The sequence below is a fragment of the Benincasa hispida genome, chromosome 9, assembly GCF_009727055.1.
Source record: "Benincasa hispida cultivar B227 chromosome 9, ASM972705v1, whole genome shotgun sequence".
Classification (NCBI taxonomy): Eukaryota; Viridiplantae; Streptophyta; class Magnoliopsida; order Cucurbitales; family Cucurbitaceae; genus Benincasa; species Benincasa hispida.
This window is the reverse complement of record NC_052357.1, coordinates 22,799,376-22,871,464: the sequence shown is the minus strand read 5'-3', so window position 1 is coordinate 22,871,464 and position 72,089 is coordinate 22,799,376. Positions and strand designations below refer to the sequence as shown.

At 35.8% G+C, this 72,089-nt stretch overlaps 3 protein-coding genes and 1 non-coding gene across 5 annotated transcripts; 3 read left to right on the top strand and 1 right to left on the bottom strand.

Annotated features, from left to right (window-relative positions):
* Nucleotides 1–850: 850 nt before the first annotated feature.
* LOC120084622 lies at nt 851–1,552 on the top strand. The gene has a single exon (XM_039040431.1). It carries the CDS (start codon nt 851–853, stop codon nt 1,550–1,552), a length of 702 nt encoding a protein of 233 aa, XP_038896359.1.
* A 20,546-nt stretch (nt 1,553–22,098) lies between these two features.
* On the top strand, nt 22,099–59,400 carry LOC120086459 (piezo-type mechanosensitive ion channel homolog). 2 transcript variants are annotated; one of them, XM_039043132.1, is made up of 21 exons: nt 22,099–22,472; nt 30,411–30,491; nt 31,759–31,918; nt 32,010–32,167; nt 32,809–32,965; nt 33,043–33,229; nt 33,668–33,783; nt 34,011–34,095; nt 38,332–38,547; nt 38,628–38,805; nt 40,556–40,684; nt 40,817–40,990; nt 41,178–41,411; nt 42,241–43,788; nt 44,442–46,915; nt 53,112–53,507; nt 54,206–54,364; nt 55,033–55,542; nt 56,333–56,477; nt 56,563–56,707; nt 57,781–58,186. In XM_039043132.1, the coding sequence occupies exons 1-21, from the start codon at nt 22,424–22,426 to the stop codon at nt 57,821–57,823; spliced, it is 7,344 nt and encodes a 2,447-aa protein (XP_038899060.1). In that variant the 5' UTR covers nt 22,099–22,423; the 3' UTR covers nt 57,824–58,186. The 2 variants fall into 2 exon arrangements, with proteins under 2 accessions (XP_038899060.1, XP_038899059.1); XM_039043131.1 differs by lacking the exon at nt 57,781–58,186 and adding an exon at nt 58,872–59,400 and having other exon boundaries at nt 22,100–22,472.
* A 1,015-nt stretch (nt 59,401–60,415) lies between these two features.
* On the bottom strand, nt 60,416–62,627 carry LOC120085180 (methyl-CpG-binding domain-containing protein 4-like). Its single transcript, XM_039041069.1, has 2 exons — nt 62,472–62,627; nt 60,416–61,291 (listed from the first exon to the last, which is right to left on the bottom strand). The coding sequence occupies exons 1-2, from the start codon at nt 62,592–62,594 to the stop codon at nt 60,788–60,790; spliced, it is 627 nt and encodes a 208-aa protein (XP_038896997.1). The 5' UTR covers nt 62,595–62,627; the 3' UTR covers nt 60,416–60,787.
* Nucleotides 62,628–67,248: 4,621 nt separating this feature from the next.
* Nucleotides 67,249–67,331, top strand: TRNAS-UGA. Its single transcript has one exon. It is a non-coding gene; the product is annotated as a tRNA-Ser (tRNA).
* The last annotated feature ends 4,758 nt before the right edge of the window (nt 67,332–72,089 follow it).

Genomic DNA, 72,089 nt, shown 5'->3' with positions numbered 1-72,089 from the left:
AAGTATGTCATGAAACCCTCTTATTAGTTTATGAGCATACTTAATTTATAGCCAAAAGTAATGAATTAGAATGCTTATTGATCCTTGTTGCTTCCGCTGCATGCTGGTATACTCCAACATCGATCAACCCATTTCAACCAGTCAGAACTTGGGGGATGACCGAAGTGAAGCTTGGTTTGGTCACAACAGTGAACCTAGATGTACTTCACAGTTCGATGCTGAACATGGATATGGACAATCTTCAGGACCACAAACTTCTCCAACACCTTATATCCATGTTCCAACCCCACCTGCTCCCGTCCTACCAATTGTGATGCCTTCGATTCAAATGCAATCTACCATTCCAATCCAACCATTTGTAGATATACCCAGACCATTAGAGCGCCCATCGTATGACGACCTCATCATAATACCTCATGACTGTCTGCATGACGAGGATATAAAGGTCGATCAAATTTTCTTTTCGAAATATGATTTCCCAGTTAAATTATTGATTGCAATAAGAAAGAACTTTGACTACAGTGTAAAAAAGTCAACAAAGAGCTTGCTAACTTTCCGGTGTTCGGTGGAGGAGTGCAAGTGGAGGTTCCATGCAGAAAAAAATGAAAGAAATTGATTCCTTCAAATCGACGAAATATCCAAGCGAACATACATATTCTCTTGAAATGAGAATGGGTAATCACCGACAAGCAAAAAGTTGGGTTATTAGACACTTAATCAAGTCTAAATACGAACAAGTTAGTCGAACATACTGCCTGAAGGATATAATTGAGGATGTCTGACGAGATTATGGAGTGAACATAAGTTACGGGCGAGCTTATCGTGCTAGAGAGTACAGATTAGTGTTCGCATGAGGGTCGCTGAAGGATCATATGCTATTGTTAGGGCATATGGCGAGGCACTTAAGCTTGCAAATCCAGGTACGATATTTGAGGTTGAAGTGGAGGACAGACAATACTTTAAGTACATCTTCATGGCACTTGGTCAATGTATCAGGGGTTTTTTGAACTACATCTACCCAGTAATCGTTGTTGATGGGACCCATTTGTATGAGAAATACAAAGATACGTTGTTAATAGCAACGTGTATCGATGGCAATAACAACATATATCCTATCGCCTTCAGTACTGTAGATGGTGACAACGATACATCATGGACTTGGTTCATGATTCATTTGAAGGATTCAATGGGAGACATTCCAAATTTAGTGATTATATCAGATTGTCATATCTCAATTGCAAAAGTTGTTACATGTATGTTCCTTGATGCATTTCATGCTTTATGTATGTACCATGTTCGAAACAATTTGGTTGACAAATTCAAGAATAAAGACATAATCTCATACTTCTACCTAGCAATGAAAGTTTATAGAATGTCTGAGTTTCAGATGTATTGGGCTAAGCTCCATCAATATACTGATGTGACGACCTATCTTGAGGAGGTTGGATTACAAAGGTGGGCAAGGGTTTATCAAGTTCATTACAGGTATGATAAGATGACGAAAAATATAGTAGAATGCCTCAATGAAGTGTTGAAAGTGAAGGAACTCTAATTACAAAGAACCTATGAGCGGAAGCGGTTTGTCCAAACTCCATTGTGAAAGAACACATATATTTACAATCATATAGAACAGATTATGCATTAAAAACTAAATTACAGCATGTTTTGAATTAAATACAAAGGATGAGACACTTTACCTTTGAAGAACCTTTCTTCAAGTGTATCCCTCGATCGTTCACCAATGCGTCAAACAGCACGAATGCAATGAGCAAGACAATCTCCCTCGAACGGCAACGAGTAGACCCTTGATCCTTGAAAAATCGAACATAACCACTAGATTACCTTGGTATTCTCGGTGTGAGAATCTAGGAGTGGTGGGCTCTGGCTTATTTTTGTTTGAGGGAAGGTTTAGAGTGGAGGAGACGATCGAGTAAACGAACGAACTATCATGTAGAAGATGAANGGCTTATTTTTGTTTGAGGGAAGGTTTAGAGTGGAGGAGACGATCGAGTAAACGAACGAACTATCATGTAGAAGATGAAGTCTATCGCATAGACTAAATACTCGATCGTTTAATCTCTCAAGCTATCGTCTAGTAAACTCGACGCTATTGTGTAGTCACTCAATGGTTAATAATCTGAGACAATTTTCATGTAATAATTAAAAACCAATTTTCATCTTTATTCCACTTTGCCATAAAATCGTATAACTACCCACTAAGGGTGGTTTTTGAGAAAAATGCATTTAATTATCAAATAATTAATAAATATAAATAAATATGATAACTAACTTATCATATTATATTTATAACCTATAGTTTTAATATTGCATCATATACAATATATAAACTATAGTTCTTTTTCTATTTTATGGCATTTAATATAAATCATATTTATATTAAATTTAATAACTATGAATCTTATTCATAGAAAATATATTTGAATCATATTCAAATATTAGTTCCTCCAATCAAATAATAATGTATCAAATACATTATATCAGTTATATCATATATAATTGAATTAATTTAATATTGTTGGGGTTTGTGCCCTAAAGTCTCGTGTCCTATAGTTTATAAACACATTTTGTATGAACGCTTGTGATATATAATATATGATATTTACTTTACTTCTTGACTTTGCACATTTAGATGTTTTATTTGCTTTACCACAAACCAATAAACTTAAAATTCCTGGTTGTCTTTATGTAACTTAAGCATGTATGTGGTGACATACAAGTGGATCATATCTTAAGTGACAACCAAAATGGTCTGTAGTATGTGGATATAAGAGGGAAACCTTATCCTAACTATCGCTTACCTTTTACTAAACGATCGTTTAGCGCCCGAGTTTTTCTAAACAATCATTTAGACGATCGCTTAGCTTTTCCTACACGATCGTATAGATGATCGCTTATCTTTTCCTACACGATCGTATATTTCACCTAAACGATCAAGCATTTTGTCTATACAATAGATGAGTCTTTCTTCCACTTGCTTGATCGTTGTATACAATCTCCCTTCCTCTTCCCCTCTACCAAATCCGAACAAAGCCCACCCTTTGGATTCTCACTCTGAGAATACTGAGAGCTCTAAGTAGTGGTGTCGTCCCCATTTCCTTCTGTTCGTGTGGAGACTGTTCGAAGTAGACGATTGGGAGTTACTGAACGATAGCTTGTCATTCCAGTGAAAGTGAGATTTGCTGTGAAGAAAAAGTCTTCAACTGGTATGATCTCCAACTGGTATGATCTCTCAGTCTCTTATTTATTGATTCTCTAAGTATGCCAATAATTTAGCGTTGTGAATGCATATTTGTATGTTTGAATGTACATGTAGAAATTCTATAATAATGGATTGGAAAGATCCGCTTCCGCTCATAGGTACTCTTGAATAAGAGTTCCTTCAATTGGTTTCAGAGCCAGGTTTCTGATATTCCAATTCAATGCTGCAAAAGAATTGCATTTACATTCTCGGTTGGTGCAGCATGTCTACTCTTTGTTTTAATTGTTAAATCATTTGTGGATGTGTGGATTAATGGAGTTTTCTGGGATGTAACTTCGGTTTGATAAATTCTTCAGTTAATTGTAAAGGCCCCTGCATTTTTTGGGCACAATTAATTGCTATTGAGTCTGTAATTTTAAAGTTAGTTTGAGTCTTGAGTCGTTTGTGAAGAAGTTTAGAGCAAGGGTTGCTGTTCTTCAAGGAAGAAGACGATCAAGCGTTGGTCGTGTTGTGTAGACGATGAGGTAGATGATTGCTGAGTATCGGATGCTCGATTGTCGTTTAACGCGTGCGCGCACTAGACAATCGTATAGCTCAGCAAGCCTCATCACTTAGTTACTTACTATACTATCACGGAGTAAATGCGTGGTAAATCGTTTCCCTTTCGCGTGTTAAGCGATCGTCTAGACGATCAGGCTTTGCCGCCTCATTGTCTTCTATGCGATCATTTAGCTTTCGCGCTATCATCTAGTGTGCACTACACGATCATTTACCTAGAGGTGTTTACTAAACGATAGAGCTTCACCCAGCGATTCAAGACCCGGTTCGCTTGTGAACCAGTTTGCTAGGTGGAATAATGTAATAGATAGAATTTTCATTCCGGTTTTGTGTTGGTTTATCCCAGTCCATTAATCCATAGTTTTATACATGCGATGTATATTTTTTTATGTCATATGGTATGCACATATAGATAAATCCCACATTAGGCTATGCACTGGTCATGCATCTTCTCTTTATTATAAGTGTTATGATGATTTAGAGAAGCATAATTTAAATTATGTTAGTGCATGTATATGCATCATAGAATATAAGAGTTATATTTATGTATGCATTATTTATTAAGCGTTATATTTATAAGCGTTATAAATACCTCGTTATGTGGCATGTATGTCTTAGTTGTTTCTTTTATAAAGGTTATAAAATGAAATTAGAGCTAAGGCGAGTTCTATCTAGGCTGGGATATTTAAGATAACGGCAACGGAACACCCTACCTAGGAACCTACCTGGAAAGGTGAATTAGATAGTTTTGATGCATGCATACAAGTTAAGGTCAATCCATTGAAAAGTTTAATGTGACTACTTGAACTTTTTTTATTTCAAAGACAAAATTTTTTTTTTAGCAGACTTAATAAATGACTTAGATTATAATCAGTAGCCAGATTGTCTAAGTTAATAAACCTCTAGGTAGAACATTCACTCGAAAGTACATGGGGCATATGATGCTTTATTTAAACCTTTCGTGTTTCTCCCTTATTGTCCACACTATGAGATCTATCCTTGGCCTCGTGACACCCTGAGAATGTCCCCCTAAGGGATGGTGTTTAAGTAGGTCAATATCAAGGTGGATAGAGAGAATGTTCATAGTAAGTGGGAGCGGGAAATGCGACAGCATATCCCACGGTCTCTCTCGTTGGATTAAATAAAGTTTCTGCGCATCGCCTCGAGGCACCCTGGGAGTGTCCCCCTATAAGATGGTTGTTTTGTGCGTTTCTTTATTTGATCTCCTGTAAGAGGATAAGGTTACTTAGTCTCTTGTTCTAATCTGATTTTTCCCTACGGTAAGCGCATTAGGGTGGGACTCTGGAGCTGAAAACGAGGGGTTACACTTACGCAGAATTGTTAATGGTTAACAGCTCTAGATCAAACAAATGGTGGCTATTAGGTTCATTTCCAAGAGTTAGTTCTGCCTAATGGTTGAGAATGTCTCATCCCAATGAAGGGACATCTGATCACCCCACCGGTGACGTTTGTCTTCCCTTGCTGGGGCATCATTACAAAATAGAAATCTTATCACTTAAGGTACTTGGAAACTATTTTGCTAAAACTAATTGGTTAAAAATTTGGTTTTGCAAAGTCTTATAAAAGTTTTTCATTTTTCAGCAGCAGTTTTAAATGGCTACAGCCACTATCAGTTTACTTAGTGCAAAAAAATTGAATGGCCAAAACTATTCGAGTTGGAAACATATGCTCACAACGATACTCATCATTGAGGATCTGAAGTTTGTCCTTATGGAGAACTGTCCTCTTATTCCACCTTAGGATGCTACTTGAAATATTCGGGCAGCATAGAGCGTTGGACACGGGCAAACGAGAAGGCCTGAGCCTATATCTTAGCTAGTCTTAGTGATGTGTTAGCCAAAAACCATTAGCCCATGGTCTCAGCACGTGAGATCATGGAGGCCTTGTAGGGAATGTTTGGACAGTCGTATGGATAGCTTAAGCACAAGGCTTTAAAACACATCTTCAGCTCTAAAATGGGGGGAAGCACCTCTCTTCGTGAACACGTGCTGAATATGATGATCCACTTTAACGTGGTGGAGATGAATAGGTCTAAAATCGACGAGGGCAGTCAGGTTGGCATTATCATGCATTCATTACTAGAAAGCTTCTTCCACTTTGTTAGCAATACAATTCTTAACAAAGTGGACTATACCTTTACTACTCTCCTCAACGAGTTGCAGACTTACCAATCCTGGCTGAAAAGTAAGGAGAAAAAAGGAGGTGAGGCAAATGTTGTCTCGTCTTCTAAAAAGTTCCATCAAGGTTCGACCTCAGGAACGAAGTCTACACCTTCAACTTCTAACTCTGAAAAGGGGAAGAAGAAGAAGGGTGGTAAAGGGAAAGGGAAAGCGCCTGCTAACCCGCCACCTGTCGCCCATAAGAAGCGTCCACCACCGGTTGAAAAAGGAAAATATTTTTACAGCATCTAGGACGGACACTAGAAGAGGAATTGTCCTTGCTATCTGAAGGAAAGGAAGGCAGCCAAGGCTAAGGCCAAGGTAGACAAAGGTAAATGTGATTTACTTGTGTTAGAAACTTGTTTAGTGGAGAATGATGATTCTGCCTAGATAATTGATTCGGGCACCACTAATCATATTTGTTCTTCTTTTTAGGGGATTAGATCCTGGCAACAGTTAGAGGCTGGTGAGATGATGTTGCGAGTAGGCACCAGACACGTCATCTCAGTTGTGGCAGTGAGAGGCGTCTAATTAACTTTACATAATAGGTTTCTTATATTAAAAGATGTTTTTGTAGTTCCTGAACTAAAAAGGAACCTTATTTCTGTAAAGTGTCTGTTACAATGCAATTACACTCTTTCTTTTAAATTGAATAAAGTGTTTATTCATAAGGTTGGTATTGAAATTTGTATAGCTAAACTAGAAAATAAGGTTGGTGTATGTGCTAAGACCGTTAGCCTTAAGTTCCCTCCATAACATAGAGATGTTTAAATCTGTCATAACTCAATCTAAACGCCAACGAGTTTCTCCAAAATAAAATGCCCAACTTTAGTACCTTCGATTAGGGCACATCAATCTCAATAGGATTGAGAGATTGGTGAAGAATGACCTTCTAAGCGAGTTGAAAGAAAATTCTTTACCAGTGTGCGAATCTTGCCTTAAGGGTAAGATGACTAAAAGACCTTTTACTGGAAAAGGTTATTGAGCCAAAGAGCCTCTAAAATTAGTACATTCTAACCTTTACGGTCCTATGAATGTGCGAGCTCGAGGAGGCTATGAGTACTTTATCAGTTTTACTGATGATTACTCTAGATATGGGTATATTTATTTGATGCAACGAAAGTCTGAATCTTTTGAAAAGTTCAAAGTATTTAAGGCTAAAGTTGAGAATGCTTTGGATAGACGGATTAAAACACTTCGATCAGATCGAGGTGGAGAGTTTTTGGATTCTGAGTTCCAGGACTATTTATTAAAACATGGAATCATTTCTCAACTCTCAACACCGGGTACACCTCAACAGAATGGTGTAGCGGAAAGGAGAAACAGAACCTTGTTGAACATGGTTCGTTCAATGATGAGTTACGCTTCCTTACCAGACTCGTTTTGAGGTTTCGCATGGACACTGTGGTATATATACTCAACCATGTTCCTTCTAAGAGTGTTGCGAGAACACCTCTAGAATTGTGGAACGGAAGTAAAGCTAGTTTACGTCACTTTCGCATATGAGGTTGCCCAGCACATGTGCTTGAGGCAAATCCCAAGAAGTTGGAATCATGGTTGAGGTTGTGCCTCTTTGTAGGCTATCCCAAAGGTACACGAGAGGGTTACTTTTATGATCTATTCGAAAATAGGGTGTTTGTTTCCTCGAACGCTACTTTCCTGGAGGAGAATCATATCAGGGAGCACAGTCCACGTAGTAAAGTCGTGTTACGTGAGCTTTCCAACGAAACTACTGAAACTTCAACAAGAGTTGTTAAAGGACTTGCTTCATCAACCAGAGTTGTTGATGATAGTTCATCTGGTAGATCGTTCCACCTCAAGAGTTGAGGGAACCTTGACGTAGTGGGAGGGTTACAAACCCACCTAATCACTATCTGGGTTTCACAAAAATCCTAGGTATGATGGCAAATGGTGACGTCGAGGATCCGTTATCTTATAAAAAGGCAATGAAGGATGTTGACCGAGATGAATGGATCAAATCCATGAATCTCGAGATGGAGTCGATGTACTTCAACTCAGTATGGGATCTTGTAGATCAGCATGATGGGGTGAGACTTATAGGTTGTAAACGGATCTACGAGCGTAAACGAGGTGCTGATGGGAAGGTGCAAACCTTCAAGGCTTGACTTATGGCAAAGAGTTATACCCAAGTGAAGGGAGTCGACTATGAGGAGACTTTCTCACCTGTTGCCATGTTAAAGTCGATCCGCATCCTCTTGTGTATTGTCGCTTATTATAACTATGAGATCTGGCAAATGGACATCAAGATGGCTTTTCTGAATGGCAATCTTAAGAAGACTATTTACATGGTGCAACCTGAACGATTCATTGCCTAAGGTCAAGAGTAAAAAGTTTGCAAATTGAATCGGTCCATTTATGGGCTAAAACAGGTGTCTTGATCTTGGAATATTCGGTTGATACTGCGATCAAATTGTATGGCTTTGACCAAAACGTTGATGAATCTTGTGTCTACAAGAAGATCGTCAACAGTTCAGTAGCTTTCTTAGTGTTATATGTAGACGATTACTACTCATTGGGAATGATATAGGTCTACTGACTGCAGTTAAGAACTGGCTAGCGACCCAATTCCAAATGAAAGATTTGGGAGAGGCTCAGTTTGTTCTGGGTATATAGATCTTTCGGGATCGTAAGAAAAAAGTACTGGCGCTGTCTCAAGCATCATTTATTGACAAGATCTTGCTCAAGTACTCGATGCAGGACTCCAAAAGAGGCCTACTACCAGTCAGGTATGGAGTCACTTTGTCTAAGGACATGTGTCCTAAGATGCCATAAGAGGCTGAGGAGATGAGACAAGTCTCATATGCATCTACCGTTGGCAGTTTGATGTATGTGATGCTCTGCACTAGGCCAGACATCTGCTATGCTATAGGAATAGTCAGTAGGTATCAGTCTAACCCAGGCAAGGGTCACTGGACCGCAGTTAAGAACATTCTCAAGTATCTTCGGAGAACAAGGGACTACAAGCTCGTGTATAGGTCTAGGGATTTGATCCTTACTTGATACAAAAATTCTGACTTTTAGATTGATAAGGACTCTCCTCTATTCCCGATATAGCTATAGCACGGTGGAGTCGGCTCCGGCTAATGGAGGGCGAGATCACATTCACTTGCTTGCCGCCCGGCTCCATAGTAACAAAGTGGAAAGTAGGCCCGCCCCCATAACCACACGGGAGGGTAATAGATCGATCTTTCATGCTAGTTCTTGCTCCAGCATGAAAGTTCCATTTCAGGGAAGGACGACGTACCATGATACTTTCGTTTTGTCGAGCCCAGCTTTGGTCTCTGGTTTGATGGGTCTACTATCTTTTCTAGTTTACTGCATCCGTAACGATTTCACTCGTTCGAGTTAATAGTTAATCAAGAGCAACCACCCCCCTATGTGCTGATCGCTAGCGCTTCTTTTAAGAACGTTTAAAAAAAAGTTAATCTGAAAGTGACGCCGCTAAGGCTACTGGATCTTATGGAGCTTGGTCATGCACGACATGGTCAAGTCTGATCATAGAAAAGATTCTCTTCAAGCGAACCAGCCTACCGCTCCGGGCCGGGTCGATGAGTGGAAGTCATAAAAAAGAGATCTTTCTCTTCGTACCTCAGATCAAGAGGAAGGGTATTAAGTTGGCCTATATATAAATATATATTATATTATAAAAAGTTCGGGCCCCCAGTCGTCGCAGAAGTCCCTCACTCGGGTATCAGAACGAGAAAGGATTATACGGTGCATTGAAAGATCCAACAGTCAAAATTTTTTCCTTGTGCGGTATCAGTAGCTTTGTAAGAAGCCAGAGCTCTCTCTGGCACTGATGGAGGAGCTTTAGTGTGGTGGAGCATTAAGCAAAAATGCATCGTCGACTCCACGATGAAGGTCGAGTACGTAGCAACTTGTGAAGCAGCTAAGAAGGCCGTCTAGCTCAGGAAGTTTTGACGGAGCTGGAAATTATTCCAGATATTCTAAGCCCATCACTCTTTATTGTGACAATAGTGGTGTTGTGGCGAACTCCAAGAGCCTCGGAGTCATAGGCGTGATAAACACATAGAGCGGAAGTATCATTAGATCTGCGAGATAGTGCACTCAAGGAGACGTGATTGTCACGAAGATCGCCACAGAGAAAACTGTTGCTGATCCGTTTATGAAGGCTTTCATGGCTACAGTGTTTGAGGGTTACCTTCAGGGTCCGCCCGGTGGCTGGACTAGGGTAAGTGGGAGATTTTATTGTATTGGGTTTTTATGTCCTAGTTTATTGTTTTGTACTTGTTTTTTGTACACCCCATTTCGCTTTAGGACAAGTTGGAGATTTTTGGGGTTTGTGCCCTAAAGTCCCGTGTCCTGTAGTTTGTAAACACATTTTGTATGAACGTTTGTGATGTATAATATATGATATTTGCTTCACTTTTTGACTTTGCACATTTAGATGTTTTATTTGCTTTACCACAAACAATTAAACTTAAAATCTCTGGTTGTCTTTATGTAACTTAAACATGTATGTGGTGAAATACAAGTGGATCATGTCTTAAGTGACAACCAAAATGGTCTGTAGTATATGGATATAGGAGGGAAACCTTATCCTGGTAATGCTACAGACGCGGTCCTGTTTATGGAATAGTTACAAGTGTTGTGACTTGTCACAGATGGTCTGATCCTGATCATTCGTGTAGGAGACATGCGAGCGGGGGCGTCCTATACAAAGAGTTTGTATAATACTTGACCACGAAGTGTGGACGTCTCGTCATATAACTCCGTTCATGACAGAGACTTCACTTCACTTGGATGAACATAGGTAACATGACCTCAATCCTTAGTGAGTTGAGAACTCTTGCCATTGAGAGCGGTCCTTTGATTTTCATAGTTCAAGTGGCCAGAGCGCCAACTCAAACCTACCACTTTGGGGATTCGTCTTATTTGGGAGCTGGGAACTCACATTCACAAGATGAAGTTCACTCATTCTCCAAAGCAGGGGTAAGTAGATAGATTGCTCCCTTAAGGGCTAATCTCGAGGCTTGAACAATGTGACACCACACATCTTCTCATGGTCCGAGAGGTGTTCACACATAGTAGGACTATGTTGTATTGTTCATTAGAGGGATCAGTGGTATTTAAGGAATAAGATGTAACTATAGGGGCAAAACAGTAAATTGGCCCAGGTGTACTTACAAGCATTTATGAAGGGTCATCGTACTGATGATTGGTTATATCCAATGGACATAGAAATATATCTATGGTAAGAAAAGTTCAGCTGTCAGTCTTTAATGGAATGCCTGGCAGTTAACGAATGGTGGATATTGTGGCTAAAGAGTTCAGTCAGTTATTCACGTACTGTTGGAGCTTCGAGCCATAGGTTCATAAGGTCCCCTTAGTAGCTTGGATAAAAGTTGAGAATCAGTTTTTGGGTTAGTTTGAAATATTCAAATTGACAAGAGGGAGTTCGATTATATATGATATAATTGAACTAGGTAATTATATATAATATAATTAGTTTTATGTATGAGATACATTAATTTGGAGGAAATTGGATATAAACATGATTTATATCTAGTGGAGGAAAAATACTATGGTTAATATATGATATTAAGCCATAGGTTATGAATATAATGAGATTATATTTATTATTTATTAATTGGACATTCATGGGATATTTGGTCAGCGTCTCTTTTGTTTTCATAACGGATGAGTAAGATGAAGAATTGTTTTGAGACATTTAAATAGCTCACGGTGTGTTAAGCATTGTATACGTGACATAGTGTTAAAGTGTGTCATCGCTTAGTAAAATCAGAGTCTATACGATAGTGCTAAATGATTGCTTAACTATACGATAGGCAAAATGACTGTTTTAACGCTTACACCTGCGTGCGCTATTTACTAAACGATCGCTTACCTTTTACTAAACGATTGTTTAGAGCCCGAGTTTTTTTAAATGATTGTTTAGACGATCGCTTAGCTTTTTCTACACGATCGTATAGACGATCGCTACATGATCATATATTTCACTTAAACAATCAAGCATTTTGTGTATACAATAGACGAGCCTTTCTCTCACTTGCTTGATCGTTGTATATGATCTCCCTTCCTCCTCCCCTCTACCAAATCCGAACAAAGCCTACCCTTTAGATTCTCACTCTGAGAATACTGAGGGCTCTGAGTGGTGGTGTCGTCCCCATTTCCTTCTGTTCGTGTGGAGACTGTTTGAAGTAGATGATTGGGATTTGCTGAACAATAGCTTTCCATTCCAGTGAAAGCGAGATCAAGCATTTTGTCTATACAATAGACGAGCCTTTCTCCCATTTGTTTGATCGTTGTATACGATCTTCCTTCCTCCTCCCCTCTACCAAATTCGAACAAAGCCCACCCTTTGGATTCTCACTCCGAGAATACTGAGGGCTCTGAATGGTGGTGTCATCTCCATTTTCTTATGTTTGTGTGGAGACTGTTCGAAGTAGACGATTGGGAGTTGCTGAATGATAGTTGTCGTTCTAGTGAAAGCGAGATTTGTTGTGAAGAAAGAGCCTTCAATTGGTATGATCTCTCGGTCTCTTATTTATTGGTTCTCTAAACATGCCAATAATTTAGCGTTGTGAATGCATATCTATATGTTTGAATGTATATGTGGAAATTCTATCACAATGAATTGAAAAGATCCGCTTCCGCTCATAGGTACTCTTGAATAAGAGTTCCTTCAAATATATCATATATAATCAAACTCCCTCTTATTAATTTGAGTATTTCAAATTAACCCAAAAACTAATTCTCAACTTGAATCCCTTGAGCTACCAAGGGGACCTTATGGACCTGTAGCTTGAAGCTCCAACAGAACGTGAATAACTGACTAAACTTTTTAATCACATTATCCACCATCCGTTAACTGTCGGGCACTCCACTAAAGACCGACAGCTGCACTCTTTGCACTACAAATATATTTTTGTGTCCATTTGATATAACCAACCAACAGTACGATGACCCTTCACAAATCGCTCGTAAGTACAGTTGGACCAAATTACCATTTTGCCCCTATAATTACATCTAACTCCTTAAGTACCACTGACCCCTCTAATAAACAATAGATCATAGTCCCACTGTGACTAAACCCCTCTCGAGCCAAGAGAGTGTGTGGTGCCACATTGTTCAAGACTTGGAATTAGCCCTTAAAGGAGCAATTTATCTACTTACCCCTGCTTCGGGGAAGGAGTGAATTCTATCTTGTGTAGCTGAGTTCCCAGCTCCCCAATCAGATGAATCCCCAAAATGGTAGGCTTGTTGAGTCGGCGATCTGGCCACTCTCACCCATGCAAATCAAATGACCGCTCATAACTCACTCAAGATTAAAACCATGTTACCTATGGTCATCCTAGTGAAATGAAACTCTCAATTATGAACAAATTTATATAACGAGACTAAACATTTTGTGGTTCAGTCTTATACAAACTCCTTTGCATAGAATATCCCCGCTCACATGTCTAATACATGAATGATTAGGATCATATCATTTATAGCACTTTACAACATTTGTAACACTTACAAAGTGGGCCACACTCGTAGTGTCACTAGGATAAGGTATCCCTCCTTATTCATATACTACAGACCATTTAGGTTATCACTTAAAACACGATCCACTTGTATGTCTCCACATACATGTTTAAGTTACAATGATAACCATGGATCTTAGTTTATTGGTTTGTGGTTAATGCAACTAAAATATCAAATATTTCATAGACTGAAGTGAATAAAATATCATATATTATAAATCACAAATGTTTGTTCATACAAGTGTTTACAAACTACAAGACCCTACAAGATTTAGGGCATCAACCCCAACAGAAAGATGCAAGAGAACTACCAATCACGAAGCTATTAGAGCATATTCGCGATTGGCTACAAGGTTGGTTCTATATCCGACATACACATGCAATGACATGCACAAACCTTGCAACTAATTATGCAATGAGTATTCTGAAGGAATCGGAATTGATGTCTAGAACATATTGTGTTTTCTCGGTGGATATGCATATAATTAATGTGGACGATGGATATTTGGATGGGTTGGTTGATCTTCGTTCACAGACATGTACTTGTATGGAGTTTAATTGCATCGAGATCCTGTGTTCCCATGCAATATATGTAGCGGCCCTGAAAAACATTAATGTTCAAACATTATGTGCAAAATGGTTTACAGTTGATTGTATGCTTTTTGCTTATGCTGAACCAATCTTCCCAGTTGAATATAGACAAGAATAGAGTAAAAGACCATATTTTGAAGATTTTGAATCAATTTTACCACCGCGTATGGTAGCAAATGTAGGTCGACGTTAGGACATATTCTATTGGAATGGAGCCATGACAAATACATAGGTGTACACGTTGTGGTCAGAGAGGACATAACAAGAAAACGTGCAGACAAACATTGATAATACATAGCACTGGCCCATCTAGACTGAATGATATGTAATTATGTGGCATCGTTTAGATAGTATTAAATGACCGTTTAGATTTTTATTAAACGATCATTTACATTTTCTATACGATCGTTTAGATTTTTTAAATGATCACCTAAGTATGCGCGATCACTTAGTTAAACGATCATTAATTTGTTTAGATAGTATTAAACGATTGTTTAGATTTTTATTAAACAATCATTTACATTTTCTATACAATCTTGTACATTTTCTATACATATTCTTAAACAATCTTGTACATATTCTCAAATGATAGTATAGTCAAACATTAATTCTATTACCATAAAAATTTATTTGCCCACAACTGGACAACATACTATTTCCTATACAATTCCATATTAGTTTGTGTTAAGTCAACCCTATTAGCACCGGTTACACAGTATTCTACAAATTTAGCACAAAAAATGCCACAGTCAAGAGACTTCCTCTCTTGGAGGGTCATTTTCGATCTCTTCACTTCCCATTGCCCATACTTAAACATCTCATGTTGTTTGTCAAATTCGACAGAAATCAACATTGAAGGTATTGCTCTGGCCACGAGCTTGAGGTGACCATCAAGTATGTTGCCACCAATGTAATTTGGCATGGAGTCAAATACAAAGCTTGTGCACCTCTCTAAATCGATGGCCAACATAAGCCAGTGTTGTTTGATGTTTATTGGCCTAAATACGAAGTCAACATCCGTTCACGTTGGCTTGTATTTTTCATACTGTCCAAGCACGTAGTCAATAAAGAAGTGAGAGTCCGCCCAAAACCTCAGGTGTGCTTCATGATCCAACCAACCTACCACTTTGTCACCCTCCATTTCAATACCTCCTGACTGGATCTTAGAAGTAATATCCTCTGGCTCCATCAAAGTATCTTGGGACATGCAAGATGTAAATACATGGTTGAGTGAAGAGTAGTTTCAATAAACATGTGAAGTTTCCATACCGTGAAGCTCGAGTCAATCACCGTGAATCGACACGTGCACAAGTCAGGTTTTGAATGCAACTTCTGATGCACGTGCATCAAAAGAAGATCCATAGTCTGGTCCAACAAAGAAAAATATGAGTTGTCTGTGTGATGGCTTAAGAAACTTCTGAACGATCGATCTTGATTAATGAATAAACAGAAATACTCACGTCTCCAAGCAACCATGTGTTCTGCTCAAGCGCTTTGAAGAAATCCTTGGTCCTGAAGATATATATGACCGTCCGCTCCTCATTTTTGGTTTTAGGATGGCTTTTCCATCTTTTGTATGCATTCCACAAAACATCTAGGGCTTGGAAGCAGAGATCATAGGAACTAACAGTCTTTATGGGGAAGTCAGATACAGGGACCAAGGGGTTGGGATTGATTGGGGCTGAGAAGATTAAGGCTGAGAAGATTGTGGCTGAGAATCTCCCTTTTTGCCCCTTTTCACCAACTTAGATGTAAACTTGGCTGGTTTTTTTCCTTTTCCGGTGCTTTTGATCATTTTTTCCTATATTTAAATTAAAAATTAATGACAGTACAATATTAAGAATACTGATTTATGCGATAGTCGTACCTCGACTTCACTAGCATCCTTCTGAGTTGACGTCCCCACAACCTTGGCTGAATCTGCAATGAAATGGCCCCTAAGATTGAATGCTTAAATGGGGACTTCACTGATCATCCCAACTGGCTGTTCATTGACATGTTCTTCTGCATTGGTCTGAGGGGGATCATCTACATTGTGGGTTTCTTGGTGGGTACGAAGGGGATCTTTTGCATCAGTTTGAGGGGGATCATCATTATTACGAGGTCCCTCATTATTGTCACCATCACCATTATTATCATCACGAGGTCCTTCATTATTATTACTATCCTTAGCAAATCAAACGAACTATTCTATCAAGAGAGGTAATCAATCGTTTAAGAATATGTAAACGATCGTTTAGAAAATCTAAATGATCGTCTTAAAAATCTAAATGATCGTCTAGAAAATCTAAATGATCGTCTAGAAAATCTAAACGATCGTTTAAGACTATTTAATTTATCGTCTAGAAATGCATACCTCATTCAGATGTGGACCATCGTCTTCATTTTGTTCAATTTTTGGCCCATCAAATGATGTTGGATAATAAATGTATCTACCATCTGACGGCCCATGGTAGTCATGTTCGCCAAATCTTTACGAACTTCTTTAATTTCCTCCCTAAGAATCTTGTATGATTTGGAATGACAATACCTTGAGGACATCTGTTGCCTATGTGGTTCCGACTCTATTGGGTTAGCCCGAACCGGCATATGTGGTTTTGGATCTATACCTTGCACATTTTCAGAGCTTTCTACATGGGGTTCATGTTCTTCATGCCCCCCAAAGGACTCGTGAGTATCAATTGAGTGTTCAACCCCTTCAATACTTCTTGCTCCAACAACAGAAACCACATAAAGTCCTTCCAGTTGGTCCTCCTTGTGCCTTACAATGTTTATACGTAAATAAATGAGTAAGTCAGAATGCATGAAACTATAAACAAATGAGAAAGTCAGAATTGATCGGTTACTTACTTTTTTTGGGTGGAAAACTTTATTGCTCAATGATTTATAAGATGAAGCACGAGAACAAGTCCATCTAAGAATTCTAGGAATTTCATCCTTGCTGACTTTGGTGGCTATGAACTTACTTGATGTGGATAAAATCTTATAAGCCCAAACCTACGATATAAAAACTTTGTTACACGTACATAATAAACAGGTTCAATATATATTAAAGTAAATCAGAAACAAAAGTACATACTTGGAAAGCAAGTACGAATCCCTTATACAGTAATATGAGGCATGGTAATCAATCACCTTTTGCTTTATTTGAATCATATGCCTCCTTCTTCCTGTACATGATAGTCTTCATGCTATTCAATGTACGTCGATAAAAGAGAGAAGACTATTCATAATGTACAAAGACGTTGTGGTCATTTTTCAATAAAAAAATATATTCACATCAAACTGGGTTTTTTTGTCTTTCCCAATCATCACCGTTTCAATAAACAATGTCAATACAACTTTTCACTGCTTGTTTCTCTTTCTACTGTTTCCTTGGTCGGCCACAACCCAGTTATCAAGTTAAAATCCTCTTGGGAGAATGTTACCTTCTTCCTTATAATGTTGAATGATATAACGTCTAGGTTCGCATCTACTACCTCCCTTAACAGAAAGTGGTGCAAAAGTTATCCATTAAAAACAATATCTATATCCAACAGTGGACTAAAGGTCATTTTCCTACACAGTCTCATATGTTCTTCTATCAACTTATTCTTAATCATAGAGGCAATTTTGTGGACTTGGCAAGCGACTGTAGCAAGGAAATATTTCTCAGCAGGGACGACCATCTTAAAAATCTGACAATCGTGTACATTACAAGAATTAGTAAACAATCGCCATCTTACCAATCTGACAATTGTGTACATTACAAATAAATCTATACGATCGTCTAGAAAATCTAAACGATTGCATAATGAAAACTAACCAATCGCATAACAGATATCTAACTGATCGTTTAACAGTTAGCTAAACGATTGCATAAAAGATATCTAAATGATTGCACGATATAAACCTAAATGATCACACAATAAATATCTAAACGATCGTGTAACAGTTAGCTAAACAATCACACGGTATAAACCCTAAATATCTAAATGATCGCACGTAACAGTTAGTTAAATGATCACACAATAAATATCTAAACGCTCGCTTAGTATTCTCTATCCGGTCGCTTAGTATTCTTTCAATGATCGATTACAAATGAATATGTGATATAAAAGATAGTCAAACCTCGAATATCAACATGCATTCTTCAAGGAGAAGAGCCTCATATCTTTCAGATCACGACGACGGTGGCAATGAAGTTCGAAGAGAAACCTACGAAGAGTTCTCGGCTGAAGTTTGGAGAGAAAACATGAGCAAATTTGAGAGAAAATTCTTCAAAGATAAATGCTTTGAGAAGGAAATGAAAGAAATGAAGTGAAGGGACCTATCATTGTAAAGTATTCATAGAGGCATGCAAATAGTCTGAAGGATTTATAAAACTGGGGGTAATTTTGGAATTTTGCATGGGCAAAAGATCAGTGGTAGAAAAGTTTTTAGGAAAAGGTCATTGGTAGAAAATTTTTTGGTTTTTGGGTCATTTTGTAAGATGTCCCCCCCAAGAGCTTGGTATGATAGGCTTAACAACTTTTTACTTGAGAATGACTTTAAAATGGGAAAAATTAATACTACTCTCTTTATGAAGGTTAAGGATAATGATATGCTTATAGTGCAAATATATGTTGATGGTATTATATTTTGTTCTACTAATCTATCTTTGTGTGAAGAATTTTCTAAGTGTATGTATAGTCAATCAGCGTGGCGATAGGCTTCGCTTCTACGACTACCTCCCCAGCCGTTGCAAATGATGGGAGAACTTAGTTACTTCCTCATACTCCAAATTAAACAACTCAAGGATGATATCTTAATAAGTCATGAAGAATACACAAGTGATTTTCTCAAGAGATTCAAATTCAATGAAGGTAAAATTGTAAAAACTCTTATGAGCATTACCACTAAGCTTGACAAAGATGAAAAAGGTAAATGTGTGGATATAAAGACTTATCGAGGTATGATCAAATCTTTACTTTATTTGACCGCTAATAGACCTGATATCATGTTTAGTGTATGTCTATATGCTAGATTTCAATCTTGTCCTAAGGAATCACATTTGTATACCGTTAAAAGAATATTTAAATATTTGCTTGGAACTATTAATGTAGGCTTGTGGTATCCTAGAAATGTTGAATTTAATTTGGTTGGATATTCCGATGCAAATTTTGCCGAGTTTACTTGATCGTAAGAGTACTAGTGGGACTTGCCAATTTCTTGGTTGTTCCTTAGTATATTGGTATAGTCAAAAGCAAAATTCGGTTGCTTTATCCATTACCAAAGCAGAATATATTACGGTTGCTAGTTGTTGTGCACAAATTCTTTGGATGAATAAACTCTTTGTGATTTTAGATTAAAGTTTGATAGCATGCCCATATTTTGTAATAATACTAGTGCTATTAATTTGACTAAGAATCCTATCCATCATTCTAGGACTAAGCATATTGATATTAGACATCATTTTATTAGAGAGCATGTGCAAAATGGTAATATTACTCTTGAATTTTTAAACTCTAATAATCAATTAGCGGATATTTTTACCAAACCTTTGAATGAAGAATGTTTTTGCAAAAATAGGCTTGAGCTTAGTATTATTCGTTGTGATGCATCTTGATTTCCTATCTTACTTGATATTATTATATAATGCATGTAGATGGGGGAGAATTTGGAAACTTTGTATGTGTCATGGTTTTAGGGGGAGCGCTTATATGTTTATTGTTCCTTTTATTATTCCAGAGGAGAAAAATTATAAGAAAAAATGTGTGATAATTGTTTCTATTGCATGTATTATTTAGGGAGGAATTAGTGGAAGAAGTAAATTCTTTTGAATGAATTTTAACCATGATCTTTTTAGTGATATGTATACTTGATATTGAAATTACTTGTTAATCATATGTCTTGCTGTCGTTATGTGCATTTTAAGTATTTTTCTTCTATAGTTTGTCATCATAAAAAAATGGGAGATGGTTGGTTCTTTGGTCTTTAATTAATTAATATTTTGATGATAACAAACCTGATTTTGTTTACTAATAATTTTATTATTTTGAATAGTTCATATCATAGAGCTCGGAACAACGATTCTGATGCATCTTGAATCATCTAAATCGAAGTTCAGATGAAAAAAGATATAGCAAAAAGAAGCGAAATGAGAAAAATACTCGAGACGGTGATGTAGCGAATTAATCATCAAATTCGACCAATTAGAGAGTGCTACTTGGAACTATAGGATGAGTGACACATGTGACTAAAAATTGAAATTGGTGGATTTTAGCTTTTATATAGAGAGAAGAGCATTAAACGAAATTGATGTTGTAAAAAAAATGATTTTGTTAAATAACAAAAAAAAAAAAGGAAAATGATTTTTTTTAAGAAAAGAATTTAATATTATTTCATATTTGTGTCTAACGGTTAGTTTTTTATAAATGGTGGGCTCTTGTTTTCTGTTGGGTTTTAAAAGATATATATATTATATTATATTTTGTTTGTGTCTAATGGTAGTTGAGTTTAAATCTCCACCATTCAATTTAACTTTTTGAACAATCAAATGACTCAAATTAAAATCTACTTTTTATCCTACTTCCCTCTCTTTTTATACTTCATCTTCTTCATAATTATTTCAACTTTTCATATTTTACAATTCTCAACTTAGCAAGAAAGCCATCGTTGTTACTCTCTTCAAGCTTCCAATTTTTATTTTTTTCATTTTATTCTTGAGAAAAATTTATGTTGTATTGTGAGGATTAAAGTATGTGAACTTAAATTTGTACACCCACTATTTTTAGAGAGTTTTATTGTGTGATTTAAAGCTTAAAAAAAATATTATAACGGTTGGATCCTAACCCGTGGATAGCATCAGGGTTGCTCTTGAACCCGTAAAATGAGCAAGGTAGCGGTTTGACTCTCATCCGTAGAAAGAGTCAAATAAGATTTTTTAATTGAAGTCCCAAGAGGCGCTTGAAAAAGTGGATGTAGGTCGTGTTTGACCGAACTACTATAAAAATCATGGTGGCCTCTTCTCTAACTATTTTCTATTTTTTTTCTACTTAATTTTAATTGCTTGCTCTTGTTGGTTGGTATTGATTAAATATATTGTCACATACTTTTTTTATAGTATTGTTATTTAATATCAATTAGGGTGTTGTTAATTTAATTTTAAAAAATTATTTAATTAGATCAAATTGAGCCTACTTTAAGAAAAAGTTCAATTAAACCCTATCCACCCCTCTCTAGGATTGACAACATTATTCAATATAGTTTATAGACAAATTTGATCCCTAATTAATTTATCAATTTATTTTATTTTTAGTACAATAGTGGTAAATAGATTCAAAATACATATTTCTTGATTGTTAACCCACTTAATACTAGTTAAACTATGTTGAGGGCAATTTATCAAAATTTATATGTGTAAGAAATATTGTTATTGTAAAGGATAAAAGCTAAATTATTGTTTATTAAAGACTCGAGATTAAGGCCATGTTTACCAAACGATAATGAAAATTGGTGTACTTGTAATAGAATTCTATTGATAGATGAATCGTAATGAGATTGACTGCAAACATAATTTGATTGCTTTTAAATGCGTTTACCTAGAATTATAAATTTGTCACATTTTACCGTTACTGTTATTGCTTGAACCTAACGATAACGGTAAAGGTAACAATAAAGATGACAAATTCATAATTTTCATATTGTTACAATAGTAATATCTATACAATAATGATAACGGTAACGTAGTGGATCCTACGTAATTCTCAAAATCAGATTGAGCAACTTTTATTCTTCAATCATATTACAATATTTGATTATAGATTTCATGGTTGAACCCATTTTATTATAATTATAAAATATAGTAAATAACAAAATGAGACTCATTTTTAAATTAGGATTGATGAATAAGGTTACCCCTACGGCCTAAATTGTTACCATTTTGATCTATAAATTAAAGTGGAAAGACGACTTTTTTAGAAGTACCAGAGTGTTTTTAAACCTTTATTATTTGGGCTTTGGCCTAAATATAGCTCCCGCAGATCATCTTTCAGTTACCCATTTATCTAATACATTTTCCGGAGCTTCGATGCTAAAGCCCGGTTGATGCTATTGGCTTGCAAGATTATATAACTACACTGTTCCACCGTCGATTTTGGAGGCCCCCCAATTAATCAAATTTCGATTTCTTCTGTTGCAAGCCGTAATCAGCTCACATTTTGACTTTCTGAATTGCAGAGAGCTTATTTAAAAATATTTATACATATCTAGCGCTTCCTGGAAATGGGTTTTCACGATTTTGATTTAAATCGAAAACCCATTGCCGGAGCAGTGCTATTGATGGAATCGAAGTGATCGCTCTCTGCAATTCGTCTCTGATGGGGAGTTTTCTTGGCGGGCTTTTGTTGCCGCTGCTGCTTCTAACTGGTGAGAGTTGGTCTGTTTTCATGTTGTAACTTGTTGTGAGTTTCTTTTCTTATGAGATATTTGCACCATTTGCTTCAAAAATTGGTTGAAGGCTTGCTGGTTTAATATTTCGATTGAAGGAGCTAATGTTATTGTGATTATTTGTTGCCGAGTATGTGGTAGTTTGTACTTTTTACTCAGTTTGATCTCTGTCGGGACATTTTATAGGATCTAAACCGATATACTGGTAAATCAACGTGTGTGCTGTAACTTGTAAATGCTTGGGATGTTGGGAGATAACTGTCTTCAAAACCTGCAATGTCTCTTATTCCTCATTAGTTTTGATTTTCACTGGTTGGATTTTGTACAAATTTCCAAGTCCTGTTAAAAGCATTGATATAGATAAATTTAACACAACTGATCAGCTTTTAAGCTTCCGGGTTGAGTGGTGATTTAATGAATGGCTTGACATGTTTGGGGATACGGTGAAAGCTGGAGGTTGAAAATTTAATAAGGCTAAACTCTTGTTTTGTCTCCACGAGCACGAGCGGGCAGCCTTTGGTGGGTTAAGCGAACTTGTGCTAAGAGTGGTTTTGTTCTTGAGACCTTGGCTGTAAAAAGGAAAAAAGAAAGATAACTATGTCTGGCATTCCGGATTGGACAATCCACTTCTGATCAAAGGGGACATTTGATCCAAGTTTGGCTGTTGATATTTGATATTTCTAACTTCATGAACAACCCAATAATTTATATGAAAATTGTAATTGCTTAAATGTCCGAGGTTTCTTAGCTTTATTTGCTGCGAAGTGCAATCTCATACACCCTCAACTTTATCACCGGAACTTATCGAAGGATATCTCGAAAGAGCTCCCACTTTTTGCAGAGTTTATTCAATGTGTGGTGGGGGAGGGGAGGGATACTTATTTATGGGAGGATCATTGGGTGGGCGAAAGGCCTCTTTGTGCCTTATTTCCTAGACTTTACCATTTATCGGTTCTTAAAAACCATGTTGTTGCTGACTTTCTTGTGTGGTATGGGAATTCGTGTTCCTTCTCTTTTGGGTTTTGTCGTAACCTATTCGAGAGGATTGCGAGGGATGTTGCTTCTCTTCTTTCTTTGTTTGAGAATCACTCTTTTAGGCATGAGAGAAGGTGTGAGGGTTTTAAGACCCTATCCTTTGGAGGAATTCTCGTGTAAGTCCTTTTTTCATAATCTTGTGGACCATTCTCCCTTAGGTGTCTCAGTCTTTCGCTCATTTGGAGGATTAAGGGCCATAGGAAAGTGAGGTTCTTTACTTTGCAAGTGTTACATGGTCGTGTGAATACGATGGATCGTCTCTCCAGGAAGCTCTCCTCGCTTGTCAGGCTGTTCTATTGCATTCTTTGTCGAAAAGCGAGGGAAGATCTGGATCATATTCTTTGTCATTGTGAGTTTACTAGCTTTGTTTGGGAGTGTTCTTTTCAAGAGTTTGGCTTTTCAATTGCTCGTTAGAGGGGAGTTTGTTACTATGATCGAGGAGTTCCTCCATAATCCGCCTTTGGGGGAGAAGAATCGCTTTTTGTGGGTTATGGGGTGCGCGCGATTGGGTGGATGTTGTGGGGGGAGTGTAATAGTAGGACTTCCCCGGGGGGTGGTTTGGTGGGGAAGGTTGGATAAAGACCCGAGTGAGTTGGTCTTTGGTTCGTTTTCACATTTCTTTATGGGCTTTGGTTTTGAAGACCTTTTGTAATTATCCTATAGGTTTCATTTTGCAAAGTTGGACTCCTTTCTTGCAGGGGGTTTCTTTTGTGGGCAGAGTGTTTTTTTTGTCCTTGTATTCTTTCATTTTTTCTCAATGAAAGCTGTTCTTGTCAGAAAAAAAAAAGATATTTTGTCGATACTTTCATCGGACTACCCTCTTTTGGAGACTGATCGTTAAGTTTTTATAAGAATCCATGGTTATCTTGAAAATAGCCATCCCTACATTAACCTAGTTGGCCTTTGCTTGATTTGAAGCTGGTTTTTTAAGTTCAATTTGAACAAAAAACGATGTAGGAATCTGGACATCAACAGAACTATATGTATGCTACCATCCTGACTTTGTTACCTTTTAGTTGACCCTTGTCATAAGTCATCTTGCTTTGACATTGTGTTTCTTTTGTCTTAGGTTGTGCATTCTTTTGCTTTATTTAGAATTTTTGAATTTGGCTTGAAGTGGCCAGGTCTCTTTTGCAGTTCCGCCGTTAGTATTATACTTTTTTTTTTTTTTTTTTTAATAAGGAAACAATCACTTCATTAAAATAATGAAATGAGACAAAAGCTCAAAGTACAATGTAGAAACAAAGAGCAATAAAACCTAGGGATCAGCAGGTACACCTGGACATCTCAACTAGGTTGGCGCCCCCTTAGCACCCTCATCATTTTCGACTACAACAAATGTATCTTGTAGACTAGTACAAAACATACATCAGCAGACCACAAGAACAAATACAACTAAAGTTCCACAATCAACCAAACAAAACCCCACATGATCCTTCACCGTCAGACCTACACAAGACCACACACAACAGCCAAACAAAGGACTACAGAATAATCTAATAATTTTCTAAAAAGCTGGAAATATGATTGCCTGCCAATTTAAGCTTAAATCTTGTATTGAAAGCTCTGCTAAATAATTGGAAAGTGTGCACCAAGATGAGGCATTGAGCTGGATAATCTCAAAACGATCCATCTAAGTAGTCCGCTTATCATGGAAGACTCTGATTCCTTTGGAACCAAATTTCTACCAACAACGCTTTCACTGCATTATTCCACAGCAGTTTAGCACTCTTCTTTAGGGAAGGATCCATAAAAATCTGCAAAACATTAGTGCGAAAGACATTTCCAAAGACCCAATTTAAATTGAAAATTTGGAGCAGCTGCAACCAACAATTTTTTGCATAACTACAATCGAAAAACAAATGCTGAAGCTCCTTTGAATCAACCATACAAAGTGGGCAAATTTGCGGAGATAGGCATTGGGAAGGTAGCTTTTTTTGCATAACTGAGGAGCAATTCAAAGCCCTAAATAGCATAATCCAAACTGTGATGATAACTCGGCGAGGGCTTTTGGTTTTCCAAAGAGCTTTCTCCAAATGTTTGTTCAACGGGGATGCAAGTGTCAAGTGTTTAACAAGGGGGTTTACTGAAAAAACTCCATTGTCTTCAATAGACCAAAGCCTCCTATCTGGACCATTCAACAATCTCTTTTCTATACAAGGCCAAGAAGACTAAAAATTAGCTATCTCCTCCTCCTTCAAATGCCTAGTATGATACGTTTTCAAACCCTATATATGTGGACAAACTTTGTATCATAAAACCAAGTTCATCTGGGAGAAGGGGTTAGATATACCCTAATTCTAACTAACAATGAACTTCAAAAAGCTTCCCAGTTAACGACAAGAATTCCAAAGACTAGAAACTACAAAATAGTTAGCACATAAAAACTCTCTGAAGTCTACTTTGGATCTCTTTGGCATCAATGGATTAGAGGGTGCATCTCTAGTGCCAACTATTCCATCACTATTAATGGCCGTCCTTGTGGGAAAATCATTCTAGCTCGTGGTATTAGACAAGGAGACCCTCTCTCTCTCCTTTTCTCTTCACTTTGGTTGCGAACTGTCTGAGTCGTCTTATGCACCATAGCTCTTTCAGGGGTCTTATTGCTACTTACCCCATTGATATATCATCCCTTTGAACCATCGTCAATTTGCTGATGATACTCTACTTTTCTTCACTGCAGATCACTCTCCTTTACAGAATCTCTTTGACCTTGTTCATATTTATGAAAGGGCTTCTGGTTTAAAAGTTAATTTTTCTAAAAGTGAGTTGCTTGGCATTAATATTGATGATGTTGGATTAGAGTGGATGCTGACCACCTTTGGTTGTAGGAAGGGATGTTGGCTGTCTACTTATTTGGGTCTACCTCTAGGAGGGAATCCAAAGTCTTTGACTTTTTGGCAACCTGTTGTTGAGAGATATAAGCACAAACTCCATAATTGGAAGTATGCCTTTATTTCTAAGGGTGGAAGGCACATGCTTATACAGGCTACTTTGTCTAGCTTGCCTACTTATTACTTATCTTTGTTTTGTGCTCCTAGTTCTATCATTGCTACTTTAGATAAGCTGGTATGGGATTTCTTTTGGGAAGGTTCTCGTGGTGATGGTGGGTGCATAATATGAATTGGGAGACTACTCAACGTCCTAAGTTGATGGATGTGTTGAGATTGGCAACTTTCATAATCATAATTCAGCTCTCTTAGCTAAGTGGGTTTGACGTTTTCTTTTTTTAGATATAAGAAACATTTCATTGATGAATGAAATAGGGGCATGACCCTAAATAACAGTGTGTCATTACATCAGAGAGTGCCAATTATAGACTAAAAATGATAAACTAAAGTGGGTAAACGGTGCTTATTTTTACACCAGGAAAAAGCCAAAGATAAAATAGAGTCCATGAAACGATGGAAGGTAGAAGTCCCATGAAAAAGATGTCTACTCCGCTCGCCCCATAAACTCCAAAAGAAAGCACGCAAGAGAGCCAACCAAATCAACTTATTTGAACCACCAAAGGGATGACCCATCAATAAGGAAGCCAAAGCGTCAGAGATGGAATGAGGGCATATAGACCAACCAAAAACAGGAAAAGCCGTGGTCCAGAAGTGAGTAGCAAAAGAACAGTGAAAAAACAGATGGGTTAGAGATTCAGCCTGGTGACAACACATATAACACTAGGAGGGAGAAAGAGCCACGACAGGTAAAGGGGGTGGAAGCCTAAGAAGCCCTTGGATTAGTATTTCTAAATCTTGGCTGAAAGTTGAATCGTTGGTCACTCTTAAGCTTGGAAATGGTAGAAGAATTGCTTTTTGGCTGGACCCTTGGGTGGGAGCGACTCCTTTCTGGTCCTTATTCCCAAATCTCTTCCGAATATCTTTGTTACCAAACGGTTCGGTTGCTGACCATTGGGACACCAATTTGGCAGCTTGGTCAATCACCTTCCGCCAATTGCTTAAAGATGATGAAATCACCTTCTTTCTAGATTTGCTTGGGGTCATTACAACAAGGAAAGTTTCAGAATTTGTTGATAGCAAGGTATGGTCTATCTCAGCCTCGGGTCTCTTTACGGTCAACTCACTCAGAACATACCTCTCCCACTCCTCCCCAATGGATAAATCTCTATTCTCGGTCTTATGGAAGACTTGCAGCCCAAGAAGAATTAATTTTCTTGTCTGGATAATGCTTAGTGGGCAGTTGAACGTAGCCCCGGTGTTGCAAAGTAAGATGGCAGCCAACAATATCTCTCCTTCAATTTGCCCTTTGTGTCTAAATTGGTCAGAAGACTCCCTCCACCTTTTCTTTCATTGTTCCTATTCAGCTTGGTGTTGGAATAAGTTGCTGTCCTTCTTCAACATTTCATGGGTTATGTGTAATGATTTTAAGGGAAACTTGCAGCAGCTGTTAGTTGGTATAAACCTTCACAAACCCAACAATCTTCTATGGTTGAATGCAGTAAAGGCACTGCTGGCTGACCTTTGGTTTGAAAGAAATCAGAGGGTGTTCCATGATAAGGTGCTTGAATGTCAAGATCGGTTCGAATCAGCCCGTCAGCTAGCTTCTTCTTGGTGTATCCTCTCCATGCACTTCAATGTCTACAGTTTATCAGAGTTTAATCTTAATTGGAGGGTGTTTGCCTCCCTCCCAAGCGACGGGATTTAGTCTCTTCAGCATCCAGTGGTTTTCTTAGCTTTTTCATTGTTTTTTCAGAATGTTTATTTAATTATTAACCCCGTTGTTTGTCCTTTTGGAAATGTAAAGAAGCTATGCTTCTGCTTTAAGCTAGTCTTAGATAATTATTGGATATGATGAGGGCGCTAAGGGGGTGTCAACCTAGTTGAGATGTCCGGGTGCGCTAGCTGATCCGTTTTGGCTTTCAGTTGTTATTTAGCTCATTGTATAATCCTCTTGTACTTTGGGCTTTTGCTCGATATTCTCTTAATTAATGAATTGTTTCCATTTCAAAAAAAAGGTATGCGGCGTTGTAATCGGTCAGTAGTATTAATGGCTCCCCAACTAAGCTCCCAAAGGAAAATTTTAATTCTTTTTGGATATCTTTCCAAATGACCGTATAAAGATCAAATAGAGTTGAATCCACGGAACCGAGCACATCAACCATAAGAGATTTAACAGTAAAAGTCAAAGAGGAATCAAGAGGCCAAATCCAAATATCCAGGGAAACACAAATATTGACGCCTTGATACCGAAGAAGATGGATTCTAAATCCTTTTGAATTATATCGAAGAAGGTGGATTTTTAATCCTTTCGAAGAGGCACAATCTTGTAGGCACAAGGGTTTGGTGTTTTTTTAATGAACATGATGCATTATGGCTTTAGCTTATTGTTGCTAAACATCGTTTGTCTGGTAGAGTTTGGCCAATTACTCAGCATTTTGGTTCTCATCTTTCTCCCCGGCGTTTTATTTGTCAGAGCATTGGGTTGATTGCAGATTGTGCTCAAAGGCGTATTTGTGATGGCTTTTCCACTCGTTTTTGGACTGATTATTGGCTTAGCTATGGCATTATCTCTACAACTTTCTCGTGTTCGTCTTGCACTTCATCCTGTTGATATACTAGTTGCTATATGATATGGTTCAGCTGCCTGGGATTTACGCCTTAGTCGTAACCTTAATGATTTGGAAATTGCTGAATGGGCCTCTTTATCTTGCAATCAATCTCTTGTTAGATTGCGGGCCACCGCTGATGCTTGGATTTGGCCACTAGATTCATTCTTATGTTTCACTGTAAAATCCCTTATGGTTGATTTAATCGGCTCTTTCAATCCCCTGCGAACCTTTACTCTGGTATTTGGAAGGGTTTTTACCCAAAGAAGTTAAAGATTTTCCTATCAGAACCCAGTCTTAAATGCTATTAATACAGCTGATTGGTTGCAACGACGTACGCCTTATATGTTTTTTTCTCCTTCTTGGTGTATCTTATGTTGCTGCAACTTTGAATCTTCCATTCATCTGTTTGCTCATTGCTCTTTCGCGAGCCACTTTTGGCATATTGTTTTGGAGGCTTTTGGGTGGTCCTTTCCTTTCCCAAGTTCCATCTTCGATCTTTTGGCTACTCTGTTTATTGGTTATCCTTTTGGTGGTTCCAAGCAGATTATTTGGTTGACTTTGATGCGTGCTTATCTTTGGGCTCTCTGGGGTGAACACAATGGTCGTCTTTTTAGGGACTCTGCCTCTACATTTGAGAGATTTCTTGAGACGATTTTTACTTATGTTTATAATTGGTGTAAATTTGAGCCACCTTTTACTTCTTATACTTTATCTTTTTTCCTTTCCAATTGGAAAGATTTCTGGTAATCACCTTTAGGTGTGGGGTGTTTCCTATTTCATTTATTCAATGAAATATTTCTTTTTCCAGGGAAAAAAAAAAAAAAAAGAAGTCTACTGCACATCTTGGACGAACCTACCACTTATTCCTGACCATTACAGGCATTCTACTAAGGAATTGAAATCTTCAGCTTTAGACATAAGCCACCACAAACTTCAAGTAGATAATCGACAAATCTCTTAGGGGTGTTTGTGGTGCTGAGTGGAATTACGAAAAGAATAATTATATAAGACATTAAAGAGTAATAACAATTCATATATAGACGTTAAAGAGTTATTGCACGACGTGCATTCACGCAACCATTATACCATTAAAAGGTCATGGAAACATGAGACCAATTCCATTTTCGAGCTCTTTCTTTGAAAAAGAGAAAAGTACAATGTTTGTGTTTGAACATAAAATTCTTGACGTGTTTAGGTTAAGAGTTATTTTATTATTTAGCTTCCTTACCTCTCAACTAATATCACATGGAGATACTGATGAATATTGTCTGTTTTACCTCTGGAACTATTAATTAACTCTTTATTTTCTCATTTTCTTGCAGCGGCTCTAATCAATTGGAGTCTGGTCTCACTTACAGATTTATTGGTGTTTCTTTTCATTCAATTTAATGCACATAAAATAGGTATTGCACTGTCAATATGATAGATAATATTGATTGTCAGCTTTAGTTACTGTTCATTTATGCCTAGTTAATTCTAACGAACTTAATTGATGAATGGTATGTACACGAGCACAACTGTAAGAGAGCTAATGGGTTTAGAGATAGGATCCCCAGTATGCAAAAATCAAGCAGATAGGATATTTGCAAAAAGATTTAGATCACTGGAGGAGGAGGTCTGGTATAGCTTTTGACAGTAGTAATTTTAACTGTTTACTTACTACCTTTTTAATAAGCACTTTGAGGGGAAAAAACTAATTAAGTACTTCATCCAAGGACATTTTAAAGTGATTTCGAGTACTTTACTATCCAAGGGTCAAAAACTGTTTCAGGTGGTCGTTAGTCTTTCAAGTTTGCAAAGATAGTTTAAAGTCGATCAACCACTAACAGATGAAAGTAGTGAAGTTCTCGGGCTTTTATATTTGACCTTTTTTGTTTTTATTTTTATTTTTTACTTTTTTTTTTTTAAAAAAGTTTTAAGCTTATACATTTTGTCTCAAGGTTTTTGGGAGGGTTGTTCGAGATCTAAGCTCCATTTGATTCTAGATCCTTAAGAGGTTATTTTTCTCTTCGGAAAGTTTTGTGGGTCTGTGGTTCTTATTTGGATGCGTTCGGAGCACTGTAATATTTTTGGGTTATCTTTGATGGGTTGGTTTTACTCTCCTAATGGGATTCTTTTTAATTACACTCGCGTCTCCTCATTTTCTCTATAAAAAGTTAAAAAAGGACAAAAAGCCCATTTCACATTTCAAAGTCATGCCAAACCAAAGTCTCAAGTGTCCTATTCCAGGCACTGTTTCATCGAAGTTACTTTCCAATCACAATCCTCAATATATAGCTAAAATGTCACCACATGTCCACACAACCCAAAGAATACTTTTCCTTCTTATGGCATTACATGGTGATCCCTACCTTTTGGAATAAAGTGAGAGTCTTGTGGCAGGCTTGTCGTTTTGTTAGTTTGTGGGGAATGTGGCTTGAGAGGAATGATAGGATTTTAGAGGGGTTGAGAGTTCTTTGGAGCCATGGGAGGGAGCGAGGTTTGTTGCCATCTTTATTTACAGCGATTAATGAGATTTTTTGTAATTATTTGCTCAGTATTATTCTTTTAGATTCTTTCATTTCTCAATGAAACTCAGTTTCTTACCAAAAAAAAAAAAAAAAAAAAAAAGGTATTTTCCTATGTATTTATTTATTACTTTGTATTTTACATGGCACTTCTTTCTTGTAGGGTTTATTTTTGGTCGGCGGTATTTGGTATTATGGCCAATAATTATATTCTCTTCGCTTGTTATTCTTGCTCAAGTTACCTTTCTTGTTATATGGTCTCTTGAGGGATATAAGTGGAGCATAGCCAATGCATGGTGGGCTAAGCTGATTGGATTCATGACGTAAGAGCTGAAAGAAAGCATTTTCCTTTCTTCTTTTCATTCACTTCTGCCTCTACGTTCTGAAATTTTGTGTCCTGTGGATCATTTGCAGAATTCAGTCGTGGAAATCGCCTTCTGTTATTTATTTCTTGGTCGTACAACTGTTAGCAATTTTTGTCGCCTCTGCTGATATTTTCTGGTACAGAATTGGTCTTGTTCCAAGGGGAGATTCATGCTGGGTTCATTTCTTGTCTTTTGTCGATCATCTAGGTTTGTAGATAGTTAGTACCCTTTGATTATTCGAATAATATTTTTTCCCTTTTGTAAGATTATCACTCCAATTCAATATGCATGCGTACATTATAGAATTTGATGCACTTTCGCCAAAGTATAGAATGTGCGGGAAAAAAGGGCAGAGATTGACCTATTGCTTAGGAATTTCTGAAAGTAAATCATGTAAGTTTACATGTCAGAAGTTGGAGTGTGTCAGGGTTAAACCATTTCAGAAGGGGGAGAGCATATTTGTTTGTAATCTCTCTCTCTCTCTCTCTCTCTCTATATATATATATATATATTAAAAGCACTTCAGCTCAAATGTCCAATATGGAGAGTTATGAATCTTATGAATTAATTTAATCGATTTAATCAATTTTAATTCAGATAACTCAAGCCTTTCTTTGATGTTTTATCCTTTTTGTTGAGGGAAAGGAGGATCAAAGTGTACCAAGCAGTAGTTGTTTATTTTCTAGGATGATATATCATGCACGTAGGACTAATTATCGATCAACCTATTCTGTACATGGAGCACTTTGCATCTACACATTATCAAGCTCTCATTTGCAATTAAATTGTGTATTAAGATTTCTTCAAAAAATGAAATGCAAGGATTTAATTTCTGTTGGAAATGGCAGGTTCTCATCTAAGGGTTGCTTCTTGTTTGCTACTTCCTGCAATTCAGATTATTGTGGGGATTAGCCATCCTTCATGGGTTTCTCTTCCATTTTTCATTGGCAGCTGTGTAGGTCTGGTGGATTGGTCTTTAACAAGCAACTTTTTAGGTCTTTTCAGGTTGATGATATTGTATGTTGAAGTTGGTTTTATCAGTCGCATCCTTTTTATGTTCTGACTTTGCATGTTATTTGAAGGTGGTGGAGGCCTCTTCAACTATACGCAGGTTTCTGTATTTTTCTCGTTTATGTGTATCAACTTCCAGTTGAGTACCCTAGTATGTTGAAATGGGTAGCTGAATTCATTGGTCTGTTTAAAATATCATCAACCTCCGAATGGCCTGAGATCTGTTCCTATGTATCTCTTATACTTTTCTATATCATGGTATGTAACTCGTTTGTCTAATTTTTCCCCTTCATTAATGTGTGCTTTGTCTATTAATGGCAAGATGTGAAGCAGAAAGTATATGTTTCAACATTTACTGTCCAGATGCACCAATAGGCGTTGGAGTCTTTACTTCTTTATTTCATTGATCAATGAAGTTGTTTTTTCTTCTTCTTCTTCAAAAATAATAATAATAATAATAATAATAATAATAATAATAATAATAATAATAATAAATAATAATAAGAAAAATAAAATAAAATAAGAAAAAGAAAAAGAAAAGAAGAAAAAAACTATTTACATTGCAGCTCACTTTGATTCCCCCTAGAAAAGAAATTCTGTTGGGTTGAGAATAATTTGTTTGCTTTTATTGTTGTATGTTGCTGTCACTGATCTTCTGTTCGATTGATTAGTTGTATTGTAATACTTCTTATGCAGCTTTCTTGTGTTAAGTGCGATCTTGAGGAAATGGATTTCATAATGTCAATGAGGGAAAGCAACTTAGTGGAGCAACTTCTTCCCTCTAAGCATTCATTTTTCATTCGTGAATTGAGGTCTCAAATTTAAGTTATTATCTGGTTTACATAATAATATTTTTTTACTTTCTTATCAAGACTTTTTCCCCCTTTTTCCTCGTTCATATCTGCTTAGTACGGTTTCAAGAAAGTCTTTTAGTGGATATCTTGAGAAAATATTGAAATACCAAAGCTTATCTATACAGGGTGTATTTGTGTTATGATTGTGGTTCTTTGCTCATTTATACCTGCTGTTGATGTTGCAGATCTGGTGTGAAGCATACTAATGTTCTGTTGAGGAGAGAAGTTTTTCGAACATTTACTATTAACTTTTTCACGTATGGTTTCCCGGTATATATTTCTGATCAAAATATTTTCTGTGGACCCAGTGTATACTATTGTTTATTTCTTCTATATGAGTGTATTAACTTTGTGGGTCGTGGAGAGTCATCATGTATTAATCTAATTGATATGATGGTGAATATAGATATGACTTTATCTATGAAAGGAATAATGAATTGGTTTCATAGTTTGTGCCAGCCATTTTGTTATGATGTTTCTAGTTTTAAATTGGTTTCTTTGTGAGCTTGCCTGAGTTAAGGGGGGTTGGGGATTAGTAGCATGAGTTGATTTTATATTGTTTGAAACAAGAAATAACTCCCCATTAATGTAATGGAAAGGAATACAAATTTAAAAGATACAAACTCCTAAAAGGAGAAAAAGATTTAGAGACAAACTTTAAAAAACTTCGACCGACTTGCCAAAGAAACCCAAAAAACGACCCTCAACCAACAAAAGTCCAACAAAGAGCAAACTGAAAAGCGAACTAAAAATCCAATGAAAGAAGCTTTTGATGAACCAACTCTAAAAATCTTGAAAAGAAAGTTCTTCCTAATGCCCTAAAACCTTCCAACATGAGTAGGAATTAGAGCCCAACAAGTGATATGAAACTGCACCACTTAGATCTTCCAAAAATAGCAAACAAGAATCCAACCACCCTCAATGATGGCCTCTTTGGAACTTTCCTGATTTTGAGGGATTTGAATTTATAATGGATTTCAAATGAGTTCCATTTTCTAGTAATGTAGGAAATATAATAATTTTAAAATCCGAAGTGATTTCACATCCCTTTTTACTTAAAAAACTTTCTTAACTAGAATGCTCGGATTTTGCAAGATTTCATAGAATTTGAAAGTAATTATTTAACTAACCTTGTTAAATTCTAATTTTCAATTAACACATCAGATTCTAATTTTCAATTAATACATTATAGTTAAAAGCCTGTATTAGTAAATTCTTAACTTTCTTTTCTTTTTCAATTACCATCAAAACACAAAATTTTAAATATATTCATTTCAAATCTTTCTTGTTCCAAATAAAGTAATTAATTTAAAATCATTTCTCGATTTCAAATCATAGGATTTAAAATCTATTTCTTGAACGTTCTTGAATCAAAATGGAGGATAAAGCGACCCCTTTGAAAATACTCCCACAAGTTTAGAGAGAGAACACCAAAACATAAAGTCTATACTGAGAAAACCATTAGGAGAGGAACTCTGAATGATCTCAAATATAACGACCCGACTTTTCAAGTACTTTGATGAGGGTCGTTACTCATAAATACACATTTAAAACCCAAACACTTTGACCATGGAAGAAAAATTTAGTAAAACAATAAAGACAGTTTTCCAAAATAAACTAGAAAATTAATAAATAAGTAAAACCTTTGTTTGGGGTCCCTAAACAATTAAGGAAAATAACATTTAAACAGATAAATTTTTTGACCAACATCGAGTTCCAAATCAAAACTTTTAAATAGCTTGAAAACATAAACTGAGCAGAAGCGGTTTTGTTGTCCCATATGGCACAGTCCCTCTCGTCAGTCTGTTCCTGTTCTTACCTGAAAAACATAAAATAAGAAAGGTTAAGTATAAAAATACTCTGTAAGTGACCCCTACCATTTGGATGACCTGTTAAACTCAACCTAACATTGGCATAATGTACATAACATAGTATAACATAGTATGACATGACATAGGTAGTGCTCCCGTAGGAACACCAAATCAGTCATAAGTGTAAACCTGAAGGAACACAAATCATAGCAATAGTGGTGATCCCATAGGGACACTGAAACATAAGATGTACACAGCCCGATAAGAGCGTTAACAGTCACCCCTTAGCCTAGCATGCACACAACAGTCAAAAAGGCTTAAACATTAAGTCATAGTCCATGGGTTTCCAACATGCTCATAATGTAGCTTAAAATTACATAGCTTAGCAAATCATTCCAATCAATCTTTAGCATGCTTTTATGGTACCATCTAGTTAACACTTTTATTTAACTTGAATGTCCAATTCAAGGGCGTTCCAGTAGAAAATCACTTACTTCAATATAAACAAAGAAATCCAACCCTCTTAGCTTGAGAAACTTCTTGGCGTAAATTCCAAATTAATCTTCAATATGAAAATTGCCTCAGAATTGACCTTAAAATTATTGGACAGCTTGCTTTTGTTCAAAAATCCCTCTGAACCTTCAATTTAAATCCAAGACAACATGGGTAACACAAGTTTAGTCCAAGCTTAATGAGAATCCACAATCTTTTCAAGAAAAATTCACAAACACTTACCAAAATCTCCAAAATCAATCTTATAACGCTGGACAGCATGCTAAGTCCCTTAAAACTATAATTTGATGCCCAAATACATGACGAATATGAGTTTAGTCCAAGATAGAACTCTAATTGGCATCCCTTTAGAATGAAGTTAATGGTTTGAAATGAGGTGGATGGTTGTATTTATAGAGGAAAAATAATCTTAATTCTAGATTATTTGGGATTCTCTAACTTGAAGTAGTAGATAGATTAGATTTCCTTTTGAATATGATACTTTATCTAATTAGGAAATGTATTTTTTAGAAAATCAATAATTAAAGTAGTAGATAGGTTAAATTTTTTTTTTTGAATGAGTCATTTTCTCTAATTAGGAAATCCATATTCTAATTGAATTAGAAATTTCACAATCTAACTAAATTAGAAAATTCATAATCTAATTTATTTAATTAAATCCAAATTTCTCTTACCAACTCAATTTAAATTAATTATCTTCTCTAAGTTGGATCCAAACTCCAAAATTCAAGAGGATTAAATTTAAAACCACAATTCCTCTTTTCCTTCTTAAATTTCAAATTCCTTTTAATTTCCAAATTCCTAATTCTTTTCCTTTTCTTTATTTTCAAATTCCTAAAATAATTCAAAAATTCCAAATCTTTTATCAAATTAATCTCAAACCAATTAACTTCTCCAATTAACTTAATTTTGGCTCCAAAGCAAAATTAAAGGGAACATACAATCCAACAGTTGAGATAAATTACATCGTTCTAAATATTTAATCAATTTAAAATCACACTTTCTCCCAAGTGAATTAATCCAATTTCCCCTTAAATTGAATTAAAATTCCTATTCTTTACAAATATCTTTTAAATTAATTATCTTGCTTCCCAAATTAAATTTTTAGTTCCAATTTATCCAAAATAACGCCAAAATATTTCAAGATAATTTAAAGAAAATTACATGAAAATTTGGGGTGTTACATCAAAACTAACAAACCACGAAAGAAACTAGTCTTGAAAGGCTAGATGAATTCTTCCAAAACAGAACTCTGCAAGAAAAACTATAACCACAAGTGAACAAAACAACTGAGGATAAGGTTTCTAAAATGGCCAACCAAACTGAATATTGTTGATCGTGATCCTAAGCAAACTACCAAACGCTCACTGAATGTGAAAAATGAAGAACCAACGTCCAACAAGACTGTAGGCTTCAAAAGATGCTTCAACCGAATAACTTCTATTGGCAAAATATTGAAGGTCAATGAAACGACTTAAATTCAGGCCCCAAAGCCTTATTTAAATCTTAATTGTGGTGACTGAGGCATGATTTCTTTCTTCTATAATCCACACAACTCAATTAAGGAGTGAAATCTGGTAGAAATCGAACGATACCTTTCCACTGATGCTGCTGTTTGTAAAGCCTTAACCAAATGCTTTCTATCTTGAATTTTAATTTCCACTAAATATATGTTGGTTGTTTGGCAACGAGCACAGCGCTCGAAGCACCCTTTTATGATCGGGGTCGCCAAGAGTTTCTCGGTCTTTAACTAGCAGCTGGCAAAGTTGGCCCAGATGGTTGCTCTAACATCAAATTGATGTATCCTAACTAGCCTCAAGGAATAATCCTCTAAGAATCAAGTTTGTAAATCTTTTATTAGAATGATAATGTGTCTCATTCAAGAGGGGAAGACTAATATTTATAGAATTTTTTTATATGTGGGGGATAAAAGAGGAATTGACCTAAAATATTACCCAATTTACCCTATTTTTCCTCATCATAATGTTCCGAGAACATTTTGTTGCACATAGCTTTTTATTTATTTTTTAATAACAAGATATCAAACGTTTTGTTATAGTTTACACTGTTCAATTCATTTTTCCATTGTTCTGTTAATGTCATTTTAACGATACCAAGTTATTTCTTGTTTTAATTCACCCATATTAAGATTTATTTAAGCTTGCAGAGCTCCTTGTGACAGGTCTCCTTGGTTGCTCTGTCCTTCTGGAGTTTTCATTTTGCAAGCTTATGTGCATTTGGGTTACTCGCATATGTTGGGTACATCATATATGCCTTTCCTTCACTATTTCAATTGCATCGATTGAATGGGCTGCTGCTTGTCTTCATTCTCTTCTGGGCTATTAGCACATATATTTTCAATGTAGCATTCACATTTTTGAATCGGAAGATCGGAAAGGTATTATTGAATTGACTTCATGTCAATTTCTTCAGTAGGACACATGCATCAATGGCAATCTTTCTTGGTTATGTTTGCAGGACATGGATGTTTGGGAGATGGTAGGTTTGTGGCATTATCCAATACCAGGATTCTTTCTGCTTGCACAATTTGGCCTTGGAATTTTGGTTGCCTTAGTTAATCTTGTAAACAATTCAGTTTTCCTTTGCTTGTCTGGTGAGGACGAGCGTTCTTCAAATGACACCTCAAGTCCTAGAGGTAACTAATGATTGATTGATTGCCACTTCTCTATGCTACTTATTATGTTAGCTTATCTTCTTTCAGTCATTGCTATGTTTTTTATGTACCTTATGTAGCCTTTTTGCTTCTGTTTTTTTTTTCTTTTTTTTTTTTTTTTGAAAGGAAACAAGTTTCTTTATTAACATAATTGAAAGAAACTAATGCTCAAAGTACAAGAGAGTGATACAAAGAGCGTTAAACATAAGACCTATTGATCAGGAGGTGCATCCGGACATCTCAACTAGGTTGACACCCCCTTAACGGGCATCATATCCAAACAAAGCTAATCTCAAAGTAAAAAGATTCAAGGCTAGAACACAACTCTTACAACGAAAAAACTAGTAGGGGTACATAAAAGGCAGCTTCCCATCAAGAATACTAAAACAAAAATTGAATGAAAAGAAAAACAGCCTAAATGCAATAGCTAAAGTCTGCTGTAGAGAGAAGTGCCCACCAGCTTCTAAAGAGGAGGAAAAATAAAAGCTCGCCAATTCAAATTTAGCTCCTGGGTTGAGTAAACTTCAAAGGATCTTGATAAAGTGCACCAAGAAGAAGCGTTTAACCGAGCAAACTCAAACGATCTAACCAAGGGGAAGCTTTATCATGGAAGACTTTTTGGTCTCTTTCAAACCATAATTCAGCTAACAAGGCTTTAACCGCATTGCTCTAAATCAATTTAGGACCTCTCTTAAGGGCTGGCCCCACCTGTAACTGCAAAACATTGCTCCTAAAATCACTACCAAAAACCAATTTAGCATTTTTGATGCTGTTGGGATTTGTAATCAGTTGGTTTGGCTGGTTTCCCTTAATTCTTTCGTATGTAGCTTTTATTTTAAAGCTGGTTGGTTTGGATGTTTGTTAGATTCTTAGGCTGATTGGTCAGTTAAGTTTTATGACTGATTGGCTGCCTTGTTAGCTTGTTATGGAATTAGTTATTCCATTTCATACCTTTATATAGCTGCCCCTATGTTGAAAAAAAGTCGTTCATTCAATAAAGAAACTTTGAACTACACAATTATCTACAACATTTTTTCCCTTTCTTTTTATGCCGGCTAACGTTGTGTCACAACCATGGATCATGTCCCATTTGCTTCCATTATTATCTTAAATCATATACGAGCCATTGATTTTTGTACCTTCTGATCCCAACGAAATTTGCATTCTTTTATTGCTGAAGCTCAGATAATTTTAACGTTGAAGTTTCTTGGGATTTGTGAAAGTAACTGTGAAAAAATTGATAGAGTATTAAGAATCAATAACTTCTATAACCAGTCTACAGTGATTACTGTTTTTTTTTTTTTTTTAAATATTATGTATACAATATCAGTTTGTAGCTCTCAAATAGAGAAAATGACCCATTAGGATACATATTTTCAAATACTAAACTGGTTTTTTTAATTCTCAAATAAAACCATTGCCCCTTCGATCTAAGGCTCTGATGCTTGAGAAAAAATGAAGAAAAAAAATTGTAGAAGCAATAATCAAAATATCAACATAGTTAAAGAAGCTTCTATTTAATAGGTGCTGTTTATAAATACAATTTATTTTGGTATTGAATATAAAATTTTGAAGATTCTTGGAGGAGTCTGATCCTTGGCTACATCATTCATTTGTCCTGTATTCTTTATTACCTTAAAGATATTGATCATCTTCCTCTGAATTTTATTTGTATTTTTGTCAATTCCTTGATAGCGGTAAAGTTGGGTCCTTTACACAATTTAATTTTCAGAGGAAGGAGAGACCAAGGTATTAATTGTGGCAACTATTGCATGGGGTCTGCGCAAAAGCTCTCGAGCTATCGTGCTAACTTTGATATTCCTGGTTGCAATGAAGCCCGGTTTCATCCATGCTGTGTATGGTAAGTTTTCCCGTGCCAATTAATAATCATAGTGAAAATTTGCGTAATTTCTGGTTGTTTCTTATGACATGAAAGCTACAAATTATGATCTTATTTAATTCCTCAATTTTCTTTCTTTGTTTCAATGTTCAGTGGTATTCTTCCTCCTATACCTTTTGAGCCACGAAGTTAGCAGAAAGATGCGCCAGTCTTTGATTCTTCTAAATGAGGTTCATTTTGCATTATTGTATCTTCTTCAGATTGGCTTGATATCGGATGTGTTAGACCGGGAAAGTTCTTTGTGTAGGGAAATTCTGTTGCAACTAGGTACGTGTGCTTTCATCCACGGATGTTATATTATGATATTAAAATTCGATGTTCTGTTAGGGGGTTTGCTTATTTCATTTTATCACTTGTCGCCTCAAACTCTTTTCAAAATAATGTTGAAAGAATAAATTACGAGTCTATGACAATGAAACAGGTTGCAGTGACTATTTTCAGTGGTTCAATGCAGGTCTCCTTGGACGTGATAGCATGTGGGAGTTCCTGGAAATAACTCTGCTTGCTTGCTTTTGCACAATTCATAACCATGGTTTTGAAATGCTATTTTCATTTTCTGCCATTGTGCAGCACACACCTAGCCCCCCAGTTGGATTTAGCATTTTACGAGCTGGCCTTAATAAATCAGTTCTGCTATCAGTTTATACAGCCACAACAATTAATTATTGCCATGATAGTCATTCGCATGGTATCAATCAGACCTCATCGTTGATTATATTGAGTCTACCATTTGATCTGTGATACATTACAAAAGGAAGAAACTTACTGTTAAGATTTTATTAAATCAGTTTGTTGGATTGCGAACTTTATTTTTTGTTTGAATTATTTTGGTTGAATCAAATGATGCATGATTATCTGGCCATGTCAGCTCATCTGCTAATCGATATAACCCAAGGTTAATTGGGAAAATAAGGTTTGAGATTTGTGACCAGGAACTTCCTTGAAGTTGGGTCATAACGCTTCAGCTGTTATGTATGTAAACAGCCTATGTGGACATTTTTTAAACCCTTCGGATCTAATCTATTCTTTTGATGATTATGGATGTGCAAATTTAAGATCCAACAACTTTAAGCGGAAGAGTTGTGAAAAGCTTTGTCTAGGAAAACTTTTTTGATGCATGCAAGGGAATATCGTCGCTTCAACTCTAGTAACTGTCTGTTTTTAATGTTAGAGTGACAACTAATTGCTTCCACCCAAAGTTTATTACAAAAATCCTGTCTGAACATAACACTTTAGCAACCCCAACAAAAACCTTGATCTTTCCCTTGCCATCACTATTTTGTTAAGAAGTGTCTGATTGGTGGATTATACTATTTTCTGTTAGGTTTCCTTCTATCAATTTAGATGCAACCATAGTTTCAATTTGATATGAATTAGCAATTGTCTTGCTTAAAGAAACTACAAAATAATTTGGTTTTTATGTTTCATCATTTGAATCAACACTGGTGGTTCTTTGGCTCTGTTTCCATTTGCTATTGCATAATTTGTATCGCTCATTTATTTATTTTTTACTGCAGAGAGAAAAATTGCTTCATTTCTCAGTTCCATTGGAGAGAAGTTCCTATCCATGTACAGATCATGTGGAACCTATATTGCATTTCTGACTATTCTTCTCACGGTGTTCTTTGTCAAACCAAATTATATATCATTTGGTTACTTATTCCTTCTTCTTGTTTGGATGATTGGAAGACAACTGGTTGAAAGAACAAAGAGGCGACTGTGGTTCCCGTTAAAAGCCTATGCAATTATAGTTTTTGTCTTCATATATTGTTTAAGCAGTTTCTCCAGCTTTAGGATATGGTTATCCAGATCAATTGATCTCGATTTTTATTTAGGATTCAACTCGGAGGCTTCATCTTTGCAAAATTGTTGGCAATCATTAGCTGTATTGATTGTGATGCAACTTTATAGCTATGAGAGAAGGCAGAGCAGGTATAGCAGCTCCGATGAACCTGAGCTATTAGAATATGGGAGACTTGGGTTTATAAAACGCTTCCTTATTTGGCACAGTGACAAGATTCTGTTTGCTGCTCTTTTCTATGCATCCATATCACCGATCAGTGCATTTGGATTATTATATCTACTTGGGCTTGTCATATGTGCCACTTTACCCAAGATTTCACATATCCCATCAAAGTTGTTTCTGGCATATACAGGAGTTATCATGACAGCTGAATATCTTTTCCAGATGTGGGGTAAACAAGCTGGAATGTTTCCTGGACAAAAGCATTCTTATTTGTCTCATTTTCTGGGTTTTAGAGTATTTCAGCCTGGATTTTGGGGTCTGGAATTAGGCTTGCGCGGAAAAGTACTAATAATTGCTGCATGTACTCTCCAATATAATGTCTTTCGCTGGTTGGAGAGGATGCCAGGTTCTGTTTTAAATAAAGGGAAGTGGGATGACCCTTGTCCATTATTTGTCTCGGAAGAAGATGATTATGACATATCCATTTCTAATGAGAAAAATAAACCATCATTAGACTCCGGAAGATTGTTTCTACAGCAGGAAGGTTTGGATCATATTGTAAGGCCATCCTTTGTCTCTGGTCAGTCTCAAGTGTCTCATTCTGCATCTAGTAAAAGAGACAACTCTGAATGTAGCAGCAGTAGGAAATATTCATTTGGATTTATATGGGGAAGCACCAAAGAAAGTCACAAGTGGGACAAGATTCGTATTATATCCTTGAGGAAGGAAAGATTTGAACTGCAGAAAATCATTTTCAAGATATATATGAAATTTTGGATGGAGAACTTGTTCAATCTCTTTGGTCTCGAGATAACCATGATCTCCTTGCTTCTTGCCAGTTTTGCTTTATTGAATTCTGTCTCGCTGTTCTATGTTGGGTTGCTGGCTGCCTGTATTCTTTTGGATCGGGGCATTATACGTAAACTATGGCCTATATTTGTCTTCTTGTTTGCTTCCATTCTTATCCTTGAATATATTGCCTTCTGGAAGAACATGTGGAATTCAAATTGGCTTATGCCAAGCAACACTGGTGTCCATTGTCATGACTGCTGGCGAATCTCTAATCTGTACTTCCAATTTTGTTTGAACTGTTGGCTGGGTATAAATCTTCTAGCTGTTGATACTTTGTATTCAGTCTTCAGATTAATCAACAAGATATCTTCCAATTTGCCTGCTTTTATTAGGCTCATTTCCAACCCCCCCCCCCCCCCCCCATCTTTTGTCAAGAAGTAAGCTTTCATTGAATTCGTGAAAAGTTACAATCATATAAATATCCCCCATTGGAAGATTGATTATTAACATGTCAGACAATTAGGTAAAACAAATATTTTGAACCATGGTTCCAGATACAGCTTTGAAAGACCTGAACTATAGATTTATTTGCTTGAGGATTGCAATTGCAAGTTCTCTCTATCTCTCCTTTTAATAATTACTTCAACCTTTAATTGAAAGAAGGGGTTAAAATATGGTATGGTTTCTCAAACCCTTTTGGTAGAAACTTATCCTCAAAATTCTTTTATAGCTTAAAAACTTTAAGGTTGTTGATAGAATATTTTTTGCTGTAGAACGAATATGCTTAGTTTGTGACGGTTACTTTTGCTTTCCTTGTAGCCAGCCTACCACTTGCATTGGGACATTGGCATACTAAAAATTTAGCCGCAATTTTGCTTGTTATTATTTATCTTGGAGCTTTTCCAAAGACATAGTTTCTCCTTATTTTGGTGTGTAATGTCCATGTTACTTGTTATGCAGGACTAACTGTCGATGATTCAAGGATGCTTTTCAGTTATTTTGTGGTGTTCATGCTTTCATCTCTGAAACTCCGTGCTGACCATTTACCCGGTTTCTCACTATCATCTACTTATCGTAAAATGATGTCCCAACGCAAAAATACTTTTGTTTGGAGGGATCTATCCTTTGAAACAAAAAGCATGTGGACTATCCTTGACTACCTGAGGCTCTATTGCTATTGTCATTTGTTGGATCTTGTCCTGGCTTTGATTTTGATTACTGGAACTCTTGAATATGATGTACTACATCTTGGCTATCTTGCCTTCGCACTGGTTTTCTTTAGATTAAGACTTGAAATACTGAAGAAGAAGAACAAAGTATTCAAGTTCTTGCGTGCATACAACTTTGCTCTTATTATTCTATCTCTAGCCTACCAATCTCCATTTGTAGGAGAAGTTAGTGCTGGCAAGTGTGAAACCATGCATTACATATTTGAGATGATTGGATTTTACAAATATGATTATGGATTTCGAATTACTGCAAGATCTGCTCTCGTTGAAATTATTATCTTCATGTTGGTCTCACTCCAGTCATACATGTTCTCCTCTCAAGAGTTCGAATATGTATGTCGGTATCTTGAAGCTGAACAAATTGGTGCTATTGTTCGTGAGCAGGAAAAAAAAGCTGCTTGGAAAACTGAACAGCTACAACATATCCGTGATTCTGAGGAAAGCAAACGGCAGCGCAACTTGCAAGTCGAGAAGATGAAATCAGAGATGCTCAATTTGCAAATCCAGCTTCACAACATGAACTCATCTGTTGATGGCAATAATGTTTCTCCAAGTCCAGGGAATGAATCCTTTAGAAAGCGAAGCACCTCTAGGATACATGACGATGCAATGACCACTGATATAGAGGGAACACTTGGGAATGCAGAGCAGATAATTAGAGAAGATTCTTCTCCCCATCCTGAATTGCAGGAGTCTCTTGCTAATATGAGAATAGGAATAACAACAGAGTCGAGAATGCACTCAATGGAATTACCAGTTGCAGAAATTTGTGAAGTTGATTCTCAAATTTCAGATGTATCTTTGGATTTGGATAGAAAAAGGAAACATAAAGGTTCAGCAAAAGGAAACCCATTAATGTCTGCTGTACAGTTCATAGGTGACGGTGTTTCCCAGGTACAGTCTATTGGAAATCAAGCTGTTAGCAATCTTGCAAGCTTCTTGAATGTCACCCAAGATGATGACATTAATGAACAGAGCAATAATGAGGACAGAGTTTATGATCAGATAGAGAGCCAGGAAACTAGGTATGCACATTTAGAGCGTTCTTCCTCACTGCAATCTGATAAGAGTTCTGACCCTGCAAGTATGCAGTTGGGAAGGATTTTTCGTCACATATGGGCTCAAATGCGGACCAACAATGATGTCGTCTGTTATTGTTGCTTCATCCTCGTCTTTTTGTGGAACTTCAGTTTACTTTCCATGTTTTACCTTGCAGCTCTCTTTGTCTATGCCCTGTGTGTAAATACTGGTCCTGGTTATATGTTTTGGGTTGTCATGCTAATTTACACAGAATTGTACATATTGCTACAGTATCTGTACCAGATAATCATCCAGCATTGTGGGTTGAATATTAATTCGGACCTGCTACAGGAACTGGGATTTCCTACACATAGAATTACTTCATCCTTTGTTGTCAGTTCGTTGCCTCTGTTCCTTGTTTATTTATTTACTCTATTGCAAAGTTCTATAACTGCAAAAGATGGCGAGTGGATGTCCTCTAATGCCCTCAATAAAAATGCTGTCCCCAGAAGACAGAGTCTTGGACATTATGGTTTGACTGAGAAGGCATATGAACTCCTATACCTAGGGAGAAAAATGATGATGTTTGTACTCAGGAGTTTGTGCAAGTACTGGAAATCACTGACGCAAGGAGCAGAATCTCCACCTTACTTTATCCAGGTGTCTTTGGATGTCCAAATATGGCCAGAAGATGGGATTCAGCCAGAGAGGATTGAATCTGGAATAAATCAGATGCTTCAAATTATCCATGATGAGAGATGTAAGGAACAGAACCGTCGACTTTGTCCTTTTTCTAGTAGAGTCCATGTCCAGAGCATTGAAAGGAGTAAAGAAAATACAAAGGTGGCCTTGGTTGTTCTAGAGGTAGTATATTCTTCTCCTTCAACTGATACTTGTGCAGAATGGTGTGACTCTCTTACTCCTGCAGCTGATGTAGCAAATGAGATTCGGCTTGCACAACGCAATGGACTTGTTGAAAAAACAGGATTCCCATATCAAATACTCTCTGTGATTGGGGGAGGCAAAAGGGAAATTGATCTATATGCCTACGTATTTGGTGCAGATTTGACAGTGTTCTTCTTCGTTGCAATTTTCTACCAATCTGTCATTAAAAATAATAGTGAGTTTCTTGACGTGTATCAACTAGAGGATCAATTCCCCAAAGAGTTTGTGTTCATCTTGATGGTAAGTGTAACTATCAAATATACTTCTTTGTGATTAAAATCTTGTTACTTTCATATTATCCATTCTTGATTTACAGATTTGACAATTGTAGGAGGTGTTCTCCTCCTTATGATCTGGATTTTTTATTTTTAAAACAATTCAAGAGAGAAACAACATTATCCACATAGTGCCATTTTAGCTTCTTCATTAGCCCTTAGTGGTGAAGTTAACCAAAGGGACTAATGAGAATGTAAAACCCTCGATAATTTACACTTATAAGAGGAGGGGCAAAAAGGGAAATGGACTAGAGAAGTTTGTTACAAAAAGAAATTGGAGGAGAGGATTCTTTTTCAGGAGGTATAGTGGGAGGAGAATTCGGTTAAGACCAAGGACCACCATCAGCTGTTAAATAGGGCAGTCAGAAACCATGGTAAAGAGAAAAATAGAGGTGAAGATAAAATAAGAGTTGAGGAGCTTTTATGGAGAGATTTTCCAGCTCTTTCGAATTTCCGCTGGGCTCCTTCGTTTTGTGGTTGTTGTTTTCATTTTGAGAAGATTGTAGTTTGGTGTTTCAGCTACATTTTGCTCCTTTATTAATTGAAAGTTATTAAGTCTGAGCTGTATTCTTCCTCTCTTCCTGTTACTTTTTTTTGTTCTATCGTTCGTTCCTTGGTGTGAATCCGTGAATAGGGCCGAGTTAGGACTTGGAGTCTTAACAAGTGGTATCAGAGCCATAATTCTGGGGAAGAGTCGAGCAATGACTCAAAAACAAATTGAAGAGAGGATGGAGACGAGTGAGAAGGAGATGGTCGGATTGAAGGAACTGCTGTGCGGATTATGCAAGAATATTGAGAAGCTGACGGAAGAAGTCAGAGAAAGTAACTCCGCTTGGAGGAAGGAGGAAACGGTGATTACCAAAGGAAGTACTTTCAAAGCAAAAGGGAAATCGGACGGGGCAGAATCGTCCCAAACGCACGGAGTTGGAAACACGGATAAAGGTAAGTATAAACGTTTAGAAATACCTCTTTTTACAGGGGAAAATCCGGAGTCTTGAGTGTACCGCGCTAAACACTACTTTGACATACATGAGCTATCAGACGCAGAGAAGGTCAAGGTGGCTGCTGTTAGTTTCGCCCCAGACGAGGTAGTTTGGTTTCGATGGAGTAATAACCGGAAGGCCATAACCACTTCGGAGGAACTGAAGAAGAGACTCTTTGAGCACTATAGAACCGTTGGTGAAGGAACTTTAGGCGCTCGACTGCTGAAAATCAGGCAAGACGGTTCCTATCCAGACTATGTAAAAAAATTTGTCACGTATTCGGCACCCTTACCGGAGCTATCAGAGAGTGTGCTGAAGGATGCCTTCATGAACGGGCTGGAACTGGCATTGCAAGCGGAAGTAATCAGCCGTAACCCTAAAACATTGGATTAGTGTATGCGCGAAGCCCAACTTGTGAACGATAGGAACTTGGCCCTGAAGTTAGCACTAAGTGATATGGGGGTTGGTGGGCTTAGAAAAAAAGGAGGCCCAACAAGGTAAGAAGGAGTACTCAGAAAAAAATCACGTGAAGGGGCACAAGGTCCTGCCCATGAAACAAGTATCTATACCGGTCAAGAATTTCCCATTGAAGAAAGAAACCCCCTTGAAGAGATTGTCGGACTCAAGAGTTCAAAGAATGCCTCGATAAGGGCCTTTGCTTCCGGTGCAATGAGAAGTATGCACCCGGGCACCGTTGTAAGGTAAGAGAGAATCGACAGCTAATGCTCTTCATAGCCAACAAGGAAGAAGACCTGGTAGTGGAAGAAGTTGAAGAAGAGGAAGAGAAACTCGAACTGAAAAACGTAGAAGTCATGGAGAAAGCCGAGCTTGTGTTGAAATCGCTACTAGAGTTTTCTGTAAAGGGGACCATGAAACTGAGAGGAGAAATAAGGGGGAAGGAGGTGTTGGTGCTCATTGACCCGGGAGCAACACACAACTTCATCCATCAGGATACCGTGAGGGAGCTCGAAATTCCTTTAAAACACCCGACGAAATTTGGGGTAATAATTGGCAATGGAAGCGAAATTGAAGGGAAGGGAGTATGTAAAAACGTGGAGCTTAGATTGCGAGGGTTGGTGGTGAGGGCGGACTTTTTGGCAATGGAGCTTGGTCGGATGAATGTGGTGTTGGGGATGCCTTGGTTGTGCACTACCGGCTTCATGAGCATCCACTGGCCTTCGTTAACCATGACTTTTTGGTCGGGAGACTCACACATAACCTTACGAGGAGATCCATCCCTCACAAAGGTGGAAGTATCTTTCAAGACCCTGAGTAAACAATAGGAGGAAGATGATCCGGGGTTCTTAGTGGATTTTCAACATCTGGAGATCGAGAATGAAGAGGGGACAGAGCAAGAGGATGAGGCCAAAGTTCCAACTAAGCTAACGTTAATGATTTTAGCACTTTTACAACAAAACTAGGATGTTTTTGAAATGCCAGCTACGCTTCCTCCTAAAAGGGCAGTCAACCACCGGATCACTATCAAGGAAGGCTAGGATCCTATTCATGTTCGACCGTACAAGTATGGCCACGCGCAGAAGGAAGAAATAGAAAAGCTGGTGAGGGAAATGATGCAGCCCGGATTCATACGCCCCAGCAGAAGCCCCTACTCTAGTCCGGTGTTGTTAATCAAGAAGAAGGATGGGGGATGGCATTTCTGTGTTGACTACCGAAAGCTAACCAATTGACCATTGCCGATAAATTTCTAATACCGGTTATAGAAGAACTTTTCGATGAACTATATGGAGCTGCGTTGTTTTCCAAGCTCGACCTCAAGTTAGGCTATCACCAAATCAGAATGAGGAAAATGACATTGAGAAGACAGCTTTCCGCACTCACGAGGGGCATTATGAATTCCTAGTGATGCCGTTTGGACTCACCAACGCACCTGCCACTTTACAATCACTTATGAATTAGGTTTTTCGCCCTTTCCTACGTCGCTTCATTCTTGTGTTCTTTGACGACATACTTGTGTACAGCCCTGATCCTTCCACCCACGAGACTCACTTGGGAGTAGTGTTCAACGTCCTGAGGGATAACAAGCTGTATGCGAATCAAAAGAAATGCGTTTTTGTCAAGAACGGATACAATACCTGAGGCATTGGATTTCACCACAAGGAGTAGAGGCGGATGGAGAGAAGATTCAAGCCATGGTAAATTGGCCACGACCAACAAACGTGACAGAGTTGCGGGGTTTTCTTGGGCTAACAGGATACTATCGGAGGTTTGTAAAGGGATATAGTGTAATGGCAGCACCTCTCACCCGATTACTTCAAAAGAATGGATTCATTTGGAATGAGGAGGCGACCAGAGCGTTTGAAGAATTGAAAAGGCAAATGATTTCCTACTCGGTGTTAGCTCTGCGGATTTCGCCAAGCCATTCATCATTGAGACTGATGCTTCGGGGATCGGTCTAGGCGCTGTGCTATCTCTAGGGGAGAAACCAATCGCCTATTTCAGCCAAAAACTATCCCCACGCGTCCAGGCCAAATCAATCTATGAAAGGGAGCTGATGGCAATGGTTTTGGTAGTTCAAAAGTGGAGGCACTACCTTTTGGGAGGGAAGTTTACAGTCATATCCGACCAAAAGGCCTTGAAGGTTCTTAATCGAGCAGAGGGAAGTGCAACCCCAATTCCAACAATGGCTTACCAAGTTTCTGGGCTATGATTTTGAAATTCTCTACCAACATGGTCTACAAAATAAAGCAACAGATGCCCTATCACGCGTTCCCCCAATAGCAGAGTTACACACATTGATAACCTCGGCCGTAGTGGATATGGAGTTAATCATCAAGGAGGTGGAAAACGACGAGGAACTTCAACAGATCATTGCAATATTAAAGGAAGACCCGAAAGGAAAACCGAATTACCAATGGAAGAACAATAGGTTGTTGTACAAAGGGAGGCAAGTCATCCTTCGCAAGTCATCGTAGATCCCGACCCTATTACATACTTTCCATGATTTGGTGTTAGGGGGCCATTCCGGATTTTTGAGAACTTACAAAAGGATGAATGGAGAACTTCATTGGCCAGGAATGAAGGCGGACATACAAAGGTATGTGGAAGGTTGTGAAGTCTGCCAGAGGAATAAAACAGAGTCATTGTCACCAGCAGGGTTGCTACAGCCACTCCCATTCCTGAATTGATAATTGAAGAATGGACCATGGATTTCATAGAAGGTTTGCCGAGAGTAAGGGATTATGATACCATACTAGTGGCTATGGATCGTCTAAGTAAGTATGGACATTTCATTCCTTTGAAACACCCCTTCTCAGCTAAACAAGTGGCAGAGGCATTCACCCAAGAAGTGATCAAACATCATGGCATACCCAAGTCCATCACCACTGATCGAGACAAAATTTTCTTAAGTAATTTTTGGAGGGAGATGTTCACCACCTTGGGAACTTAGCTGAAAAGAAGCACTGCTTTCCATCCTCAGACAGATGGCCAAACCGAGAGAGTAAATCGATGCCTTGAGATGTTTTTGCAGCGAACAACCCTCACGATGGAACAAATGGTTGGCATGGGCTGAACTTTGGTACAACACTACTTTTCATATCTCAATTCGGACCACTCCATTCCAAGCGGTTTATGGTAGGCCTCCCCCACCACTAGTTTATTATGGGGATAGAAAATCATCAAACGACACTGTGGAAAGGCAACTGAGAGAAAGAGACTTGGCTTTGAACGCCCTTAAAGAAAACTTGGTGATAGCGCAGAATAGGATGAAGAAAAATGCTGTTCTACATAGAAGGGAGCTGCAATATGAAGTGGGGGATGAAGTCTTTCTTAAACTTAGACCATATCGTCAGCGATCCTTGGCTAGAAAAATAAGTGAAAATTTGTCTCCAAGGTTCTATGGTCCTACCAAATATCATAAAAGATTGGGGAAGTCGCCTACCGTTTGAACCTGCCGCCAGAAGCAGCCATTCACAATGTGTTCCATGTGTCTCAACTCAAGAAGAAACTCAGACAAGCGTAGCAAGTACAACATCTTCCTTCTATACTATCGGAAGACTTCGAATTACAGGTTAGTCCTAAACTAGTGTTAGGAATAAGGTGGAATGGTGAGTTAACTACTCAAGAATGGTTGGTTAAGTGGAAGAATATGCCAGAGAGTGAGGCCACTTGGGAGTCCACACCAGCCATGAAACAACAATTCCCAACGTTTCATCTTGAGGACAAGGTGCATTTCGAGAGATGCGGTATTTTGTAAAACCCCCGATAATTTACACTTATAAGAGGAGGGTCAAAAAGGGAAATGGACTAGAGAAGTTTGTTACAAAAGAAGTTGGAGAGGATTCTTTTTCAGGAGGTATAGTGGGAGGAGAATTCGGTTAAGACCAGGGACCACCATCAGCTGTTAAATAGGGCAGTCGGAAACCATGGTAAAGAGAAAAATAGAGGTGAAGATAAATAAGAGTTGAGGAGCTTTTATGGAGAGATTTCCCAGCTCTCTCGAATTTCCGTTGAACTCCTTCGTTTTGTGGTTGTTGTTTTCATTTTGGGAAGATTGTAGTTTGGTATTTCGTTTACATTTCGCTCCTTTATTAATTGAAAGTTATTATGTCTGAGCTGTATTCTTTCTATCTTCCTGTTACTTTTTTTTGTTGCTATCGTTCGTTCCTTGGTGTGAATCCGTGAACAGGGCCGAGTTAGGACTTGGAATCTTAACAGAGAATTTTGAGTACATATGTTTTCATTAAAGTAAAAAAATAAAAATAAAAAAGAAATGTTCGTAGGGGTGTAGTTGTTTGTGCACACAAAGTGCGAAACTGCATGTTTAATAATGCTATGAAAGCAATAGAGAACTTAGTTAACGGTATTTTGAAGATAATTGGTTCCAAAATTTTGTCCATATGAAGTTGCATGATTGAATGTATAAGCTTCCCTTATCTTGTTGCGTCTATTCTAAGGATGCAATAAGTGTTATTGGTGGAATGTTCCTAGCTTGCTGCCATGATAGATATCCTGCTGAGCATTTTCATTTTACCACATTGTGCTGGGACAGTTATTGCATGATGTGCACCGCTTGTGCATGAAGTCCTTAAATTTTATGGAAAACTTTTCTGAAGTAACTAGAAGAGATGCAATGTAGAATCAAATTTAAGGTTTCATGACTCACGTAGCTTTGATATGTCATCTGCTACTCTTAACTAAATATATTCTGTGCCTCAGATAATATTCTTCTTGATTGTGCTCGATCGATGCATATACCTCTGCTCATTTGCCATCGGTAAAGTGATCTTTTACCTTTTCAATCTTGTTCTCTTTACTTATGCGGTAACGGAGTATGCATGGCAAATGGAGCCTTCCAATCAGCACGCTGGAGAGTTGGCACTTCGAGCTATATTTCTTGCAAAGGCAGTTTCTTTAACACTGCAAGCAATACAAATTCGATATGGTCTCCCACACAAAAGCACCTTATATCGGCAATTTTTGACGAGTGAAGTTTCAAGAATTAACTATTTGGGGTATAGGCTTTATCGGGCTCTTCCCTTCTTATATGAATTACGATGTGTGCTGGACTGGTCATGCACAACAACTTCTCTGACCATGTACGATTGGCTAAAGGTGATTATTTCATTGTTCTAAATTTACCATTTTATTTGAAACACCTTGTTGAGATCTTAATCTTATAGATAATATAGGAATATTATGGCTCGAATAAATTTTAGAGAAAAGTCTATTTGTGCCCTTCAACCTTTTAGATTGTAGTCATTAAAACCATAGATTGACAATTGTATTAATTAAAATTCTAAACTTACTTAAGTGGATCAATTTAAACTTTTTGTTAAGTGATTCAAAACTGTTTTCACTTGATTTCATTTAAAAATAAATTAATATCACCTAAACAGCAATATTCTACTCCCTAAAACCTACTATCATAGTTCTTCCTAAATGAGCAGGGAAAAATAAAGGAAGAAGAGGAGAAAAAACTGTTCATGTTTTTCAAAATTACTTGTATCAACTTGATTCCAACATTTCTCTCTAATATTGAATTTATCTCTACATTAAAGAAACTGTACACGTGTGAGATTTACGCATTGTGAATTTTAAAACAAAATCGTAACGGTGGGTCTAAATTGATTTCACCTTTGAAAGTTTAGAGTTTTTAATTAATACAATTATTAGTTTAGGAGTCTAATTGATTCAACCCACAAAGTTTATGTGTAAGCTCTTGATAGTTTTGTGTTTTCTTCTATATTTTCTGATCCACCCTGCGGTCTGGAATGTCGAGTTTAAAATAATAGATGAATTTCTTTTCTCAGCTGGAGGACATAAATGCAAGCTTGTACCTTGTTAAATGTGATGCAGTCTTAAATAGATCTCAGCACAAACAAGGAGATAAGCAAACTGTAATGACGAAATGTTGCAATGGAATATGCCTGTTCTTCATATTAATCTGTGTGATCTGGGCTCCAATGCTGGTAAGGAACTTCAGAGCATTAATTGTTGTATGCCCAAATTTATATCTAGTGAAATTTATTAATGTTTTGGGTTCCCATGAAGATACTGCAATGAGTAGGCCCGATATCCCAATTATCCAAAAAGAAAAAGGAAAATAAAATACATGTTTTAGGACCCAATGAAGTGCTGCTTCTCTATTTTCTGTTTTTCTATATTTACCAAAATTTTCTTCCCTTTTTATCATTTTATGAGCCTCGGGGTTTCTCTTTTAATCAAAAGAGGGACATGCTTACCATTTAGAAGTTCTCTAATGTCAAAAGATCTAATTAATTATCGTTTATTATTTGCAATTGAAAGATTTACACTCTCCACATAATGACATAAAAGGTTAATATTTTGGTTTTGTCATAATTTGCACTCCGTCCATTAAATTTATGATTCTTTTATAATCTTCTTGCATACCAATGGTATTGTGAAGGATAGGATAATAAAAATTATTGAAGAACTCGAGATTAGAACTTGTAAGAGATTGTTTAGAGAAAAGAAGGCTTTCGAAGGGCATTCAATATATATATATAGATAGATAGATAATAGATATTCATCCGTACATGTATGTTTTAATAAAAAATCTCCACTTGACAAATTAATTTTGAATGTTGCTAACAATTGAAACTCCTTTTTGTTACAGATGTACAGTAGTGGCAACCCAACAAATGTTGCAAACCCAATCAAAGATGCCAGTTGCCAGGTGGATATCAAGACAACTTCAGGAAAATTGACTCTCTACCAGACTACTCTTTGTGAAAAGATCTCATGGGACAAATTGAATGCAAATATGGTTCTTGATCCTGGAGGTTATCTGAGTCCATATAATCAGGATGATATTCAGTTAATTTGTTGTCAAGCTGATGCAAGTGTCCTGTGGCTTGTCCCTGGTGTGGTTCAGTCCAGATTCATCCATTCCCTTGACCGGAACCAAGATATAAGCATTTCTTTCACTTGGATACTCACCAGGGACAGACCAAAAGGGAAAGAAGTTGTAAAATATGACCGAGTCATTGATCCTCGGGATCTTCCCAGTCAATCTGATGTCCAGAAAGTTCTGAATGGCTCGTTGAATGGCTTTCGGATAAAAAATGTTTACCAAAGATACTTCCGTGTCACAGGCTCTGGCGATGTTAGACCTCTGGAACAAGAGGTATTCCCTACACCGATATTTTTGTCGTTAAGATTTGTTAAGGTATTGATATAATTAAATTTACATAACTCATTAGCTTAAACTTTTAGGTCATTGGTGATTTAACATGGTATAAAAAAGACGTCCTATGTTTTCAAATCTCGTAATGTCATTTTCTCTCCAATTAATATTAATTTTTAATTGTTGGACTTATTATAAATTTTAGCTCACAAGTAAGGGGGAGTGTAGAGCAATGATATAATTAAGTTTCCTGTGACCTTTTAGCTTAAGCTTTTGGATTGATTGAGATTTAACAAGAGTCTTACCATGCATATAACTTCTAGATTAGTTACACTTAAGCCATATTTACCAATTCATAATCAAAATTGGTGATATTATTATGGAGATTCCATTGATTGGTCGATCGTAATGGGCCTTAATCGTGGATTACTTTTAATCACGTTTACTTGAGCATTTTGCAAATTTAATTTGATTACGATTGAGGTTATTCACATCGTACGCTTACAAACGTAGGGAATACAAATTGTACACTTAATTTAGGGGCTAGATTGTATGCTTAAAAACTTGGATTAAAGACAGGGACCAAACTAGATTATTCTGCAGAACTTAATTGCATGTTTGAAAACTCATGAATCAAATCACAGTAAGGAAACTCATGGTGCAGTTCACTGATTGAGGATTTCTAGATCTGGGGTCATTGTTCTTCATCTACTGAGACAGAAGCAACTGATATCATTTCTATGCTTGTGTGAGATTTTATTCAAACAACTGATCCGGTTATCATTTACAGGAAAGTTTCGTCAGTGCTGATCTCATCTTGAACCGTAACAATTACAAATGGTGGTCCTTCCATGACATCCAGCCAATAAACGTCAGTGAATGTGGATCTTTCACCGGACCAGTAGCCTTTGTAATCTCTGAGGAAATACCACCTCGTGAGTCTGATTAAAAGCATCTAACAGAGATGATTAATAGAATGAAGTTTCAAAATGATAATACTGACCTTAACATTTCTTTCAGAGGGCATTCTGGGTGACACTCTCAGCAAGTTCAGCATCTGGGGTCTTTACATAACCTTTGTTCTAGCAGTTGGCCGTTTTATAAGGCTTCAATGCTCTGACTTGAGAATGAGAATTCCCTATGAGAATCTTCCTTCTTGTGACAGGTAATGTAACTAAATTCACATTTCCAATCTATCTCTGCTTTTCTTATTCGTTGAACGACGAGAACATTAGTTTATATATTATAATCAGGCTTTCAAAGAAAGTTTCAGACGACAAACTTTTCTACAACAAAGCATAAGATCTATGCAGAAAAAGATTTTTAGATTAAAATAGCAACGATGAATCCCGAAGGAGACACAAACCCGATGAATCCCAAAGGAGACACAAAATCTAGTGGGCATTCTAACTAATCAGTAAAATCACTATCATAGTTTCAACATCATAATTATCACAATATGGTTCTATGACATACATATATGCCTCAACATCATCTCATACAACCTCATAGAATCAAATATCATCTCATGCTAGCATTCAAGTATCTATGTGCACAAGTATAAATCTTTTAGATTTCCTCAATCATCGGTTATACTAAACTATCAGTCCATCATGTCATCGTTCTGTCATACTATTATCTATCATACTAACTACATCTAGTGCCTGGCCCATGGACAGTTCCAGTAGTAAGATTACTTACTCAAAATTATGTTTAAGCGACTAGCAAAATAATCTTCCTCCTAGCTTAGATGAATCTTGAATCAGGCCTACACATAAACCAAATTTACAATTAATAAAAAGAGCTTAGTTCCAATAACCAAATTAACCAAATAATTCCCAATAATCTTACCCAAAGTGTATTGGTCAGAACATCACCCCATGCTACAAAATCAATACAACCCAACAACTCTAGTCACAAATCCAACCTTTACTCTCGATGGACAGCCGCTTTGAACCTTCAATTCCAACCTTTTATCTCACAACTGAATCAGTGAATAAGCCATTACTTAGTGGATATCAAAAATGATCAACAAAGATCCGGGTAAGCTTGTCGAAACCACAACCAAATCCTCTTGACAGTACACTTTTAACTTCAAAGCTTCTCCAAAATTCGATTTTAAAGCCCAAACAAATGTGTCAATAGATTGAAGCAGAACACCATTAGCCAATAAATCCAATTAAAATAACACAATCTTACCCCAAATCCACAAGTTCCAACGACCCTTACTGTTGGCAGCACAAATGACGAGAAACGACGGATCCGAAGCACCCTTGCGTGACTGACGGCAAGCGACCTGGCCGTTTGGGTGTGGGTCTTCAGATTTGGGCACGAATGACCGTGGAACTCGAGACTCTGGGCGACAACCTACAACCCACAGAGACCAGCGCGGGTTGGCGAGCGATACCATCGGGGTTCAACGATCGGAGACACGGGTGATAGCGTGAATCGAGTGGTGGCGACTGTAGGGAGTCGAGTTGACTCGGGAGGCACGCTGCTGAACAGATGCTCGTGGTCGGAAGAGGGGGCTCGACGACGCGACTGAAACGGCTAGGTTGATCAGCGTGAGAGGGAGGCAACGCGAATGGACGACTGGAGGTTGCTTAGGACCTGAGGCAGGGAGGGAAAATTTTGAGGGAGGGGGTGTTGCATGAGGGAAGAAAAAGAAAGGGAAAGGAATAAGAAAATAAATAAATAATATAAATATAATATATTTATTTTTTTATTCTTTTGTATTTATTTTATGTTATTTTATTTCTTCCCTTCAACACTTATTCTTTTTTTTTCTCCAATAACTTCCAATTCAAAACTCAGCCACTTTTCTCCAAAATGACTTCAATTTTCGACAAAATAACTCCAAAATTAAATTCAATGACAAAAGTCCAAATTTCACAATTTTCTTTGATTAAACAATTAAATTGAAACATCCCTTTATTAGTAATTACAACTCAGTAATCCATTAAATTTCCAAAATTCCAAAAATGCCCTTTAGCACTAGAAATTACCAAAAGTACAATAGGAAAAAAAATTTGGGACGTTACAATATATATATATATTATATATATATATATAATATTTTTTTTCTTCTTTTCAATTAAAAAAAAAAAAAAAGAAATCCCCCAAAACTCTCAACCAACAACCCTAAACTCCAAAATAAAATCCTTTTTTTTTTCAACCTTACAAATTTTCGGGACGTCACAGTTATACTATACGGTGATAACTGATAACTTGTTTGATTTATCTTGTATCCATTTTGTATAACCTCAATATATTTCTGGTCAACTACCTCTTCTAATACGAATTGGTTATGTGTTGAAATATTGTTATAGGTTGATTGCCATTTGTGAAGACATATATGCTGCTAGAGCTGAGGGAGAGCTTGGAGTTGAAGAGGTCTTATACTGGACACTAGTGAAAATCTACAGGTCCCCTCACATGCTGCTTGAATACACAAAAATAGATTAGACAGTAAAGTCTAAGCAAACATTTACCAGATACCTAGATCGTCATTATTGAAACATGGGGCCCAGATACGCATACGTATACTACTAACAACAGTTATAGTGAAAGCCAACCTCATGATCGGTGCGTTCTTGAGAACATGCTATGTTTCCTTAGTATATGTTGAATACTAGGAAAAAATTAATTGTGGATTAAACATTCACATTTATAGATGTTATCTGGTTAGTGTAATGCATAAATTTTAGCTTCAAAAGAAGAGGGATCAGGCTTTCATACTAATTCTGCAAGTGAATGTAGGGTTGAGAGCTTTGTTTTTCACTTTTTTTCTTTTAGTTGTTTATATAGTTTAGATGCTGACTTTAATTAAAAGAGCCAGTTTCTCAGTTGCACTATCAATTATTATCGTTTCTACTCTTTTCGTTGATGTTTAATCACATCACTAAAAGTAAATAGAATCTAAGATCGTTGGTTCATGCCTCACTTTGTAACTATTAAACTAAAAAAATCCACATTATACCAAACAACTTAAGTGTCTAACATTGATCTAGCATTGTCTCTTGCACTCTCATATCAATGAGTATGAGCTTAAACTCGGAAATATAATTTTCATTTCAACGGATAGATGTAGAATGCAAGGATTATGGATTTGTATAACATAGTCGAATAAGGGCTTGTTTGCAGTAACTTTTTAAGTGAAAAAAGTGTTTTAAGAACTTAGTCAATGATGAATTAGAGAAATGAGTTTGGAAAAATACTTGGAGTTGGGCACTCCTAGAACCTCCTCTAAGAGTATTTTTATTTGATATATTTTTTTAAGTTTTTCTTTTCTAGAAAAATAATTACTTTTAATTATCTTATGAAAACTTAAAAATTGTTGACTTAACTACAAATATTTCGAGGAATCATCAACTTTAACTTAAACTTAGCAAGAAATATCAATTCTTACACTGAATTTTCAACTTCATCAAATTATACTATGCATATATACCAGTGTTGCAGTTCTGAACACAATTTAAGTGATGTATATAAGTTTTGTAATATACATCTTAAATTTGAAAAAGAGCCGCAGTTTGTCAAGTTTTTATTCGAAGTATTATTAAAATGTACATTCTCAATGTGTCCAAATAAAACATGTTTAACACAATTCATAGGATCCATACAAAAAGGGACACAAACGATAATTTTTTTCTCTTTTTTTCTTTTGTTGATAGATACGCAATTATAACTTAAAAAGAATTTAGATTTTGGAAATTTTTTTTAATACAAATAGAATGAATTATTTGAATCATGGACCTCTTGATCCTCAATAAAAGTTACGCTCTTCTTGACCTTTTGGAGTTTTTTCAAGGCTTTTAAAAGGCTCTATGTAAATTATAGTAAAAACATTTACTTAAACAACAATATGAGCAATAAGCTTTGACTGCATCTATCTTTGTGCTTACTTGTAAAAAAAAAATGGTACAAACAATAGGATAATCACTATTCTACATCTTTCAAGTCTAGAACCATTCACAAGGATTTAAGATCAACAACAATAGTAAAAGAATGCTGCAAGGAAACCGTTAAGGGGGTGTTTGAGATAATGAGTGGAATAGTGAAAAGTAAGGAATTATGAAGTCTAGGGAGTTCTGAACTCCCGTGGCCTATAGTATAAGAGGTTGATAAGATATAAAATTGATGTTTTTTAGTAATGAGACCCATAAATTCCTTAGGCTAAATAAGGAGTGGAGTTCACAAACTCCTACTTCTCAACTCCTAACTCCAAACACCCCCTAACTGATTTTCAGTTGGTATGGGCAGATTCATCCTTTGTTTTCTTAATTCTTTTGGCACTGCTGCTATTTAAGCCCTCTTTCAAAATGCTTTCAGGTACAGTTTCTTCCATTACTTTCGGGACTGCAAAACTGAAGCTTGAAAGAGGTATATCCTTGTATTCTGGATTTGCTTCTACAAAAGCTAGCATCTCTGTAGAGGATCTCACTGTCTTCCCTGTGGGTGTAACATAGTAAGCATCAAATTTAGAGAAATTCTTTCTCAGCACTAAGCGTCTTGTGAAACCGTGTGGTGTCTTTGGGATGTTGGGTTTGTCAATTCCCCAAGTTCGAGTTGTATCATAGTCGATATCGGGAGGATTGTCACAAGAAGTATCGGTTTTTCTAGGGCAAGTAAATGGTTCTTCTATCATCTTGCTTCTAATATCCTCGTACTCCTCTTGGGTACTTATCAACCTCCATTTGAAGCATTCCTCACATTGTGCAGCAAATAGACCTACTGGCAGCCGTGCTGACTGTAAACAGAAACCAATAGCACACCTTAGCCTACACCAAAAAAGGCTTCTAATAACTTACATGGATTTCTTATTTATAGATGTGGATTTCTTATTTATAGATGCAACAATCAACGCAACAACAAATGAAGACCCCTAGCAAGTTCTAAATTAAAATCTACATGAGTTTCTTAAATCACTGATTGACCAAAAAACTTAAGCTGATGAATGAAGACAAATTTAATATTATATCATCGAACGGAGTTGTAGTTCTAAAATTTGATTGCTAAAACATGAGAATAAGAAAATTCACTTCCTCCTCTAACTTTCACTTCTTTGTGAGTACAAAAAATAAAGAATACAATGACATACAAAAATCAAGCCCTAAAAAAGCTTGAGGCCAACACCAACTACAAAAAGGACTTGAGCCCAAAAGAACAAGATCAATATCATAAGTATAAAAATGCCTAGAGAAGAATGCTCACAGATGAGCATTAAACCTATGACGAACTTTTAACTCCAAGAATTGGAAACACTGTCCAAATTGTTCCATTAGAAAGATAATTGGGCATCCAAATGATAATATGATTTCAAATAACCTTTTGGCTTTGTTAAACAAACTTACAGAAAAGACTATATGCAAGGCACACACTTAAAAACCAACTGAATTAAATTGAGTGTCCCAGAACAGCTGACTGAATATCAAAATAACTTCCCACAGCCACTGCCAACAAATATTTTAGCACACTTGCACGTTGATGAATTACTGTAAGATTATGTTTGAATTGCTGCTTAAATGAGCATTAATTCTCACAAAATACTTGGAGCTAGACCTACAAACTAATATTAAGTTCTCTTACACCGCCTGTTTCCATAGTTAAGCAAAACTCAAGTAATTATCTCGTTCAAATCTCCTATTTCTGAGAAATTATTGCAGGAGACTGCCACAATGTAACCGATAGTTTTGCACCCTTGATTATTATAGCTACATTCAATAATTTTTCCTTAGTTACCGTGAAAGATCATAGTACTTCTTAAGCAGCATCAATTTTCTAGTTACCTATTTTCCAATCTTCCGAATTTAAGGGTTACAATTTGCGAGAAGCCAAATGACAGAGAATTGAATCTGATCAAGATCATTGGGAAATTAAGGAGGATATACAGAATAAATTGGAGGAAGAGGATACAGTTTCCGTCGTACCTTCACCGGCGTTTTGGGAGGCCTGGCGGCGGCCATGTCGCCCGACGATCCCCCTCTCTCCCTCTGCGGCGTGATCTCTAATTCCCTCTGCCGACCGCGGAAAGCCGCTGTTAAATGAATCATATCTTCATATTTTGTTAAAAGTACAATTTTAAAAGATTTTTCTGTTGCTGATATAACCAAAGTATTAAATTTTACGTATTTTCATAGTGTGATATTGATATGATAATTAAATAATAAAATATCACTCAGGTTAATATAATATAAATAATATACATGTCAATTCGTTTAGAAATCTTAAAATATTTATTTATTAATTTAAATTTATTTTTTGATTTATTGATTTTTTGATTTATATTTTTTTTCATAAATATCCATTGAAATCAAAATTTTATCGATATTTTCATCAAAATTTTCGTAAAATTAAGACTTCGATATTTACGTCAATATCTATATTATTTTAAACATTGGATATAACATCAAATTTTATCGGGTAGGTTTTTATACTAACTTTATATTGAATTTTAAAAAACATGGAATAAGTCGATGAAATCTAGAGTTGATGTATAAGAATAGTAAGGTGTAATTTTTTATAAATATATAAAATAAAGGAAGAAAAGAAGTTGGGGACCAAACATCTTTTGATAGACTTGAAAATCGAAAAATTATTGAATAGTTTTTTCTAGTTTAAAAATTAAATAACTTGAAACTTTTGAGAATTAAACTTGTAATTTAATCCTCATAGATTTTGGTTATTTTTCTATTCATAAATTTTATTTGTTGCTTTTTTTTTTTTTTTTTTGAAGGATATTTCGTCAAGATATCCACTTAGTTGAACTTTAATATTTAAATATTTGATCTTATTAAATTTAATGGTTTTATATGTATGCATGTAAACTATGGTTAATGGTTTTATATGTATGTTGTAACAACCCGACCCTCTAAGACTTAAGTTAGGCCGTTACTAAATACATACATGCATGGAACTCAAAACGACACTTGTTTATGGCGAAATAAATGCTAATTAAATAAAGTAAGTTCAAAAAACTTTCATTAAATTCAAACACTAAAACAATAGTAGAGTACCCATAAATCATAAAGGTCAATAAATAAGTCTGAAAAACTATTCTTAAAAGTAAGTTTTAAACACTAAAACTAAAAATTAAGAGAAACATGAAAAGAATTTTAAATCTCATGATGCGGAAGTGTAAAAACTAGTTCCAGTGACTCGATCACGAATTCTACTTGTCCATCGCCGGTACATCTCTACCCTTACCTGAAACAACAACATGAGAAAGAATGAGTATGAAATACTCAGTAAGTAACCCCACTACTGGGGTCAGGTTGGGCATCTATATCTTCTAGATACCCACCTCTGGTGAAACATATAAACTGCTCTAGTTCTCATGAGACACATATGCACATGAAACAAGAAGGAGACTGAGTCATATCCTACTGTAGTTAAGTATGCCCACTACATCTAGTGAATCCCTAAGGAGACACAAACTAATGAATCCCGAAGGAAACACAAAATCTAATGGGCATCTAACTAATCAGTAAGGACATTTGCACAATCTCAACATCATAATCATCATTGTACGAATCTATGACATACATATAAACCTCAACATCATGGCTCTACAACATACACATATACCTCAACATCATGGTTCTACAACATACATGTATACCTCAATATCATCAGATCAATTACAACCATGAAAGCACATACCATCTCATACTAGCATTCAAGTGTCTATATGCATAAATAAATAAATCGAATCTCATAATAGAACATACTTTAATCATGTTATACTATCAATCTTTCATGTTGTCATTCTGTCATAACCTTCATTTAACATGCTAGCATACATCTAATGTTTGGCCCGTGGGCAGTTCCAGTAGTAAAATTACTTACCTTGATATTAGGTCAAACCAAAAAGCAATTGAATCTTTGTGAAATTCTTGAATCCTTAATCAAGCCTAAACATAAACCAAGCTTTAAAATTAATAGTTAAGGCCAAATTCCAAACACCCCAAATATTATAAAATATTTTCAGATAACCTTGCCTATGGTGTGGTCCAATTTGAATTCACCTTCCAAACCTCCAATTTCAAGCTCAAATAATTAGCAAACCAAACTCTTCTTCATCTTGAATGAAATTCTTGAATCAACCCCCTAATCATAATTTGAAATTAGGCTTACATGATTAAAACTTGAATCAAATACATACTTCACTACCAATATCTCAAATAAATTATCCATATGTAGCTTTGTCAAAAATCACTTCCAAATGACTTTACCAAAATTTCTCAATAACCAAAATTAATCCGCAAGAGTGTAGTCAAAGCATAGAACTTACCAAAACTCGCTAAACAAACTCCAACTTCACTGAACAAAACCTCAATACCTTCACAAACTTGAATCCAAAGTTGAAACACAATGGGTATCAACCAATTGATGCCAAAAGTAAATGAATATTCAAGAATCAACCGAAAACAAACCCAAACGGCAGAAATCTTACCCAAATCAATAGATCCAGTGACGGCAAAAGAGAACGACGCTTGAGCAGTGGTGGACGGAGGTCATGAAAGAGAAACTGACGCGGCGACTTTGGGCGGCGTCGGACGGGCTCACGAACGTGAGGAAGAAAAGGGAGGTGGGGTTTGACTTTTTATTAAAAAAAAAACAACAACAACAATAATAATAATAATAATAAAACAAAAAATGAAATAAATAATTATATTTAATTCCGTTTTATACTATTAAATTCCTTTCCGTTTCAAAAAGAAAATTAATTCTTGTCATTAATTTCCAATTGAATAATTTCACACCAACAATTAAATTCCCGCACTTACACTTAAATTCCAAAAATGCCCTCCAACTAATAACAATTACTGAAATTCCAAATAATAAAGTTACTGAAATTACATTATTACTAAAAAATGTGTGGGGTGTTACATGTGTAAACTATGGAATCATTTTAGACCAAATGTGTTTATAAATTAATAAAAATATCATTTTGAGATATTGTTCAATTTTAATAATGTACTCTTAGAGGTTCATTTTTATTCTTGTTACTTTGGACCAAGTGTACATATAAATTATGAATAATACTATCTTGGTCCCTATACTTTGGGACATGTTTAATTTTAATGTTTGATCTTATTGTATCCATTTCCATAAATTTTAAATTAAATCCTTTAAAACTATTTTTTTATTGAAATTAGTTAAATAATTATTATTATTTTAAGAAATATGATAATAATAATTTTCATGCAAGATAGTAAACAATGTGAATATGTTTTCAAAATTTATAATGAAAAGTCTCATAGGTATATAATATTCTTTTTTTTTTTATGAAAAAATCAACAACAAACTAACTATATAGACTAGAGGTAAGATTGATTGACAATACATTATTTAAATTCGGACATTTGAAAGACCTACTTGATAAAGTTAGAAATAAGTCAAGTTAGAAAATTTGTAATTTAACCACAAAATTTAAAGTTGTATGAGTATGTGATTGGTTTAATTGGTTTAAGTTAGAAAGACTTGTAAACTTTTAAGTTTTTACCTTTGAATTTTCACTAGAAATAATTTTAAAAGTTAAAAAATCTATTAAATATTTTAAAATTAAAAATATATTAAGCACAAAATTAAAGATTCAAAGATCAAATATACATAAATATCCAAGTTAAAAGGTGAACTGTTAATTCAATTAAATTAATAATAGTAAGGATAAAACTAAATTTATTTCGGTCAAATTAGTTTATTGTAATTCTTAGACTTCCATACATAATTACATAATTATTTGGTACTTCAAATTTTCATGGGCACCTTCATTTGTTAATTTAAAAGTATAGAAACAAACATACATATTTTAAAAGTTAAAGGGTTAAAATAAAATAAATCATAAAATTGAAGGGCGAAAATAGGATTAAAGAAAAACATTGTGTAAAATATTTAATAGAAAGTTAGCATTTATTTTATGTATCTGATGTACCAGTATTTCTATGTAGTTGAAATTTATTCTTTAAAAAAAAAAAGTTGAAATTGCGTTGAACATTTAATATATATATACCTTTTATGTTAAACCATTAACAAAAAAATTTAATATTACCAAATATATATATATATATATATATATATATAACACCGTACCTTATTAGTAGTTTTGGTAATTGGTATGCATATTTTTCCTTGAAGTTGATTTTTAAAAAATTAACAAAAGTAATAAATGATAATAAGATAAGTTTTTATATAAAATTTAATTATATAACGTAAATTTAGTGTCAAAATAAAAATATAGGTTAAAATTATTTGGTCTCTAAACTTTTATGAAAGTTAACAATTTAGTCTCTATATTTTGATAATTATAATAATTTAGTCTTTATTATGAAAAGTCTTTATCAAAATTAGATGTCAATTTTTATTATAATATAACAAATTATAAAGTATAAAAGATTAAAATGCTACTAATTAAAGTTAAGGGATTAACTATTAAAAAATTTTAAAAAATTGAACTAAATCGTTATTAACTAAAGTTTAGAGAGTTAAATGGTTTTTTTTCATGATATTTTAGAGAGTAAAAGTGTTTTAAAACTCGAGAATATGAGAGACAAATCGATCGTAAAGCAATGATAAATAAATAGGTTTTTTTTTTTAAACAAATAGTTTTACCTTAAATATTTGTGTTAGTAAAGTATGAATAAAATAAAATATTATGGAAACATAAGAGAAATTATTATTAAATTTTGTATTTTTTGCATCAAAGTCGATATGTCCGAGTGGTTAAGGAGACAGACTTGAAATCTGTTGGGCTTCGCCCGCGCAGGTTCGAACCTCTGCTGTCGACGTTTTTATCTTCTTTTTTTTTTTCTTTTTTTTTTTTTTTTTGAAAAAAAAATCTCCCTCAATTTCTATTTTTTCCCCTCAAAAGTAATTCTTGAAAATACTGTTTTAAATTATATAAAAAAATCGAAAACTGAGTTTTCAATTTTTTTTATAACTTAAAATTGTTTCATTGAATTTTCTTTAATTGTTATATACATATTAAGAAGTTAACATTATAATTGAGATTCATTATAATTTATTAAGTAAGATAGAACATTTTTTTCATGTTGAATTTAAAGATTGATTTATATAGAAGGCAGAAGTATATCTAAATTTATTATCATAATATAATGAAAAATAGTGGGAAATGACTAGATTAAAATGAACTAATGAAAATGGCTAAAACATGGATAGGATAGAAAATTGATTTTTTGGGTTTGATTTTCGATTATTTAGTTTTAAAGACGATTCTTTAAGAGTAGAGATCTACGTTTGAATAGAAAATTGAAATTTAAAAATGATAAGATAATTCCATTTTTTGTTTTCAGGTCGTCTACATTGTTAATCTCAATTGTCATCTACATGGTAATAAAATTCTAACTTTTGAAATGTTTATGAAAAATAAAAAATAATTTTAAAATGAGAGATGAAAGTTTAGAGATATATACTAATATTATAAATTTAATCTAATTTTAATGATTAAATTAGTCTAAATCGAAACAACTCCCACCATGAGGTAATAAATAATAAAAGAAGGGAATGAATGATATACTTATAATTAATGGATTTTTTAAATTGGTATTTTGGTCCAAAATATTTTTCACCAATCCTAGTATAAAAAAAATTAGGAAAATTCTTATAAATAGAAAAATTCCAAAAATTAATTACACTTTATAACAAAAACTTCCAAAAGTACTTTATAATTTTTGGAATTTTTTTACTATAAAATATAAATTAACTAACAATATTTTTTTATATTTAAAAAGATCCCATAGATCTATATAATTTTTTTGTTTTTTTATGGAACCAAACAAAAAACACTTAAATAAAAAAAAAAATTTAAAAAAAAAACAAAGCAAAGAATGTCAACCTTTGGGGAATAACTGTAATCGCAAATGTGTAACAGTAAATTTTTTTAAAAAAAAGAATAACTGAAATCGTGGACAAACATTTCGTTTCAAAATTTCTTATTCAATTTCGATAGAAGTAGATTAAAAAAAAGTTGGTAAAAATATTGAGAAAACGTTGGTAAAAAATTGTAGAATGTGAGGGTATGAAGGTACTTTTCCTCTCATGCTGACACCATCTTCATCAACAAAAGGACCCAAAAACAAGTCTTTCTTTTAGGAATTTTTACATGGAAAATCCTCTTGAAGCATAATATTTCATAATTGTCCTTAAATTTGAAATATAAGATATTTCATTATTTCATTAGATTAATTAATTAAATATTATTTGTAACACCCGGACTTTGACAAGATTCCTTGAGCGTTAGGGTGGACGCATACTAGAAGACTAAAGGATAAAATTTTGACTAAATATGTAAACTATGCTATGTATTGTGGAAGACCATGCCATCATAGGGAAGAAGGGAGAAGTTTGACAAGGAGTTATATGGAGGAACTCTAGAGGTAGGCATCTAGAGGACATATATGTCTAGCCTGACCCCAGTAGTGGGGTTACTGTTGAATGAGAAATTTTGGACCAATCACAAGTCACTCGTTTGCTAAATTAACGACGAATTTCTAAATCATTGCCTTTAGGTCCAATTAGAAGTTGACACATGTCCCGAATTGAATTGAAGACACGTTTCGATGATGTCACACGGATGAATCAGATGAGATCAAATTCAATTTGATATTATTATTTAGGCTTAAAGTCCAAACTACAAAAAAGTTGAATTGGACCCGAATTCCAAATCAGGCCCAAAACCAACTAATTGGGCCCAAGGGTCAGGCCCATGGACCAACCAAGCCCACGAAGCCCACCTGAAAACTCTATAAATAGAGAAGTTCTCTTCATTTGTAAGGGCAGCATTTTCTACACTCAGAAGACCCAGAGAGAATTCGCTAATAAGCAGAGGACTCTAAAGACTCCTGTAGCTTCCAAGACTCCTGAAGCTGCACTCCTATAAGGCAGAAGACCTTTGAAGACACAAATACTCTTCCAAGACTTCTCCAAGCTTTCAGACCTTTGAAGACACAAATACTCTTCCAAGACTTCTCCAAGCTTTCAGACCTTTGAAGACACAAATACTCTTCCAAGACTTCTCCAAGCTTTCAAGACTTCTACTTCAAGGATGTTCGGTGCTTTCCTTCTCCAAGTCAAGCATATTCACCCAACTAAGAGAGAATCAGAGGATCAAATATTAGAGATCGAACCACATTGCATTAAATCAACTCCAACATCAACACCAACTCAAGTTCAACTCCACGAAACACGTTTCTCCGGAAACCTCGTACGAACAGTTACTTATTGAATATTTTATACTCATTCTTTCTTATGTTGATGTTTCAGGTAACAGTAAGGACACTTCGGTAAATGATAAGCGAAATCCATATCGAGTCACTAGGGACCGATTTTATGCTTCCACTCATGATATTTAGATTTCTTTTCATGTTTTTTTTTTTCAACTTTCAATTTTGATGTTTGAAACTTATTGTTAAGATTTGTTTTCAGACCTATTTATTATCATTTATGATTTATGGTACTCTATCATTTGATTTTAATATTTGAATTTAATGGAGGTCTTTTAAATTTACCTTATTTATTTAGCATTTATTTCACTATAAAGGGGTGTCGTTTTAAGTTTCATGCATGTATGTGTTTAGTAACGGCCTAGCTTGAGTCCTAGGAGGTTAGGTCATTACAATATCTTTTTAAATTGAATGTGTATTATTTTTTTTTATTACCAAAATTGATAATATTTTATTTAAACAAAAGTTGTATTGGATATATTTAAGGAAGTGTCAAAAATATATATTTAATTGAAAAAAAAATTGTTAGAAAAAACGATGGGGGGAAATTCGCGGGGACAAGGAATGAAATAGGGGGTGGGGAAGGGGAAGTGAGGGCTTCCCCATCCTCGCCTCGCCCCGTGGACATCTCTATTTGCTACCATTTTAATCTTTTATTAAAACCAATTTAATCCAATTAAACTGATTAAAAAGATTAAACTAATTTCTAATCATATTAGAAATATTGTGAACTTAGGTCTAAGTCAATCATATTTTAAACTATTTATGATTTTAACCTAAGTTTGCATACAACTCTGTATTATTGATTTTAATGTCTAATTTCATTTAATTATAATAATTATAAAATAAATGAAATAAATTAAAGCCATAAATTATATTCTATATCATACTTAGAAAAAATTATAACCATTATAAAATTACTCAAAGTAATGACATGCTTCATGCAATTTCCATTTCATTACTCAACATACATAACAATTATATACTAAAGTAATGAAAATATTAACGACATTCATCCAAATACTACTATATATTGTAATATTTATAATATAAATTATGCATGATAATGTCAATAATGCATGTATATTATAACATTTATATTATATGATGCCCGAGCATACTATAAAATTACATCATGCAACTATATTATAACTTTATAATATACATGATGCATTAAAAAATTCATAACTTATGGTGGGTTTTCACTATATGACATACATTACGGCATATAATTAAATAAATTAAACCATACATCAAATGCATAATTTAAAGAACAATTATTAGACCCAGATTGAACTCCTAAACAATTAATTAAATTAATATAGCTTTATATTCATTTAATTAATTAGAAAACTAACTATTACATCAAAATAATAGCTAAACCGGTCCAAAACAGATGAACTGGGTCTTGAACCGCGTAAACCGAACTGCCAAAAACTCGAACCGCCAGCGAACTAGTCACTAAATCGTGCCTCCTTTCCGTTTCAGAGTGTCAGGACATCGTGCCCTAGCATCACGACGCTACAAAATTTTCTTCTGTTCGCTGCATTGTAGCGTCATGGCGCTACTGTATAGTCGCCTACTATACAAAAGCGATCACCATCATTTCTACTTTGTTTTAGGCCTCGTTATCTCCAGAAAAACGCTGGAAGAGACACAAATGACACATGACAATAAAATTACAGACTCTATTGCAATTAAATGCCCAAAATACGAGGCCCTTACAAACCAAAATTGTAAAGAAAGTAGGACAAACTATACAGTCCAATCCCGAAACATCCAAAATTACAAATAAATACCATTCATCATTCATGAAATCAGTACAGTAGTGCAACCCACCATTAAACAAATTTTAATTTAGAAAATTATAAATTGGGAATCAAGAACCGACTTTGACACCACATGAAGGTTTGAGAAAAACCTCAGACGGAAGTGAGATCGTTTCTCAATTTGCAATTTCACAGAGAATTAAAATTCCAAAGAACAACATTATGCATTTTAACCAACACTACAACATGGAGATACAAAACTCTTGAAGACAATTTATCTTCAAGAAATTCCTCTTCGAACCGATCACGAACCCTTTGATTGATTAATACAAAAAACTTCAACTCAAAGTGGACACCACCACAAAAAGAGCCTTTTTTATTCTCCTTAGGGTAGCATGAGAATCTTAGGAGTTGTGGGCTTTGAATATTTTTGGGAGAGGGAGATTTTCTTGAGAGGAAGTTTTCTTTGAGAGAGGATTATTGTAACGACCCGACCCCCTAGAATTTAAGTTAGGTCGTTACTAAATACATGTAT

Bases quoted from the DNA above. Each gene is read 5' to 3' on its own strand.
- LOC120084622 (XM_039040431.1), top strand. From the start codon at position 851: ATGAGGGTCGCTGAAGGATCATATGCTATTGTTAGGGCATATGGCGAG.
- LOC120086459 (XM_039043131.1), top strand. From the start codon at position 22,424: ATGGGGAGTTTTCTTGGCGGGCTTTTGTTGCCGCTGCTGCTTCTAACT. The intron at 31,919-32,009 runs GTAAGAGCTGAA...GATCATTTGCAG, and splicing joins AAGCTGATTGGATTCATGAC to AATTCAGTCGTGGAAATCGC. The intron at 32,966-33,042 runs GTTGATGATATT...TGTTATTTGAAG, and splicing joins AACTTTTTAGGTCTTTTCAG to GTGGTGGAGGCCTCTTCAAC.
- LOC120085180 (XM_039041069.1), bottom strand. From the start codon at position 62,594: ATGATTCATTTAACAGCGGCTTTCCGCGGTCGGCAGAGGGAATTAGAG. The intron at 61,292-62,471 runs GTACGACGGAAA...TTCTGTTTACAG, and splicing joins CTCCCAAAACGCCGGTGAAG to TCAGCACGGCTGCCAGTAGG.